Source organism: Diadema setosum, chromosome 5 (assembly GCF_964275005.1).
Source record: "Diadema setosum chromosome 5, eeDiaSeto1, whole genome shotgun sequence".
In the NCBI taxonomy this organism is placed as follows: domain Eukaryota; kingdom Metazoa; phylum Echinodermata; class Echinoidea; order Diadematoida; family Diadematidae; genus Diadema; species Diadema setosum.
In genome coordinates, this window is record NC_092689.1 from 13,663,648 (window position 1) to 13,735,736 (window position 72,089).

Here is a 72,089-nt window from a genome sequence, read left to right on the forward strand (position 1 = left end):
GTACCCCAGAATGATATCATTTAATACACGGTTATCTCATAATTCAACATGGAGCCATTTGTCAACAACACACGAAGGGTTTCAGCTTCAATTTCATTAAAGGGATCGTATAGTTTTGGCTAAGACCTAACGTCAGGTCTCTAACATTTTTTGGAGAGATAATGAGAAGCCTCTTATATGAATATGAAAGAGCGTGTATAATTCCAAGAGGAATTGAACGTTTGTTTGATGAGGATTGGTTTTGAAATGGCCTAGATATCCAAAATAGAGCAATCCTAATAAAAGGGGGACCCACCTTTAATAAGGATTGCTTTGTTTTACTTTGTTTTTGGGTGTCTGAGCCGTTACAAAACCGATTTTCATCTAATAAACTTTGAATTCCTCTTAGAATGGTATGTTCTCTATTATTTCATTATATATTCTGTAGGCCCAATCCTCATCTCCACCAATACATGTACGATACCAGCCCCTTAAGTTTTATTTCTCCACTTGTATGAAAGAAATCTACATGCCAAAATCAAACATTTTCACATGGAAATATAAACAAGAGTATTGATAATACAGAATTGTATGAATAATTCGTACATAACACTTCATGGTATATTTTAATCAGCTCTTAATGTATACAGGTGAAGAAGACCGTTGTCGATAAGCTAATCGCTTAACTTGGGTTACTCCTCTATGAAAATAATGACCCTTCATTATGATAATATGGGTCACAGTGATATTGAATGTGCATTAATTACAGGTAAAATCAACAAAAATTTTGAAAGAAAAGAAATGTTGTCATGCCTTTTCTGGTGATGAAAGTACACAAAAAATATTGTGGATTGCCAAAGTTACATTGCCTGTAACAGAAATGAAGCTGGCTGTCCGTATTTTGTGTGATATGCATTGCTCATTTAAAGGGACGCTTTCATTCAAAGTGGGCTAGCTTCTTTATTAAAGTAGTCCAACTTTGACGACATCGTCCTCAGTAGGGTCTATACGATCTGAGTTCGAGATTGCGAAGATTTTATGTGTGACGTAATGCGCCGTTCAAATATATGTGGGTTCGTTTAATTCTTTTCGTAATTCCGTGTGGACTTCTTCAATACAATCATCTCTATGTGAAAAGCCCAAGAATGGGCACAAAGTGGTGAAATTAGCCTACATGTTCATTCATGCTTCGAAATATGGCGCCACATATTCGTACGCAGCTCCTTATGAATGATTATTTACTGAGATATGAGGTTCTTCCGCAAGATCACGAAAAATTTGTAGCTAAAAAATAAAAGATTACCTTTCCACAATTCAATAACTATCATAACTGTTGAAGATAGTTTTTCGCCAATTATTCCATCAGTGCTGCACTTGCTTTGAAATCACAATTATTGATTATGTTTTTAATCTGATCTCACTTACAGATATTTAATTTCTACAGGTACAAATCAATTCGCGTGATGTAAGCCTACAATTCATATGGTCGGGTATCAGGAGTCAACAAAGATTAGATCCAGTGGACCATTATCGTTCGAGAAGCACGCCGATTATCATGGAACGTTTCAACCTGAGGCACATGACAAGCTCTGTTTAGCAGGTATTCCTTTCATGTACAATATGTACTTCATATGGTTTAGATGGGTGCAAGCAAAGCAGAATTATGATTAATCTCGGTCACAAATTTTCTTTCATGGTGACAAAATTAATTTTGACAGCCTTCATCAGGGAAATTCTTTTCTTGTCGTCAAACAAAATTGTGGTGACCTTTTAATGCTTTTTGTGGTGATTGGGTCACGATAGCAGTAGAGTAGATCACATCTTACTTTAAATATCACCTTCCTAATGAGTGGATAAAAGTCAATGTACAGATTGTATTATGCTTTTCTTTCAGTTGTGCTTCTTTTCATAATCAGAGAAACTAAATCATCATATGCAAATTCTTTGCAGTTAAATGAACTTTCACAAGTGTACTACATTTTGCCTTGAGACATTCTGATTTTTTTTTTATTACTCGTGACCTTTTTTTTTGGGGGGGGGTGACTGATTACATTTATATTTTTCTTACAAAAATACAAGCATCGAAGCATCTAATGATTGTCAATATTATTGTGCTGAGCAATGCTGAGTAGAAAGTATGTTAAGCTTCACTGCAAAAAGTCAGGTGTTAAATATGAAACACCGAGCTGGTGTTAAATTTTCGGGGCTCATTTGTGGTGTTAGATCAACACCTCCGGGTGTCACTTCAAAATATAAAATTGTTTTTTGAATACAGCTGTAGTTTCTTAGTTACTGTTTTTCTTGTTGATTTTGAACTTCAACAAAACGATCAAGAATTTCCCGATAAAGTATAGGTCCTACTTGATTTTTGAAAAAAAAAAAACATACACCACAGTAACATCAGTTGGTGTGGTCTCCTATTGAAGCTGGGCGGGTGTTATACCATTGACATTAACACCAGCAATATCAAATCAACACCATGCGATGCCATTGTTAAATTAACACCAGCGCAGTGTCAAATTAACAACATGAAGTGCCAGGTGAACACTTTTCAACACCATCACAACATACTTTCTACACCTGTGGGTGTGGTCCTCTATTGACACTTGATCGGTGTTAGATTTAACACCCGTGGTGTTAAATATAACGCCGACGTTTTTGCAGTGTTGTTTGTCATTGTCCTTGTTGTTGTTATTGTGGTTGTGTTCTACACTGGTTTGAAGAACAAGACAAATTTTCTCGTCAAATGCCATTATTTTCTATCTGAAGTTTTGGTGAGTTTGCTTGCCTCTTGACCCTAGTCCAAGTTGCCAGATCCTGCCCATCACCCTTCGGATTCGTGATGGCAGGAAAGCCCTCAGCTAGCCGTCAGCTGTAGTACCGTTGTTACTGTCATTGATGGTTCCATTGTTTTCTTTGTTATACATGTATTCTGCGATTTCTAAATCTTTATTGCTGAATCCTCGATCTCAATAGGAAGCTCGATTATCCCAACATATATATATATATATTTTGTCTTCGTTTTAGGTACGCATCTGTAGTCGCGATGTCAAGCCATGCAACACTCCACAATGAAACGTACGTGTATAGCATGCACTAGAGGTTTTAATGTACACTGGTAAACAGTGCTCTGTCCAGCGCTTAATGTCCCGAATAAAACAAGGAGTCGTCAAGACGGCCAGTTTGATACCGCGAAATACACTTCTAAAACTACAATTTCTTATTTGCTTGATAACGTATGACAAATGTATCTTGTACATGATATTATTGTGTAATTGCATTTGTGAGAGTCTTTTCTCCAAATGTTCTCTGTATAAATATCAGCTTTAGTATATGCTGGAACATTTTAAAACATTCTAGTTCATATATGGCACAATCATAGGAGTTCAATAAAGAGAATTACATAGCTGGAAAGAATTATAGCACAGGTTGTTTAATTACAGAAGTTCAGTGATATTATATGAACAGTATTATTAATACAAGCATATATACAATAAATACGAATAATGTATGAAAACATGAAGCACGATTACCACAGAATATGTCAATAAGATTGCACACTTTTAAAATGATGGCAAGATATTTGGATCTAAAAGTCTAAAAACAGCAACCTAATTACAAGGCATGAGCTATATGGCGGATTTTTTTTTTTCGCCACGGTACCAGGTGCTCTATGTTAAGCTTAGTAATATCTGTAATACATGTACATGTACTGTATTTTGTGATGTCAACAAATACTGTATTTTGTGATATCAAAGTTACTTTGATATGTAAAGCTATTTTCATTACACTCCCCATAACATTACAATACAAACCATTAAAATAAAACAACAAACCAGGAAACTAAGGTGAAAATTAGGAAGTCTAACATACTTCACATTGAATTGAGGCATAAGCATTAATTTCTTTTTAAACCACATAATATTAATCACGGAATGATTATATTTAACATAATATATAAGGGTAAACCTACTTCTTTAGTTAGAGGAAAGATAGATAAAAATAACTTGGTCGAATTTGAAAGACTGCCAAAATTTGCATTTTTTTGTAACACTGGTCGCGAGTTATCATCCCCTTTTCTGGGTGAGAAAAACACATAAACACAATATAAACATGTACATGCTTAATTTTTGGTGGCCACCGAAACATATCTTGTCTTTAAAAGTGGTGGCAATGTTGTCGAGCATTCTGTGCTGTTATATAAACTATATTCTATATAAAATAGCAATAATCAAATACTGACATCCAATCCAAGAACGGCACAGGTGGGCACAGGGAGATAAGGACAGAAATTCTCGGTACCAGTTCAACCCTCATCGTGTGTAGCCTACTTCTGATATATCCATGCACAAAACAGCCGAGTTTTGATAATGAGGTACAAAACAAAAATCATATAATACATAGCAGAGGCGGGTAAAAATGTAATGTTACCTTGAAGTACGGACTACAAAGTATATGTCGTGGATTGTCTCATTCGGTGGAATGATTCATCACATGCGCAATTCAACACGTTCTCATATAATGGTGCAGTGCAAGTACACATCGAACATGCGATCTTACTGACAGATACAGCAAGAAAATAAAATCAATACATGTAATGGTCAAAAAAAAATAATAATAGTGATGCAATCAATAAGAGCAACTAATGTGTGCGATATTTAAACGAGTGGACCTCCGTATACGAGATCCTACCAAAAACGTGATCTCAGAGACCACTTCAGATTTGGTAAAATGGCAACATGAATGAAACGTGTGTCCAATGTGCTGTGGGTTAGGCATCGTGAAGGCATGATCAGGCTGAGATGCAACCTATCGAGTAACTCGTTGCCTGCCCAAATTACGAAAAAGCATGCCGTAAAATCTTTGTGGAGCTGCTTGGGCTGTATTTTGCAAGTCACACAAGTTTTGCTGTACCTCGTAAAATTAAAAATCTTTTATAATGTAGAAGACGTCAATTTTGAGATGAGATATTGGGTTAGATAATAGATCCCAAGCGTTTGAATGTAACAAATAAAAATCCGACCGAATAGTAAAGGGGAAAGAACATAAAGAGTGATAATAAATGTACAGTCCGCTAACAGCAGACTTAAATATTTCACGCAACTGAATAAACTGACTTGAATCATAATTTATTATGTACATTCAAGCCAAACTCCCATGTTCGGTTTTCTATGTCTACTGAATTCCACATAGGTCAATTCATAAATAAATACTTTTCATCGACATTTACATATGCATTGCATGTTTATCCATCACACACATTCTGTAAAACTGGTATCTCACTGAGCGGCGAACGTTTGCGAACATAGCGAATTTGAGATTCGCCAACTTTTCTGACGAATGTTTGCGAAAAATCAAGGTTCGCTTCTGACATTAGCGACAGTTAGCGACTTTTAGCGATGTTTAGCGACAATTAGCAACACTTGAGCGAATGTTTGCGAAGTGTTTGCGAAACACAGGTGGCGACTATTAGCGAGTGTTAGCAAATGTTAGCGAGAGTTTTGCAAATGTTAGCGACAGTTTTGCAAATATTAGCAACTGTTTGCAAATCCCTCGCGACAATTTGCGAATGTTTTGGGACCTGGAAAGTACCAGGCGATTTTGTATAGTCAGACCCATAAAACGAACGTACAATCTTCCACTGCATGCATTCAGATCTCTTGTGACCACCGTTCAAGATGGATTTCCAGAATATGGAAATGAATTTCTGCCAAGAAGAGGCTCAACGTGCTGCTATCCTTGAAGAGCAGCTTTGCCTGGCTGCTGCTACAGCTATCGCGCAGCGAAGAAAAACAAGAAAGGAAGAAGAAAAGAAAGACTGTTTGGATCAGAGTGTGGTTGTTGCAGAGGACAGACTTTGGTCAATATGAAATGCTTTTGCAGCAATAACATGATGGAGATGTCAAGAGCTTCAAGAACTTCTTAGAGTGGATTGTAACCTTGCCTCTTCCATGCAGGAGCTTTTATATAGGAACCATAATTATATGGTTACTTGTTCGCTAGCAGTGGCGAATCAAATAAAAATGTTACGACACGTCGACACCGTATTACGAACGTTTGCGAATTCTTACGAGTGTTTTGCGAATGTTTGCAACTGTTAGCGAAAATACAAATTCGCAAAGAAATTTTGAACATGTTCAAAATTTCTTTGCGACAAGAAAAACTGCTTGCGACAATAAAAACCGTTTGCGAACTTTCTTGCAACTGTTAACGAACCTTTTGCAACCCTTTACGAATCCTGGCAAAATCCCAAATTCGCTACGTTCGCAAACGTTCGCCGCTCAGTGAGATACCCCCTTTAAATACTTGTTGCGCGAGAATATGAGAGTAACAATATGCGATTGGAAGACGTGAGGAATCCTGAGAACCAATGTGAAAATATTAAGAAACCTAATGGAGGGAACTCAGAATAGAGTTATATCACAAAAGCGGTAGGAAAGCCTCAGGTTCAATGTGGAAGAGCGCTAGTTTTGGTTAAGATGGGGTTTCAGATTTTGCGTGTGTCCGTGCGTGCGTGTGCGTGCGTGTGTGTATGAGATAACGAGACACTACTTATGAAATATGAAAAAGCATTCAGTTCTAAAAGGAAATCAACGCTTATTTGATGAACATCGGCTTTGAAATGGATAAGCATCGATATTCAAAAACAAAGTAAAACAAAGTGGTTTTAATAAAAGTTGGGTTAAACCTTTTATTAGGACCACTTTGTGCTTGGATATCTCAGTCATTTCAAAATCGATTTCGATCAAATAAACTGAAGTCCTCTTTGAATTGCACGCTCTTTTCATATTTCACAGGTGCGGTTTCTCACTTCTTACAAAAGAAAAGTTAAGGACCTGAAGCACCATCTCAACCAAAAGTACACACGTACCATCCTTTTGAAGAGACAGACATTTGATATGAAAATGATGTATCAGGCGAACTGTTTGACAAAACTGCATAGATATTATGGAGATCGCTATGACAGCACTCTTATATACAAATGTATATCACTTCAAACACTCTTGGTTCCGATGTTATTTTCGTTCTGTCTCTGTGATCTGGTTTGGGTAATTCCGAAGTCGAATGTGTTCACGCTGTGATATCATTCATCCTCCATCGACGAAGACAGTTCTGGATCGTCCTGAAAATGTATATGACAACGGATTAGTGATGAGTAGTCACAGGCTTGTGGATGCACATGGAGGCATGATGCAAAACTAGAAATGTGCTTGATGCGATTTTAGAAACACACACACACACACACACACTATTTTGTGGAGTCTTTTTCACTGAAGTAATGTGACAGCAGCATGTGGTCGACAGGGATATCCAAAGTGGTCTTTTTTTCTGTCATGGGTACATGACCTCCAATCAAAGTTTTTACGAAGTTTATTGACTTCGACTACTGACCTCGTTTTTACTGGACTTTCCTTGTTGGATCACGCTCTGCAATATGATAACTTGATTTTATTGTTACTTAAAGCTATTACACATGTATTTTTACACTGACATTTATTGAAGTATAATGATTTTGATCAATTAATCAATCATTAATATCGATGTCAAAACGATTGTGAAAAAAAAGAAGAAAATGTCCCTCATGATGGCCAGGGCAGTCGAAAGATGGTATAAACTAATATGAACTTACAGGCCCGTGCTCGATCGTGAAACCTCGACTGAAGTGTTCAGCAGCTTGACAGTCAAATTCGTCGTTCGTGCAACACTCAATCATGCTGAAAGTAGGAATGTAAACGCAGTTTATCGTAAACATGACGTCATCTGTCGATAAATTGAGGTAGTACACACTCTCTCACATACACCTCTCTCCTTCCAATCCCTCTTTCTTTATGTATACAAAATGAATACCTACATGAAATTGTTCATATCATACATAAGATATTACATGAACATAACTTGATGCTGCTTAGAAGAACGTGACTTCCGTTTAATTCCATTCCTTCCTTTGTCATATCATGAGGTAAAATGCGCACCTTTACCTGCTCGTCATAATATCCTCACTATGCATGGTCTATGAAGGATTTTCTTTGCTTATTCTTTTAATAACTGGGATGAAAAGAGTGTCATAGAGTTTATGTTTACGGTATACATGCACACATGCGTTACCAGTTTGTCATTTTCCACTGCAATCTGCCCATTTTCGCCGACGTTCAAAATACTTTTCGACTCGCAACAAACCAAAGAGACAAAGCACCTGTAATAAATATGTCATTTGCGCTAAAACTCTTTGTGAGATATCTTTTGACTTGCAATCTGAAAATTGAAATTTTTTGAACCAGGAAAAACTTGAATGGGAATCAACCCGAAAACACCAAATTTTCTCCTCAAATTACTCGATCGTTTGTTGCCATTGTCATCGGTATTTTGTGCAAAATTAATGAATAAGAAAGGTGTCAGTTATTCTAATACTTCATTATTCGATATTCAAATCCTATTGTTAATCCAATTGATAATCCGTAATCGAAGTATACAGAGCAAGGGTACACCTGACAAAACTGTCTGTGTATAAAATGTTTTTAAACGGCGTTATACAAAGCCAAAATACATAAAAAAAAAACTAAAAGACAATGAGAGTAGAGTTAATACATGTCAGGTTCTGCGAGTAGATCACCGAGAAATTCATCATAAACAGCATATTTTCATACATCGAACATTATGGGGGCTCCAAGAATTAATAATTTTGATGATAAGGAATTCAATGCCTCTCAATGAGCAAGAGTAATTCCAAACCAGGGAGACATATGATTATGTGCTCTAATCATGATGTGAATGAGATACAAGTACTAGGATTTTTGGGAAGCTTCCTGCAGACATGAAGGAAAGTGGCGGCTCTACAAACTGGATACCTGACACGCTCGAGAGTTGGGTGATTCCTCAGGGTCTGAAGTGCTTCCTCTGCTTGGTTATTTCCAAACGTAACCCTCCTGATCGTCAAGTCACGAAGACCGGGGAACTGGTCAAGAAGAACTTGGCAGAGCATGGCCGCACCTGTCGAGGACCGCAGCAGCGAAACACGGTCGTGGGGCTCGATCACGAGCTCGGCGATATCGAGCAACAGCAACTGACGGAGAGTGTCTGGCCTGACGACCTCGAAGATTCGGAGGGTGACTCTACGCACACTCTGAAGCGCCCTCATTAGTTCGGTTTCGTGCCATCTCGCCAGTGTCCAATCGTCAACAACCAGATCCACCTCTGCACTGGTAGTGCTGTCCGCATCGAGTCCCTGTGGAAATCAGATAAACACATACAGATGATTCTCTTTTGCAAAATACATGTCTCGTTCATTATGTGCGAAAACAAGGAACATTTGAATTATCTACATCATCCCTATATAATATTGATGTTGGAAGGCGAGTAATCTAACGTAAAATTTAAATGAATTTCATGGTGATATTCACCCAGGGTATCCTCTTCAGTGTTTAATATCACTGCTTTTTCGAAAAGGCCTACGCCGGGGTCCATACACGCAATTTACACTTAACATATTTGTTGGCCATAATACAGGACATTTCAAAATTCTATAATATGCACTATACATATAATATATGAGCACTATAGACATTAAAACAAAATGTATAGATAGGCCTACACATCAGGGAGACGACACCTCCCTGGATACATTTTTCATTTCGATCATCACTGTATTATTGTGAAGGTTACACCGCATTATTAAGCCGAATCATTACATTGTATCATGGCAGGAGTGGACGAAGGACAAACAAACATTCTGACATCCCACATAGCTGAGTTGTACAAACCTGCTCTGTCGAATCCTGAGCCGGCTCAGCGTTGACATGGATCAGGGTGAGAGCCTTGAGACGCGGCAACGAGAGGAACATCAATAGATAACGCAGAGGCATAGCCATGTACCTCAGAGTGAGTGATTGCACCTAGGCCCAGCAAAAATACAATTCCGTTTTAGACATTGATACATTGATGCAAGAGGACAAGGATGTCTCCTAACCTAACCTTCATTCATCCGCATAAAATTGTTTCTCTCATCACGCTCCATTTACGTAGTAATCTGAGCGCGAAGTGGAGATCCCTCTTTCAAACGTTGAACAAAATAGAATTTATTTTTAGACGAATGCGATTTTTTACCTTTATAACTCAAACCTTAGATTTTTTTCGAGACTTTAAGAGAAATATTAACATCTTTTCGCTTCAAAGTTAATAAAGATGGCTACAGCCCCATTGCTCCAAAAGATGCCTTCAATCACTGCAAAAAAAAAAAAAAAAAAAAAAAACGAACTAGAATAATGTATGTAAATCCTGCTATTCAGTTCTCCGCCATTATTACCATTTCTTGACATGACGTAAATGGGTGAAACAGTAGTATACAAAGTTCGATGACCTTTTTCTTTTATCTGTCAAAATGTGTCGAAGTGGAATGTTTTGAGAGCGAAGATCCCGTAAACTTTGATAGATAAGGACGCTGGTATACTATGCCACACATATAATTCGAGATGACTGGACAAGATCGAGGAAAAAGTCTTTATGAACATAGTACTATTGTATCGCGCTGAACTTGAGCTTATCTTTCATTTGACATTCGGATAATATAAATCTTATCTCCAATGTGTCGAATTACTGCATTACTCCAGTTTCGATATACCCGATCAACAGGAATTGTAAAGGGATTTAACTGAAGAGTCACACTGCGCCAATTGCGCAATTAACACTTAACAAGTAACACGTAAACACGTAGAGTTCATCAAAACACGTGCTTTATCTCGATCAAATATTTACACGTATCCAAGGCAAGTAAGGTATATTTCCGTCCCCAAACAGATAACTCCGGATATCTGTTTGTTTTTTGTTTTTTTGGACGGAAGCATATGGATACAGACTACAAAGGATACACAAGTTGAAAGAAACATATTTAATCTTCGTTTCGAATGAAATACCTTTTCAAAATACATACCAAAATAAAATTTCTAACGTGTATATATACTTAATATATATATAAGAATGAGTCTCAAATAGGACATTTGTAGATCCAACAAGAAGGTTTTTATCTGTTTGTTGGATCTACAGATGGCGTATTTGAGACTCATTCTTCTTATAATTATAAAATTCGAAGTCCAACACGTGGAAAATTCCAACGTTGATATATATATATATATATATATATATATGTGTGTATATATATATATATATATATGTATATATATATATATATATATTAATCAACGTTGATTAATGGAAAAACAGCATTCTACTGAAATTGACTGTATCTGCCAAGAGGCATTTTGATACCGAGAGGCATGTAGTTAGATGCATTTGAGATTTGATTACCAACAAGGATTTTTGCACAAAGAGATGGAGTATACACCCTATCAAACTCAACGCAAGCTCAAAAAAAAAAAAAAAAATCAACAAAAACACGTACAAAATGTATTCTATTTTGCTCACATTTTGTCCATTTTCTGTTTCATTCGATATGTACATTGAATTAACGCCTTAAAAGTGAAAAAATACGCATTTTCAGTCCAAAAAAGGTCTACACTATGTCGACTATATAGCTTCACAACTTAATGTTTGAGAATTGGACTGACAATAATAAACTCCCCCCCCCCAAAAAAAAAAAAAAAAACACACACACACACACACACACACACGATATCGACGATATCAATACTTCAAGATCGAGTAGTTATGATATCGATATGATCGATATGAGCATTTACTGCCCAGCTAACCTGCGATGTTGCGACGTTCGAAGCCGTGATCGAGTAGAAGGTGTCGTGGGGCTGCAGGTGACAGAACGTCACGTCTTCCAGACAGGGCAACCGAGCGATGCACCACGCCAGGTCCTCCGACGCCGACTCGCGATCACGTAACCTAATCCACGACGCCGTCATCGACTTGATCTGACGGTGAATGGATAAAAGGGAACACCTTTATGAGTAACTTTATTCACACGTGAAACACGTCATCCGTGAGCACGCGTGTGTTTGCGTGAAACGTGATAGTAATGGCCGATTTTATTCTGAGGAATTGAAACAGCAACAACACTTTCTAATCATGGCGGCGGTAAACAACAACTTTGCATTTGTTCTCGTCATCATATACGACTTTGAAAACAAATTTGGCGTAGTTTTAACTGGACTAAGTCATATCTTCGGCCGATGTTACCGACTTTTTTTATAAAGTGATCTATTCAACATTTCTCGAAGCACGATACAATGCAAGAATTGGTGAGTTGATATAAAATTGCGTCCTCAAAAATAAAGTCATATCCAGTTTGTTCATCAAGAAATATCCGTAACCCGTAATGTAATCCAATTCATGTATACTGGATGGATAATGCATGTCGCTAGTAACGACTCATCACACGCTAATCAAGTAGACTAGGCCTTTCAAATTTTGAGCAACACATGAAATCACGTATCCCTGGCTATCAATCAAGGACACGAATTCCTATCGTTTCATCAAAATATACGGCCCACCGTTCCATTTCTATATCCCGTTTTCATCTATCAAAGGAGCCTCACTTTGGACAGATCGCAGGCAGCGACCTCACTATCACTGGCGTGAATTACCTTGCAGGAGGGAGCATTAGACCGCATCATTGAGTAGAAGGAATCATGCAACTCCGTGTCGCGAAGGAACACGTGGGAGAGAGCTCGCAGCGAGAGAAGGAAGAGGGCTATGTTCCGTGAGGCGGACTCCCGATCACTGAGGTCGAGCCATCGTATCACTATATTTTCGATCTGCAAAGTCACATGACAAAACGAGACTTTGATTTCATAATATGGTCCTTTTCATGGCGACATACTATTTTTGACATTTGACATTTGCAAATCCTGAATATGAATGATTATAATGATTAACTCTACTAACTGAAAAATCTGACCAGTCGTAAAAATAATGATAATAATATCTATAATAATAACAATAATAATAATGATGATAAATATGATAATAATAATAAAAAATAATAATAATCACTTGATTTTTGTATCAGGAAAATAGAAGCAAAGTTTACATCGCAGATGTATTTACATCGCAGATGTTGTTTATTTATGACGTCAGGGGGTGACGGGGGGGGGTGTAATTTGATGCTATTATACTTACACATAAGGGAGCAAATGAGGAAAATGCACATACCTTACAGTTCCACACGCGCGACACACACGCGGCAAAGAAAGCGTCGTGAAGTTGTGTCTTGCAAAGGGTCACATTTCTCAGAGAAGGCGCTGTACATAAAAACGTAGCCAGATGCTGGGAGGCCAGTTCTTGATCGTGGAGAAACATCCCACGTAGTTCAAACGTATGCACCTGTAATCAGAAGATGGAAATGCCACCTTTGTTCCAAATTAAGACCGTTATTTTGACAATGTTGCGCAATGTTGACTTCAGTCACTGATTAAAAAAGAGCGTCGCGAACAAATTCGTATTGAAGACACAAGTTTTGATAACTGAAATAATCTTAATCTCTCTACGTGACAGTAAAATTCGGAGAGTAATTCATTATGGATGGTGACCATGCTATAAATGTTGACCAATACAGTTCATAGTTTTCGTCAAAAGTAAATAAAAACAAATAAACAAAAACAAAAACAAAATCTTCACTGCTTATAAATTCGCACTGGTTGACGTGTAACCTTATTTTTCATTTCACACGCACATTTTAAACGAAGAGAGGATGAAAACGTTTTGGAAGCACTCTTCTGACCATTTTTCAAAGGACATATATACAAACAGTTTTTGTATTCTTTATATCAACTAGAATTTTGGTGTTTTTTCAAATGGTACATTTAATTCAAGTCATGAATTTTCCAAGACAGGTACAAAACAATATACTGTAGTAACTTGCAAATTACAAATTTTACAGGTTACAGTTGTGGGATCATAACATACAACCTGATTGCTTGATGGAAAAGACTCATTTCGAAAGGCCGGCAAATAAAGTAAAGGAACCATTTATAAAATTAACTACAAACCAAACATCTCTCTTACCTTGGACGAAGGAGAGTCCTGCGCTAGGATACTGTAGAAGTCTGGGTGGAATGACAGAGGGACATATTCCCCTATCTTGACATACTTGAGCGACGAGGTGGAACATATCTCTTCGGCAAGCTCCCGGGAGACTGTGCGTCCACAGGACTTCTTCAGCTCGAGTTTCTCCTTGATCGAGACATTGGATGGAAATGACCTCGCTTAGATTTTCATGCATCAAGCACGTCACAGATGGAAAAATGGTATATACACATATGCAGATCTACGTGTGATTTCAAATGACTACTTTGCAAACATGAGGATTGCATCACGTTCCAGAGGGAACTATTGGCTCTCATTAATTATTAGTCTTAAAGTAATGTGTCCATTCTCAGAAGACTCGCTCTTAAACAATGATTTTCAGCATTAATCAACAAAATCGAGCAGCCACTTTTAGAAGACATTGGCTATATGTCATCACGTTACATAATTTATCTGGTTAGTTGTATGAGCCAACGGATCATAATTAATGTTTTTCTTAATTTCAAACGTCTTTAGGGTTTACAGTCCCTTGCTGACATACCAAGTACTGGTTCTCCATGATGAACAGGTATGCCAGAGCTGTATGCGCAGACATACCCTGGCATATTTGCAGCTCCTTACAACCCATTAGGATTTTCTCGTGCACAACGCCAGCTGCCGACTGGTCGTTGCATTCGAAGGCGGTGTCGACGATGAAATGCTTGATCTGATCGCCGGCTTTCCTGATTCCGAGATGTTGTCCATCATTGCTGCACATGCGCGTGAGAATATCCAAGCCCACTCTCTGATCTTGGGACGTGGTAAAGTACAGCATGAAATGGAACTCCCTGGCTTTGGGGAGAATGACCACGTCAAGAAGCCTGGCATATTTTGTCGGGTCTGTGTCATACAGTGATGCCAGATGCATTCCCGCCAGGTACTCCTGGAAGAGTTTGTGAGGGAACATGACCTTTGACACCATGGGTAACTTCCTCCTGTCGTATCTCTCTCTCCGGGTTGCGATTCCTCTTTCCTGAGTCAGAACACCAACCTTGCAACCTAATTCTATCGCCTCTTCACATTCGCTGAAAGCAGCAGGCGAGAAAGCGAGTTTATTTTCGAGAAGCCCAGCGAAGGCCACTTTGCTGATCTCCATCATACATTCGTCTACGACTTGGAACTGTTCATTTAGCAAAGGATCGGTGAGGTTTCTACAGTGTTTTGAGATGTAATGATCCTGCAGGAACAAAAACATTTCCTTGAACAGCTGCGAGAACGTTTGTAGTTTGCGAATCATTTCACGTTTTTCACCAGTCCCGTCTTGCCACATCAGACATAGCATCGCTGAATATATGGGAAACGGGGCCATATTTTCTGTAATAGCGTCGCTCTCGCTGATAAACTGGATCAAACTATCAGCAGTAGCAAGATCTTCCGCAAAGAACTTCTTGATGTACGTTGACACGTTTTCTCTGCTGAAACCCTCGACTCCGATAAATGCATACGCGTCTCTAAGATCTAGATTCCATCGGATTTGATCCGCTTTCCAGGGTCGTGTTGTCACAAGTACTGTGCCCCTCTTGAATCGGTCAGAGCGCAGTATCTGGACGATGGTTCTCTTGCTCGAGTTTGACAGGTCCCCGTCGAATTCGTCCAAGCCGTCAAATACGACAAATACCTTTCCAGGATTGGTGAGGATGTACTCGTCTATCTGCCTTGGATGTACCGTGCTGCTTTCAGAGAGGTACCTCCTCGTGATGTCTCCGATGCTCTCATCCTGCTCCACGTCTCGAAGAGGCACAACAACAACCATGTCGAATTCTTGAAAGAGCGCTCCTTTGGACCAGTCCCAGGCTATCTTCGCGCATAGTGTCGTCTTTCCCGAGCCTCCCTCGCCTTCCACCAGCAAACGTTTCGGTAACTGACCCTTGACCTTCGTTGTCAGAAGTTTTTCGTAGTCAAGGGGCTTCTTCCGATTGGACCCTTTCTGCTTTTCGAGTAGGCACAGATTGGTGAACATATGCTCGAACTCAACGTATGAATCGATACCAAGAGGATCGATTTTCATCTTGCATAGTTGGGACAGGTAAAATTCCCCGAGATCTCTTTTGCACTCGGCCACCTGTTCATCCGTTAGTGGTGGAAACTTCTGATCCACAAGGCCTGTTAGAACGAATTTACAGCAAAATGTCAGGACAAACATACACTTTTTTGTACGCAGTGATGTTCATCACATTCACTCGATACTAGTACAGAACAACATTTACACGTGATACTTATATCATTGGTACAAATAAAAATGTGAAAGACACTTCATGTTGTCTTTAGCCAACAATTTTGCTGAATGACGTATTGAAGAAATAGATGTCAGGGAAGCCAGTTAATTTTCGAACCATTTGATCCCCCCCTCCCCCCCACACACACACACATACAAACACACCTCGTTGTGAAATACACGACTGGCACAAAACATACTCTGTACATGGTGTACTCACAGAGTATACTAAAGCAAACTGTAAATCAAAAGCAAGGATGTCGAAAAGTTGCCTTCTCATATCCCTGCGAGAACCACTGCAACGTCGTGACGGAACTCCCAGTAATAATCACAATAGTAGGCCTAAGTACCTCAAAACACCTTGTTCAATTATAATTATTCACGTGGTGAGTTCTGTGTTTGCAATGTCTAATAGCCTTGTATATACTTCATACGCGGGGAACGAAATTAGATTAAAAAAAATTGTGCTGTGCCAGCTACTTGGAATTACTATAACTGTACAGTTTATAAAACTTCTTGTTACTGCAAAAAAAAAAGGACAAACAAACACACAAATAAATAAACAAGTGTATATCAAAAATCTATTGTCATTCTTAAATGGCAATTCCGCCCCTCATTGTAGCTAGCTTTGATTAATAGAGTAACAGGCATGAAAAAAAAAGGGAATTTACGGGATTTTCAATTTTGACAAATCTCCACGAAATAGAGATGTAGAAGTACTTTACATATGCAAATTAGATGAGGTGATGATGTCATGAATGGACTACCTTCCTCCTATTTTTTTTTTTACGACACCATTTTATTATCTTTCGCATTAGATATCATATGCGATACGAATATTGAGCAATGCTGGCTTACATAGGAGAAGATGTTACAGTTACTAAACTACAAACAAATCGTCCGAAAAACAAGATTTTGTGTAAAAACAACTGGAAGAGTTGTGACGTGATAAGATCATGACGTGATCCAATCTATATTAGGTTGTTGTGACTGACATCCCACTGCATACTGTGACAAATTTCAAAATTCCTTATCTTTAGTACCTCATTCCTTCGACCATACTGTTTTCTTGTTGTTGTTGTTGTTGTTGTTGTTGTTGTTTTTTTCTCTCTATTCATTCAAGTCAACTCAAATATCTTCTGGCATGTAAAATACGCTATATTAGGTCTCACCTTTCCGAACTTTGTCAGCCAGTTGAACCAACCGACACTTCTGAAGAGTGTTGACCAGGACATCTCTGGACTGCGCTTCGGGTACGGTCTTCAGCCAGTCGGTCAACATGAAGTAAGACGCCTCGAGATAATTTCCCCGGTCGCTCACATACCGTCGCAAGGCTGCGTCTTCGATTCCGAGGTCCAGCCCAACTTTCTTGAAATCATCAGGGCCCATCAATTCAGCGAGTTTGTGAAGCTCGAGAGCTGACAACCCGGATGGACTTTAAAGAACGAAGAAAGCAGGAACGGATCTTTTTTTCATATACACATGGATATCTTATTCGTTATTATTGTTAGCTATTTCTAGAATGAGCAGGTAATGTGGTTTGAATTAGGCCTACAAAATATCAAGAAACTTTCGATTTATACATTGTTCTCTGCTTTTATTCTACTTCCTTTTCAACGGTTCGACACGTATCATTGAAACAAACCTTTTTCGAACTTGCAACATCAGGGGCGGTTCCAGGAATTCCGTAAAGAGGGGGCGCCTTTACAAAATTAAAGGGGGGCGCACGCATCCCTCCCCCACTTTTTTCTTTTTATTTCTTTTGTTTTTACAAAAGGGTCCGCCACTGAACATGCATCTCTGGAACAAGTCGTTTGAAGGCGGAATGATTTTTTTACCATCGTACATCAGAGAAACAAATCGATGGTTACAACAAATAGGCCGGTGAAGTACAATAGCTTGTACACTTGTTCTAGAGAAATTAGTAAAATAATTGCAAACATGCCTAGGTGATTATTCTACCGTTGTTAAAGAATGATGAGAGAAAAGTACATTTTTCGGCATACACGATTCAAACCACAGCTGTTATATTGCCACCTCATTCCTATAAGATATTTCAATCAAGGAGACCAATCATGCAATGATGTAATGACTGACTGGCTTATGTGGTTCTCTATTTTGACACTGAAGTTATTTCTATATGCTCTGTGTGATCCCGACGGCATGGCTTTCGTACGCAATCAGTGTGCCAACAATATAGGAATGTTTGGTCATTTTCAGGGCTTACGACACTATGATGACTCATCGTGGTAAATAAGACTTTGTTGCAAAACTTTGAATAGCACTGCCTACAGACGCTGAAGGCCGGCATCAGTGAAGAAGAGGCTTGCCTCCTTTCAGCATTGACGTGTAAACACGTGGGCACGCGATGATAGCTAATCACTCATCCCATGACTTCTTCGTTTGCTATCTGAATTTGCGCAATGACATGTCCGTTACGTAACGCCTTTTATCTTGAACAAATGGCGTTTGTACAACTGGAGATTCGAAATTGTGGCGGACAAAAGAATGTGTAAGTCATATCTATTACACATCAAATATGTTTCTTTTTTATCAACCTGGGAAAACTTAATTGGGTTCATTTCGATATCTCCGAGCCGCAGTCCATTTAAACTTTCTATATGCAGCGTAGAAAGAACAGATGCCTGTATTGCCTAATGCATGCTAAGACATCATACAAAACGAAAAGGTTCAGTACATGAAACATAGAGCATCACATCGTGATTATGATGGCCACGAAGAGATGATCATACGAATTTTTGTCAAAAAGGTTCAAACTCACCATCTACGGACCATTACCCATTCAACTTGCGCCCTTTATTTCATGATTTACATAACAGAACATTACTTCCTCGTGAAAATAACAGCTTTTTCTATGACGTCGTTGCGTTAGATATCGTGCATGTGAGTAAGAGTATTCATGATTTGTGGCCATCTGAATTTTGAGGACCCTAATTTACTCTACTTACTCGACAGGACAGGAGCGAAGTTCCACGTCCCCAGCCATCGTGGGTATATCCTCCGCAGTTTTTGATGTGAGATGACACGAAGATGGTAGGTCTGAAAAGTCGAAAAAAATTTCGAGAAATTTTCATTTCCATTTCAAAGAGAAGCTTATCTAAGAAACGATATGTATTCCTGCAGCTGTTACCATTGCCATTCCTATTCAATATCGTAGTCAATATTATATCATAATCTATGTCATTATTTCCACTGTAACAGTTCCCAGTGACGGGGTATGGGATCCCTTGTGAGGCAATCATATACCCTCAGTCTTTATTGACGCATAACGGAAATATTGCGTCACACATGCGTACAAGTGTATAGGAGTTATGTGTGAAACCACCCTCGACGAGTTGGTTCAAGAAACGATAATGATAACAGCTTTATCATACAATTCTTATAGGATACTAGTAATCGAACAAACAGAACAGTGAAAGTGTCCATGGAATCGAATCAAATAACACATTTTGACTCTTTACTGAAAGGAAAGATATAATTCTGCTGGAAATTAAATAGACATGGGAAATCTCATTCCACGCATCAACCTATTTTGGAGTTGTAATGATATATAGTGTATTGAATTATTCAACTTTAAGATTGCAGTCTATTCGTTTTACAGGTATCAAGGAATGGAATTCTATTGATGGTGACCTTAAATCTAGTACAACATTTTCCAGATTTAAAGTTCTATATAAAAAGAGTATATTTAGACAGATGGTATCCCTGACTGACTAGACGTCCTTTCTTCCTCTGCCTTTCTTTCTGTCATCTCTTATTCTCTGTGCACTTAGGATGAATGTGTGTGTGAGTGTGTGTCTGCCAAAAAATTAAGCCAATGTATATATATATATATATATATATAATTATATAATATATATATATAATATATATATATATATATATATATATATATATATATATATATATAATTATGTAATATATATATATATATATATATATATATATATATTGTTAACAGATGAATTATGTACACATATGTGTTATCTCAATTTGGACTGATCCTGTGTATGCATTGGTCCATGTCACAACAAGTGTTGGGTGATTGTATTTTACCTTTTCGTGGGCTCCAGCTACAAGCACATAATTGCTTCTTAGGAGTCCTGGCATGTATTTGTTTCTTTGTAATGACTTGTAAGTTGTATATTGTGTTGTATTTTGCCAAAATAAATAAATTGACATGGTTTTTTTTCACATATGTATTGAAACGCTATTGTTAACAATGATATTACTTCGAAAAGCAGAGAGAGAATTATAAAGTGATGACATCATTGACTCGTCTATTTTGTCTTTAATTATGACAGATATCAGTGTTTCATGAAAACGCGTAATTTTCTTTTTTTTTTATCATTTGCATGATTTCAATGGAACTTTCACTGTCGTGTTTCGGTATACCAGAACATGAAGAGGAGTTTTTCGTTTTGGCATGGCAAATATTTACAGTATCACGTCTATACTGGCTCAACTGAACGTTCGATATGAAGCGTGGTCATTATCTCTGAGGCAGTTTAAAGAATACATTATTTTTTTTTTTCATTTCGCTACAGCAGGACATTCGAAACTAGAACATTCGCTGTTATTTGCTCGAAAGCCTTGTTCAACTTCCGGTCTTAATTTTCACTTTCGTTTTTTTTTTTTTTTTTTTTTGGGGGGGGGGGGTATCCAGGAGTCCTGGTGTCACGTGTAAATTGAATGTAGGTCGTTTCCGTTGCAAAGTATAATAAGAGGAAGTTCAGTATGCATAAAATTTAACCAACTTCTTTTTTTAGAGCAAAGCATTCATTCCACGATTCCGTTTCTGTTGTTGCTGTTGTTCTTCGCGTCATTATAACAATTGTCTAAGTTGCTTTTAGCTGTCAACGATGTCTGTATTGTAAGTTCGCTTAGTCGCAGCGTGTGTGTATGTTCACGCAGACTGGACGCTTTGTTCCATGTTAATGTACATTATCTCGCGCTAGCAGAGAGCTGTGAGTTGGTGTCCTATAGTATGTAGAATATACCAAGGAGGTTCTAGAGAATGGAGTCACAACCGTCTTATTTCCTTTGCTAGATGTTCGAAGCCGCCACTCAAAAATAAATTTTGAAGCGTGTGCCAAACAGGATCTGCCGCGCAGATACGAAGACAATTGACTCGTGTCTCATTGCATAATCACCAGCCACTTTCAAAGGAAGATATGTCTTTGTGATGGTAATTACTTTTCGCTATCCCTTCTTATAAAAAGTAGGTGGTACAGACACGAGGATGCGCGAATAGAAATTGGGCAAAAAATGCTGAAATAGAGATGAAAATTACTCGACTGGGCATACCCGGGCACTAATCTGATATATCTGTCAAAAATGAATTATACTTGAAGATTATTCCATATTAGTTTCATTTGTGGAAATTAAGCGGAAAAGTGATAAAACCAGCTTTCCAGGATGGTACAGTTTTAAACATTTTCACATGATACAGCTCTGATTTTCACTTTTGATCAAATTTCTGGACGGAATTGACTTTTGTTTTACATGCTTTATCATTAAGTGAAATTTCCTTTCATTTAATAAATAAATACGCAAAATATGGCAAACATTATGATAACGTTCAAAATGAATCTTCAGATTGCTCAGCAAGACGGCGGCGTCGAACAGCGATCATCAAGGGCACAAGTGCACCTGTGGAATTCTTTTGTACATCAACAGAAATCTGACAACTGTCTGAATAATACAACCAGTTGGAACTCCATGTATAATACCTCCTTGAATATACTAGGAGACTGGCATACAGTATATAGGAAGTACACGTTGTACACGTTCATTGTTGTTTGTGTAAGAGTAAAAGCGAATATAAAGTACAATTTGTTTAAATGATAACTACGATGATGATAAAGACAATGCTGACGATAACAACGATAGTAGGATAACATTGAAATGAACATAACTGTGATAATATAATATCATGTTCTTATTTATCAAAATTACGTAATACTCGTGAATATTGAACGTCATTACAGTATAGGCCTACACTGTACATGTGGATATGTACACTGTAGATACTCACTAATGTGGAAACGCTAATGTGAGCTGTTTTAATAATACCGTCAGTTATACATACGTACAGGCTATATGCTCAGACCCGATTTATTTGTGACTTTTCGTTCACCGGGTTCAGGCGATTGAAATTCCTACTGCATGTAGTGTACTATACATAATATTTTCAAGGTGTCCATCGGTCAGCAGTGACGGAAAAATATGTCCACACTCCTTGACAGATTTGCCAGCACGATCTCTAATATCTGTGAAAGGTTTTGAAATTGATGCGTTTGAAGATCCTCGTACAAAATAAGACCTGCCTGCCTGCAGTCGTAGGATCGTTGGGCTGACCAGGGAGGTGAGCACCTCCCTGGGCTGACCATGGACCTACACTAGGTCCATGGGCTGACCTATGAAATGTTACGCAATAAAAATCTCTAAAATGAAGGTTGGGGATTCCCAGAATGACTGTGGACTATGTACATGCAGGGAGGTGGGACATGGGTGCATTGCTTCACGAGTGTGAATATACAGCATCACAGCTCAAGATAGACATTATTGCATCAGACTATAATAGTGACTCACGCTGAGCGCTACAGCAGCGCACACAATACTCTAGTAATTGTGTGCGCTGTTGTAGCGCTCAGCGTGAATCACACACTATCAGGGGTTTAAAGGGATCGTATAGTTTTGGTTGAAACCTAATTTCAGGTTTCTAGCAATTCTTGGTGAGATAATGAGAAACCTCTTATGAAATATTGAGATAATGAGAAACCTCTTATGAAATATGAAAGAGCATGTAATTCTATGAGAAATTCGACGTTTATTTAATGAAAATTGGTTTTGAAATGGCTGAGATATCAAAAAAGAGCAATTCTAATAAAGTGTGGGACCCACACTTTATTACGATCGCTTTGTTTTACCTTGTTTTTGGATGTTTCAGTCATTCCTAACCCGATTTTCATCAAATAAACTTTGAATTCCTCTGAAAATGGTATGCTCTGTACTAAATCATAAGGGCAATTCCACGGTAACTCGCGTTACAAATAATGGGTACATTTATGGGATAATGTGCCAATATCTTTGTAATTGGAAGGATCCACAAGTTACTTTTTTCATCATTGGTTAAGTAGACATACACCAACTAAATGAATCCAAAAAGAAAAATAAAGGACAAACATGTTGGGATTCTTGAATCATTTAATTTTGGTAACTCGCGTTACACAAAAAGGACATGGTCAATTCTATAAAGGCCTCTTTTTGGAAAGTCTCCTCATACTAGACAATCCTGATAAAAGTTTTCCTACCTTGAATTGATAGTGGGTTAGGACTCATGAATTAACACTATCAAAGTTGAGTAACAATGACCTGGTAAAATGTAGGGAGCCTTTTTATCGGTAACTCGCGTTACGGTAACTCGCGTTACATTATGTCCACTAACAGCAGGGTGACACAAATTGATGACATACAACTGTTCTGATGGCACTGAATCTTGTGTTGAATATTTTGAGAGATGCTTAGTACATAGTAAAATGAATAAATGTTAAACAAATATTTTACTAATCAACCCAATTGATAGAGAAGAATGTTTTTAAGACTAAAAAGAGCTCCACTCCTCAAAGAGACCCTGAATATGTTTCAATATATACCCAGATGATTTAGGTGTATAAGTACATAATTTTCAGAGTGTAAAAATGAAAGATGTTGAAATTCTTTTAAAAACAAAACATAAAAGTATCAAACCCTATTGACAAGTTTACAAAAAAGCCTACAATCTTTCAAAAATTAAAATCCTGTCTTTTTGAAAACTCTAATTTCTTTGCAACTAACTGACAAATAGACCAGTTCGTAATTCCACTTTGCGCATGAGCAGAAAAAGTTCATTTGTCCCAACAGGCATTTTGGTTTGTAAATTCACTGATATAAGCATCTGTGATGTGATGATTATTCATGTGATCCTTATCTAAATGATGCTTGCCAGCACATCCACCTGACAGCAAGAATGGTATTTTGCAATATAAAAGGAAATAAGCTGTTACTGCATTCAATACAAAACAATGAAATGGATGCTTGCTAAATTATAAACTGATGGGAGTATTCTGATCCCCTGATCGAAATGAAAGTTCATTCTTTTTTTGAACATGAATTCCATAAATTGTTATGTCAGGCAAGTTTTATGCATTATGCCACTTTGAAAAAGAGTTAAGTGCCGAACCAACTGAGAGAAAAGATAGGTCATTTGTACCAATGTGTACATGAACTACAGTGTAATTACGAACTGGCTTATTACCCTACATCAACTTAAATAAGCACTCAATTGATCAGTGTTTTTGTAGTAGCCATGATTAAAAAAGTCATGGGCGTGCATACTCGAGCAGTATTCGAACTAAGACCTCCTGATCTCCGGACGGGCATCATCTCGCAACTAGACCACCGAACTTCCGCCTGACTAGAAGTGTTGGTTCTAATCCTTATATCATGCAGCGGGTACTGCATAATTATTCAAATTCATGAAATTCTTTCGTTGAGATGTTATTATTGCAACTAATTGACAAATTGCCCTACATCAACATAATAAAAACTGAATTGATCAGTGTTTTATTAGTAGCCATGATAAAAAATCATGGGCACACATGGGTACTTGAGCAGGCCGGATTCGAACCCACAACCTCCTGATCTCCGGACAGGCGTCATTTTCACTAGACCACCGAATAAGTATTAGAATCAACACTTGCTGCTTTATAGGTCTACTGTAATAAAAATTCTGTAATACTAATGCAGGAATTTCAGAAGATAAATTTTAGGTTAATCTCGTTCACTGCTGGATGTACATGTACAGACTATGTACACATGCAGTAAGCCTGGCTAGACTCCTCAATGTAGCATGTGATCAGTGGCCTTGATGCTAGTATTATACAATCACAGTTTATTAGGCTACTCTCCTTTGTTTCAGTCCAGCATAGACAGTATGTATAACACTAGATTTGATTGTTTTCACCATGATATAGCTCAATTAAGTGTTAAAATTTGCTTACGTTGGTGGAAACTTGTGTTTATAGTCGGTAACTCGCGTTACATACCGGTAACTCGCGTTACATGGTAACTCGCGTTACACTTTTCATTGACATTTTCTAATGTGATGACAGTGTTTATTCAAGTCAACATCCTGTGTACAGTATCAGGGTGTGATGAATTTAGAAAATTATGATTCCCAACAAATTACCTCCACTGCTTCCTTCAGAATGAAAAATATTTTTTGTTTCGGTAACTCGCGTTACATGGCTCAAGGGCTGAACTTTCAGGTGGTGATAAAAATTTTTTGAAGGTGGCATAGAAATTTTCTCATGGGAGACTGAAGTAGAACCAATTTGCTTCTTTAAAATGATTTAACTGAAGTGCTAGCAGGATTTTTCTTTAAAAAAAATGTATATCAAGTTAAGCATGCATTTTAGCAATTTGGATGACTGAAAAATTGTCTTGAACATTTGTAGCTGTTTCTCAGGAAATATTTGACCGATTGATATAATTCTTTGAGTTTCTTCAACTTCAATATATGGGTAATACATAATGAGTAATTCTTTTGCAATATAATAAACTTGAAATTTTAGTGCCATGTCCACATTCCCATGGAATTGCCCATAAGTGTTTTCTTGGTATCTTGCAAAAAGTTAAAAGCCCAATTCTCATCTCCACCAATACTGTACCATACAAAATAATAATGCAATTGCACAGGGCGCTGGTGATTATGAATTAGTATCCATCCGATACTACTAAGGTTGAGGAGGTTGATAATTTTACGCCCCAACCAAGTAACGTGCATTATTTGTTTCATAAAATGGTGACATAATCTAAATTCCGCGGCAGATTTTCTTTCAAGATACCAGCTCCAAAGCTACACTGTAACTGAACCGCACACACAAACAAATGTACATTGTACTTATTTATTTGCAATACAATAATGGGCAATGCATCTGAGCAAGGAGCTTGAAGCTCCTTGATCTGAGCGCAGACGAGTCTCGTTAGTACTGGTCATTAGTATACAGTGTACTAAAAGATTCAAGTATGCAATGATTTGAACATAATAACTACAAAATGTACCAATCCAACATACAATGTACAGACTGACAAATGGGAAAAAACTAGCGACTAGGCACACCACAACGTGTTAATTACTGCAAGATTGCAGTGGCCTTATCAACTATTATTTTTGTTTAAAAAACACATGCTTGTGTACTACACATTACAAACAAGAATTAACATTCGTATATATAGTAATAATAGAGAGACTCTTATAAAGCGCTCATTCTACCTAAAAAGATACCGCTTTATGCATTCTATTTACACACAACACAAAACAAACAAGTTACTAGTGTACTGGCTAATACTGTACATGCAATCTTACATGTAGAAATATATCTACATTGTACATGTGTACCCATCCTTTCTAGATGTACACTATATATTCCAGGATTATTATTTATGTTTTCTTTTTTTTCTTTGTTTATGTTAATTTGTTCGACATTGGTGTTTAGATCTGACCTCTGTTTACTATCATTGGGTAGGAAATTCAAAATTTTTTCCAACTGTACGTCAATGACACTTTCTCCGCTTCTGAACATGGCTCTGTCGCGTTAATTTCTGAGGCACATGTATGCTTATATTTAGGTGAAGAGGTTTCAACGGATGATAGGGTAGAGGAATCAACACCCTCATTTCTGATATTGTTCAAAGAAGAAAACAAATTAGATCAAACAACAAACCACAGGGTCAATACTGATGCTGTGGTTATATAAGAATGTGGTCTTTAAACATTTTAGTTTTTTGGAGATATATAAAGTCTAAACGGATAGATAATGTAGGTGTTCAGATGTTGAAGATAAACAATGATTTTGTGACGGGGATATGGAGAAAGCAGAAGTATTTGCAAAGCATTTCCAGAATGTCTTTGCCATGGAAGATACTGATTCCCAACTCCCGGATCTACCAGATAGTCCATATCCTGACATGCCCCCCATCAGAGTTGATTTAGAAGGTGTTAAGAAATTATTACTCAATATCAACACAACAAAAGCCACAGGACCCGACCTGATCCAGAACCAAGTTCTCAAGATCGCAGCTGAAGAGTTATCCCCAATCCTCCAGTTCATCTTTCAACAATCGCTGGACTCAGGCGACCTTCCTCTCGACTGGAGGAGAGCCAGCATCACTCCCCTGTTTAAGAAAGGTTCAACCACTGATCCAGCATTTCTTTGACGAGCACCTGTTGCAAAATCCTGGAGCATATAATTGATAGTAATTTGATGAAGCATCTTAGTAAGAATAACATCCTCGCGGAAAATCAACATGCTTTCCGGAAACATCGGTCGTGTGAATCTCAACTCATTCTGACAGTTAATGATCTGGCTAAGAGTCTCGACACTAATACAATAACAGATTTGGTCGCCTTGGATTTCTCCAAAGCTTTTGATAGTATTCCTCACCACAGACTATGTACTTCACAAGCTAGAATTTTACGGCATTCGTCACGGCGTAAAGCAATGGATATCGGCCTTCTTGACCAAGCGTCTTCAGCGTGTGTGCATCAACGGGAAGTGTTCCGATTGGCACCCTGTTCTAAGTGGTACTCCGCAAGGGACGGTCCTCGGACCACATCTCTTCCTTCTTTTCGTCAATGATATCCATGACAATGTCAAAAGCACCACAAGGTTATTTGCTGATGACTGTTTGTTGTATCGCCAAATAAAATCAAGTGACGACGAAAGTGCCCTCCAAGACGACATTAATACATTGGTACAATGGTCACACTGGTGGGGTATGAAATTTTATCCTTCTAAATGTGAATCAATGCGTGTCACCAGGAAAAGAGCTCCAGGCAGTACATCATACAACATTCTCGGCATCACCCTTGAAGAGTCTAAACAAGTTAAGTATCTCGGCATTAATATTCAAAACGATTTGCGCTGGAACAGCCAGACCCACCAAGCAACAACGAAAGCATCGGTTTTCTTGAACTTCTTCAGACGAAATTTTTCCAACTGTTCAACACCTGTGAAGGAAAAGTTATATTTAACCCTTGTCCGTCCTCACCTTGATTATGCTACCGCTGCTTGGGACCCATACACAAAGAAGAATATTTCCTCCATCGAACAAGTCCAAAGACGGGCTGCTCGTTTTGTTACAAACACATACGACCAAGAAGCAAGTGTCACCCAGCTGCTTAGTTCACTAAATTGGAACCCACTTCGACACAGACGGGAAATACACCGCTTATCCTGTTTTCATAAGATGCTCCATAAGGAAATAGACATACATCACACAGACCATGTTTGCCCTAAACCAGATCGAAGTAGGCGGGGGCATTCAAATCAGTTTGAGGTACCAACTAGCAACACAGATATGTACAGGAATTCCTTCTTCCCTCGAACCACAAAGACATTGTAATCTCCCAAGTTAATTCAGCTACTTTTAAGACCATGGTTTCAAACCATATTCTCCCAAACTGAGTCCACCGTCTGCCGCCACCTCCAGTTTAAACTCCGCTTGGGGTCTTTTGGAGGATACACTACCAAGACAGTACGAAGTACCAAGTTCCTTTCATTAGCACAGTGACCGTGTACTTCAACAACGTGTATGTGGCAAATATGGAAATACATAATTACATTACATTACAGTATGCAATTTGCTTTGCGTATCTTTTTTAGCTGTGTATGAAACGTTTTCAAGTAATTTACTTGGATAGTAGTGTTTTTACATTTTTCTTTAGTTATTTACTCTGTGGCCTCCAAACAATATGAAAACCATGATATAGCGCTCTGAGTAAATCCGAGAGTACTATGAAGACCTATTAAATTCTTCCCTAAATGAAGTCTTCTTGAATTCTGAATTGATATGCATTGTACGCTTCTGCTTAGTTCTGGGATTGCGTGTCGATTGCGTGTCGATAAATTGTAAATTGACCCTTGGGATTGGAAAGATTTTATGCAGATTACATTCATTATCTTTACATCATGTACCACTTCATTCAACTATCAGTAAGTCGATAGAAAATAAGATACCATCTTAATATCGCTAAGCTTTTGTGTGCGTGTGTGCAATTGGATCTATCTCAGATGCTGATTATGTCTCGTTTTATGCTCTGTCATTGCGGTTTTGGACGCTAGCTGGCAAACCTACCATTTTCGGTTTCAGAAAGTCACGAAAGTCGTTCCATACGGCTTACCTATGCTACGTCTAGACAATGCTTTGAATGAATTGTCATTTATTAGAACACAATGGAAATGAATGATATGCACACCAACACACTTCGTGGATATTAATATCAACAGGGAAGGGGCACTTCAATTTCTTAACGTCAACTTTCATGGTATATACAATTATACAAATAAAGTTCATTTCTGCGTTGTACGTTGTGAAATAGATGGCCAGGACACTCGTGGCTTCGGTAACTAAAATATACCACACCCAAAGGCCAACAAAGCAGTGTTCACCTACATGTATTGAACGCTATGCGTATGGGGCTGCTGGTCGCAGTTATGTTTACCTCTGCTATCAAATATAGTAATGGTGTGCCCCAAGGCAATGTTTGATAAGGTGACACGACATTTGAAAGGTTAGAGTTGTGATTGGGTTTTACTTTTATATGTATTGTTTTAGCGTGCGGAGCAATTGTCGCAGGAGCTTAAAGGGTGTGTACAGTTCTGGTTGAGGTGAGGATTTAGCTTCTAACGTTTAACACTCTATGAGATGTCAAAGAGCATGCCGTTCTAAGGGGTATCAAAAGTTTATTCGATGAAAATCGGTTTTGAAATGGCTGAGATATCCAAAAACAAGGTGAAACAAAGAGATCCTAATAAAGTTGTGGCATGTCGCCTTTTATTATTAGCACTTTTTTGGATATCTCAGCCATTTGAAAACCAATTTTCATCAAAAAAACGTTGAATCCTTCTTAAAATTACATGCTCTTTCATATTTCATAAGAGGCTTTTCATTATCTCACTTAGGAATGTTCAAAACATGGATCCCCACCTCAACCAGTACTGTACAGTCCCTATAATGTCATGAAACCGGCCGTTTGAAACACCCTATAATCGATTATGCAAATCGCGAACCTGCTTGACATGGAAACACGCAAAGCAAAGTGCCGACAGAGATATAAGCCGCAAAAAATAACCGCGTACATTATGGTGTAGGTCTGTGTCTCACCTCCCTGGTTATACACGAATGGTATACTCACATGCACCCGAACAGGAAGAATGTGGCACGTGTATCGGTTGGGAGGTGGAAATAATATGGTATCGGCTTGACCGCAAGATCGGTCTGTATCTTGTCGTCTGCGGGGACTACGTCTGGCTTCACGGAATCCTACGGAGGAGTGCCGTGAATGTCAAAATATGATGAAAACTCCTCTAGATACGAGGATCTTTCTGTCTAGGTCGGCAAATTCGATGTACACTGCGGGCAACAGTACCTCTTTACCCTTCAGATGAATAAGATACTCGTGACTATTAAAACAGCCCACAGTACACGTAGTTTATTCCTCACGTTGGGTTTGCCCGACCAGACGCTGTGCGCTACGTACATACAGCGACTGGGCTGTGTATACTTGGGTGTGCATCGTATGTACAAGTGTCGGAGACACGTATACTCCGAAAAAGTTTATTGTTTGCGCCCAGTGGAGCTTTGCGGCTTGAATTCGAGTAGAAACTTCAGGCTTTTCCCACCTCCCTACACTGGGTCACTGCTGCACCGCACACATCGGGCAACATACATAGAACATATAATAGGCCTATTGTATGTACTAGATGCGTCTACGGGCAAATACATGTATACTGTAAACAACAATTACGTAATTGCTAGTAGAATTCGCGCGCAAGTTTGGTGCCACAATTCAATTGTACGTCGTGTTATCACTGTCAGTGGCGTAGACAAATCTTCAAACATGGGGGAGAGGGAGGGTGATTTGCCTCGTGTCAGAGAGGCGATCCTATGTATGTTTCATACACACTTTTTAATGGTTTAATGGAATTCTTTATTTGAATTTCATTCAATATCGGCACCAGTTTCACAACGAAACGAGTATCAACAAAGATAAGCAGCTGTATTCTTCCAATTTGTGTTGCTGAATCACATTTTTCAGCATACAACAAAATATTTTATGCACATCACCCATGTATACAAAGTGATACAAAAATCTGCATAAATCTCATAATAATAATAATAATATAAAAAGTTCTCCTGCAATGATCAACTTGATCACACTGATCAATATCTGCTATATTAGACAATTGCACACTTGATAATACAGCATTTTACCATAACCTGCAGTAAACTAAAATCTCATATTTTTAGCCTATTATAGCCCTTACCCTATATATGATTCCGTTATACAAAACAAAATACTACTAATCACTAGTGCGTATTATGCTTCATCATAAAATACCAAAACAAACAAAAACTAATGTCTTATACCCTGTTAGCACTTCGCCATCACGTACCCTAAAAGCCCTAACTACGGACTACCCAACCCAACCCCCCCCCCCCCATTCTAAACATCTCTTTAATCTACTCCTGCTCACCTCCAAACACTCACCAGACAAAAACAAAAAACCAAAATACACACACACACACACACACACACACAATCATTATCATCAACAACAAACAAACAAACAAATACCTTGTATACATACGGTTATACAGCTTGTTATTCCGAAGGTTCGTTATTCCGAATTTCATTTTCGGATTAACAAATCTTCGGAATAACGAAACTTCGGAATAACGCCACAAATGTCCGGATTAACGAACCCTTTTTCATTTTCGGATTAACGAACCTCTAGGTATAGGGAATTTGTCTGATTCGGATTAACGAACCTTCGGAATAGCGAACCTTCGGAATAACGAACAGCACCCATACATACACACCCACATCAGATCACACTGCGTCATAGGGTCTACAGTTATCCGTTCCTTGATTTACACCAGACACCGAAACTGACCAAACGTTCGAAGTGGGGAAAAGAGAGAATGTGATAAGCAAAATATATTTCTCTGACAAATTTGTATACATATTTCCCTACCAACTACAAATATAAATCATTAAATTTACAAATCTCTACTAAACATTCAAGTGCTCTTATTTTTGCAAATGGAACCCAAGCTTCCCTGCTTTTATCGCAGTTGAGAGGTGAAACCGCTGTATTGTGTATTTACGTGGTAAATTTATGATCGTCATGATACAACACTAATAATCTCATAATCTAATTTCATAATACAATCCTTAGCCGGCGTGCTAAGGATAATATTTGAGGTATAGAGCTTATGTGCCACATGTTTTTGTCCTCCGTGCATCCTGAATTGAATTGAACTGAATTGAATTGAATTGAATTGAATTGAATTGAATTGAATTGAACTGAATTGAATTGAATTGAATTTAATTGAATTGAATTGAATTGAATTGAATTGAATTGAATCCTTTGCCACTAAGCTGTGAAGCTATGCCACGGACGCTTCATATTTTCGAAAGAGATAGACACGTCAAAAACCGACAAATTATGTATGGTTTCGTCACACCAATGGGTAAAAACAAGTGTCATGTCATGTCCTAGCGAGACCGCTACCACCATTTTCTGCTTGGTCGCAAATAAGAGGACAAACGTGTCGACTGCAGTGCGCTTAACGCGGTAACTCTGTAATAAATGGTAAATACCATATCTTGATAACAACACTGTTCCAAAGTCAATCAAAGCCTAGCATCATTGTACATATCATGCGTATGTTGAATTCAAGATTGCCGTTTAAACTAGCTTCTTTGCTGTTGTTGTTGTTTTTCCTTTTCCTTTAGATTTGTGAAAGGAATAAGCTCGAGTGAGGGAACCCTGGTTCAAAACTCAATCATCATGACTATTTTGGTCAACTGAAAGGTTTTTCTACGCTCAAATTTGATTTTAATGAGATGATGATTGAAATGCAATGATTGCAATGATGATGGAAAGATGAAATATCATATCAGCGCGAAGTCGTGGGCACGTTTGGATCTACGCCAGTACACAGGTAGGGTATGTTATATTTTCTGTGATATTTTGATTTCCCAGTACTTCAGGGATAAGATGTGGGATATTAAGGTCTGTTACTACTCTTTTATTTCATACGTTGGGTTAGACGTTTCTTCTGGGGACAATATTGCACGAAACAAACTTTGGGTTTTCTTTCTGAATGATTTGAAGGCTTATTCAGCCAGGGAGCAATACCAGTTTTACCGAGAGGTCCCTTCTATCAGTATTTAGGAAGCGCTGCCTGGTACCCATTTATAGGGTCGAGATATCGGGCAAGAAATATAAATAGATAAAACTATATATATATATATATATATATATATATATATATATATATATATATATATATATATATATATATTGTTATGAATTTGCTTATAATCACATCAATCAGTATTTGTGATCGGCAGTGGTGGCGTTGTATGATTATGTGTGTGATCAGCCAAGTGATACACGTGTGTTTGTAAACACGTTATAGTAGTAGCTCCATGGTATAGTTTTGTATCGCTGATTACGCAATCTTAATGTTGAGCTGTTCGTGGTTTAAGCCAGTTCGGAGTTAGCTCATGGGCACATTGGTCCGAATGACCTTTCTTTTTTCTCAGTCGGTTAGGGGCACTTCATTCGTTTTGAGAGCGACATAACGCATAAGCTTTACGTAAGGAACTCATTGATCCTCTTCAAACAAAGAATGAACTTGTAAACACCAGATGGCCAGAATGATCCGTCAAGTAGCACATGCCAAGCATCCACTTCATTATTTTGCGTTGAATGTATTAACAACCTCTTTCTATTGATATTGCCAAATACCACTTTTCTGCTGTCAGGTGGATGTGCTGGCAAGCGGCATTTATAAGGATTACATGAATAATCATTACATCACAGATGCTTATCCGAGTGAATTTAAAAACCAACATGCATGTTGGTCCGAATGACCTTGTTTCTGCTCATGCGCAAAGTGGAACTCCGAACTGGCCTATTGGCTTTGAACCGCAGGCTGTATGATTTGACACAGGTTGAATTTAATGTTATGCATAATGGATTATGTTAAACTTGGCGTAGCTAATGGAACTTTCCACGTACCTGAGTATGGGACTGGAAGTTAGTCCATGTTAAAGGGACTGTACAGTACTGGTTGAGGTGGGGATTCATGTTTTGAACATTCCTGAGTGAGATAATGAAAAGCCTCTTATGAAATATGAAAGAGCATGTAATTTTAAGAAGGATTCAACGTTTATTTGATAAAAATTGGTTTTCAAATGGCTGAGATATCCAAAAAAGTGCTAATAAAAAAATGCGACATGCCACAATTTTATTAGGATCTCTTTGTTTCACCTTGTTTTTGGATATCTCAGCCATTTCAAAACCGATTTTCATCGAATAAACTTTTGATACCCCTTAGAATGGCATGCTCTTTGACATCTCATAGAGTGGTTTCTGAATATCTCGCAAAACGTTAAAAGCTAAATCCTCACCTCGACCAGAACTGTACACATCCTTTAAACTACATTGGTCGTGTCAGTCGACAATATCTTGGAACCGTTATTATTCATTTTATATATAAATGATATTGTTTATTCGGCCCCATTACTACATTTCACACTTTTTGCGGATGATAGGCCTACAAATATTGTATTTTCTCACAGAAGTTTTGATACCCTTGTAAGTATGTTAAACACGGAATTATTGAAAATTCCTCCATAGTATAAAAGTGAAAGATTTTCATTGAATATTTCAAAAAACTAATTATATGTATTTTAACAGTTCACATTCTCAACCTGATGAATGTAATATTTGTATTGATAGAAAATTGTTAATTGGACGAACGTCTACTAAATTTTTGGGAGTAATTTTGAATAATAAATTGTCTTGGATGATCATAAAGGACTATTAACAACTGTTATATCCAGACAGATTGGTATATTATATAGATTGCGATATTTTTTATTGTCATCTTAATCATTACATATGCTTTATAATGCACTTATTTTCCCTCATATTATGGCTTATTGTATAAGACGCAGGTAAATTTATTGTTCTTATTGCAAAAGAAGGCGATCAGAATATGTTCACACTCCACGTATTCAGCGCATACGACCCCGTTATTTAAGCAGCTAATTGTGTTGAAATTGATGATATACATAAGTTTCAAACTTCTGTACTTATGTATAAGTATACGCAAACTTTGTTACCACAGTCCTTTCAAAACTTTTTCGATTATTCACAATGCAAACATTCATTCGTACCCTGTGTGTACAAGACACTCGACAGATTTTCATTAATATTAATCCGAAATCCCTTATAGCTCACAGGTCAGTGAGGCATCACGGACCTGATACATGGATTGTTTTACCCGACTCCCTAAAGACACGAACATCTGTTTTCTTTCAAAGCTAGTTTAAAGAAACATATTTCAACTCAAAATATTTAGTAAAATAAAGTATAGTAAATTATATGATTTTGTTTGTGTTCTGGTTTGAAATTATTAGTATCATTGTACTGATGTACTAAAGAATAATTATGTATTATAAAATGGTCCCAACACAAACATTCAACTCACCTGTTGCACTCGTACAGTACCCACTCACAACTTCTTTTCCCTCTAAGGCATGCATACTGTTGTAATGTAGAACAAAAATAAAAATCTGTACTTTCTGTGAGAGGCAAACCTGAGTTATATTTCCCAATGAGGCCATCAGCCCAGTCAAGCTATGCTTATGTTGACGGTCTCCTGCTTCCTACTGCCATATTTGTATTATATTCAACTATAAATGTTTTACAAAGATCTTTGTTATGCATTTAGTATAAACTGCACTTTTGTTTTGTATTGTTCCTTTGTCATTTGGTTATGTTTGATTTAAATTTGTCACATTGATGTTATTCATTTTTTGTTTGATTTGATTTGATTTGATTTGAGAAGCAAAAATAGATACGAACGAACGAACAATCAGACTCCGGTTAGAGAGGACCGTTATAGCCTTCTCAACGTACCTGTCCACGGTCTTGAGAGAAGTTGTATTCCTTAAGGTAATTATTCTCCTAACTGAATTAAAGTGTTTAACAGCAGAGTAATCCGAGAGATGCCATCCTGCTAGCCTGTTTTCCCTCGACAACGACAACGACGACGATAATTCCGTCGACTTGGCCAGGTGAACCACCAGGCGGTCTGGAGCCAACGCCCATCTGTGAGTGCTACACGGCAACCAGTGGGAGCCACGCCGACGTCGACCAGGGGCGTCGAGACAGTGTGAATGGCAACCAGCATCCGGCGGCCAACGCCCTTCTGTTTGGCATAGTCGCGGAGCTGCAAGCCGACCTGGGATATCGTCGCCCGCTGATTCGTCGACGACCCATCGACTCATCGACTCATCGAAGCGTTCTCCACGTGATAGCGTCTGGCGTCGCCTCCCCGTCACGTCGCAGGCGAGTTGGGCCCTGACGTTGGGTTCTCAAAGGGTAAAACCTTAGCCAGGTATTACATTATCTACAGCACATCTAGTCACCTTTCATTGAAACGATCCCATAACCTTGAATTGTTATGGTTAATTTCACTGTGATGCTCTAAGCAAGAATGATTATTTCAGATGGAAACGGATTGTAGAGCGAACTCGTAATAAAGCAATGGAAGATTTATCTGTTTCTATTCAATTAGACCGCCTTGAATTCATTTATGTGAACTTATAACAATATATATACTTATAACAATATATATACACACATATATATATATACACATATTATACAGTAAGAATATGTTTAAATTTTATTGAAAGCCTGTTGTTCATTCATGTATTGTTTGTTGTTGTTTTGGTACCTCTTTTATTTTTAGTTTGTTTGTATCTTTTATGATTGTAGGAAAATGTAACAAGACCAGTAAAATAGGAATTAGCAGTAGGTCAATGGTTTTTGCCATAACCCCCACATCTGCTGCGCTTTCTTGTGTCAGATGACAATGATGTCATCACTTCGTGAAATGATATTTCGAATATTGTATTTTACTTATGATTCTAAGGTAAAATAAAATATGTAATGTAAACGCTGGAGGTTTTTTATCATGTTTATGCGGTGTTTTTTTTTTTCAAATATATGAAATAAGCTTGAATATTTAACTATTCATTATGTAGTTGTAGACCTAATTGTTAATCTATAACACAAATGCTGTATTGCGTTAAATTCATGTGCTTTTTCCTTCCACTCCTCCCCTGAAAGATGACATACACTGTACACTTGTGATTATAATGGCTGTTTCGTCTTTATATACAATGTATATGTAACATAATTATATTCCTAATCCGAAGCAAACATTCCTCATTTTTCGGGCTACCTGGAATCTTTCATCTGTCCTGGAAGACGACATATACTTCTGAGGTATTTTATTTCGGGGTATATTATAGTTCGAAAGAAGTATATTACGTCGTTGTTTACATATTGATTTATTTCAAAAATCGAACCTATATCCGACCACGAGCAGGACACAATGCTGTACACATAGTTGTTAAGTCCTAAGGATGTCCCAATTTAGCTTCACAAAAACGGGCCAACATCTGTTGCAAGAGTGTTTCCATTGTTTTAACTTTCAGTTTTGACATTAATTGAAAAATTTGATTATCCGCTCCCCTTGGATTGAAGGCAACAGTTGTATTGATCAATATGGCTGCTTGGAAATACGGACAATGGTTTCTGTATTATCGGGAAAAATTCAATTGTTTATTGGTGTAGTATAAACCATGGAAAAAGATGTGAATGAAAACATTATAACCTCATGAATAATTTCGTAGGATACGTGACTAATCCTCTATTTTTCAAAGGCATGTGCAACTTTGAAACTCCTAAAACTCCATCTTTATCTGATATGAAGGAAACATCTTGTGCTATATTAGACTTAATTCTTCTTATCCTGAATCGTATTGCCTTCCAACTTGGCGACTAAACAGCCGCTCCCCTTGTTCCTCTCGTCGCGTATATGCAAACTCTGTTCGGTATATTACCAACACAAAGAGACAGACATTGACTACACGCCACATCGAAGCGCACAACTATTGATATGTCAGGTAGGTACAACAATACAAATTAAATTTCCAGAATTTGAAGGTAATATCTTTGCCATGTCAGATTGGAAAGAGACATGCTGGTAGTGAAAGAAAAAGAGATGTAATATACAGGAAGTAATGGAGAACAGAATGATTTGCATACGTTAACCACAGGGAATCTAGATTTCACGGGGTGTTTCTGCTTGTACACACGATACATAACACGGGTCAAATAGAATATTTTCACATTAGAACTGAAACGTCATAGATGAGTAACATTCAGCAAATTTATTGGAAGATGTCAAATGCGTACATTTTATTCAAATACCATGCATGTATAACGTGTCCGACTGTCATGCAGTATATCAGATTGTTTCTATGTTTGTTTGGTTGTGTTTTTTTTTTCTTCTTTCTTTTTGTTCTGAAAAGAATACAGGCCCTATAGACAAATTGAAGAAAACTCACAACCCAACCTTCATCCCTCTCATTGATATTCTCTTGCTTTCAAGAATATATACTTTCACTGAGTAGTGGTTTGACTTCAACACACTTTGAATACATGTCGATCTAACTGCTCTTCCATCAGATTGTCAAATAATGGGTGATAAATATCGACGCATATCAGGTCTCCAGGGATTTCAATCGTAATAATTACATATTTTTGAAACATTTTGAATATGGAATGGACATACATTTCCCATTTGATTACGTATAAGCGTGTATGTAGGTATATATAACTACTATATGAAAGTATCTTTACCAATTATACTTATTATGATGCAAAAACAAAAGAGAGATACATTATGAACTGTACACTATTATACTGTTGTCATGTCAAAATATTACTTATATGCAGGACAGTTATGCTTTGTTCATCTGAACTGTAACGTATCCGAGATTATGTATAGCCCGTTTAGTCCTTAACTGTCCTCGTCTGTTATCATTCATGAAGTATACGTGTAAAAGTAATTGTGGCATCTAAGATGCGGATTCTAGGATCTCAATGAAAACTTTGATAAACAACCTAGGAATTTCACATCTTGAATACGATAACTATACCTAACTGTATAGTGTAAATATATGTGCCTCTGGTATCTTTGCACGACAATACGCAATGGGCTTATGGATTCTGTGTCAGCAGTGTGATTCGCCGTGTACGAAATGTTGCAAAAGGCATTTCCGTTTACGTTATTGCATTCTTCTTTCAGGGACAAGCTAGAGAACTGAGTACAGCTGAGTACAGCTACTGGAATAATCACAGTGCTGTAGGCGGGAAAAGTTATGCGACATATGATGGGTTTTGCACTCCAGATCTAAATGCAGGGGTACCTCCGGACATTCGCCGACACCTGTAAGCGATAGCTGTGGTCAGTATCATTACCAACACGAGACCTGCAACAACTCCAGCGATGATATACACCGAGAAGTCTTCTACGGGTGATGGGATAAGAAGCGATCCGGAGGATACAACGAGATTTGATCGCTCGTTCCGATTCCCAGCGTCGTCGAACGCGACCACTGCAAACGTGTACGTGATCGACCCTGATGATTATTAAAAAAAAAAAAAAAAATTAAGAGAAAGTTTGACTTAGTTATCAAAACAACAATGTAGTTGTAGATTAAGTGAGAACGTAATCATTGATGGCTTATCATATTATCATAAATTATGTTGGGGCTTGGAAGAATCATTCAGGTTTATCGGTTGACATTCGGGCAGTGTCTCAAAGAGATCTGACTCATTTCTCCATACCTGTCAACGAACATACAGAATAGTAGGAATGATTTAATTCGTCTCTGGATGTAAGCATCGGTTTTGAACTCCCATCACTATGAAAGTTTCTGCTTGGTATAATTAATAAGATTCGTGCTTTCACGTGATTAACTGTGTCGCGCGGCCGCAGAGTAGATTCGCTAACATACAGTTCTCCAGCCTTTACGCAACACACGAATCTAAGCATTTTTTTTCTCTTTCACGTAAGCCAGTAGATTTTTTTTTTTAGTATTCCCAAAATTTTTTCGAAGTGTTTTGCCTCCATATTTTTGATTTCATATGACTACTTATCAACTTTTTATTGCACGATTTTAAGGATTATAACGTCAAGGTTATCTGTTTTGCTATGTACCTCACATTTCCATTTTGTACGATATATTCTGTGGACTGGAAATACAATTTGTTGAATAGAAGAAAAATGGATTGAAAAATGAAAACAACCTCGAAGGAGGCATAAATGTATATCTATGTCGGGCAGATGATTGATATAAGCCTGTACAACCAAGTACATCTGTATGTGCATACGATGATATTTCCATATGCAAGTTGAAACACACTTTCATATACATGTGTATACTCACCTGAGGACAGACAAACAATAATGAATAAAAGTTCTTCCACGATACACAAGTAAACACTTAACCAATGAAAGGTCAGTTTCATTACCCGTTTGATTGACGCGGATGACAAAGAGTTCGACATGACCACCCGGAGAGGGCGCAGTTACGTCACCCGAGACAAACCAATCATCGGGCACAGTTGGACTCTCTTCGAAGTTCTGACGCAGGTCCGTGAAATTTGTGGAATATCTTATTTCATAATGCGAAGCTGCAAAGAGATAATCAATAAACAAGCTGATTGGTATGCTAACCATAGCAACGTAAGGAGATATTTCCCCCAATTGCCCAATGTACGTACATGTGAATTGAGTGAATGCAGAAATCATTAGTAATATAATACATCAGTGTGAAGTTTGAGAAAAATCGGACGATCCGTTCAGAGGTTATGAATCTTGAAAGTGTTGGTGCCACCATTCCTGAATGAGATAACTACCGTAGCTCTGACGTCACAGAAAAACAACGATGTAAAATTGAAGAGAATTCCACAAAATGTCATGTCCCTGAAAAGGACACATTCCGTTAGCTTGTTACTGGCATAATTATGATAAGGGTATTGTTTTTCCACCATTTTCTTTGTTCTGTAGTGACGTCACTCATTACAACAGACATTCTTCTCATCCTGTGATGGCGGCACCAAAAGAAAAACACTCTAAGCTATACGTGATTATGTTTAACCAACTTACTTTTATTTCGCTAAACCATGCAATTGATAAATACTTTATGAAATGGTAAATCTTGTATATTATGTGGCTCCAAAGGACAAGAAACTTGAAGTAAAACCAAAGCAGATTTGTCGATGTCCATACCATTTCCGACTGAGAGGTCATCTCCAGGAGCAGTGAAAGTCAAATTGACCGTTTGCGTCACTGGGTCAACATGGGTTCCCGAGAGGTCGACAATTCGTGCTGGCGGGTAGAGATCGACCGCATCTATAAAAGTCGTAAAAGTACAGATGTATATATTTTTTCCAGTTTATGTGAAGTCTGTGTTTAATTCTACTTTGTTATAATTTGTATAATTTAGTATGAGTTATAACCGTACTATTATTTTTTTTCTTCGGATAAATCTCTTTATATAAATTCTAGGAAACAGTTTTCCGAGTGAATAGTGCCGATAATGAAGAGAACATGATCTAGCCTTGATTGCGAAAGACGAGGTGTCCCCTTCACTGAATAATCAGGGTCAGTTTTCAAACCTCTGACTTCAGTTGAGACTGTTGGCATGAATATGTATTTATGTAAATTAGAGTAGCATGTTAAGTCCACGTGGAGCAGAAAATCAGAATAGATTTCGGACAGACATGGCGCTCGAGGGCAAGAATAAAGTTCAGTTGCTGTTTCTCAACTGAGAAAGTCTCGTGGGGATCTGTTTCGTGTCATTGATGATACGTGTGACGTGTTGATTTGCCACCTTCTTTTCCTCGGGCCCATAAACACTGTCGACACCCGAGTTTCTCTCCATAAGAATATTGGAGAATAGAATCATACCTGCGTCACACGTGGTTGCATTCCGGCACTCGAAGCTACCGCCAATCGTTTCTCTGTTGAAACTTCCCGTCTGCTCGTACAAGATTTCCAGTGGTTGATAAACGCCGCCTACGGCGGGATTTGCAGGGGCCGGTGCTCCGGTTGTCAGCCCTACCACGACTCGTGTGCCGTCTTTAGCCTCGACTTCAATCTGTGAAGAGAACAGGTGACAGTTACGATAAGCACACACGCGGCCTCCATTTTATATCCTATCCGAGGGGAAGAGTGTTTTGCCTCTTGCTAGAGAGGACGGTATGATTACACACAACATTCAGCTGACATATTGCTCAGTGAGACTTGGGTATCAACTCGGGCCGCTTGGGTCAAAGGCGGAATCTTGAATGTATCTTTGTTATTTTTGCAGTCCGAAGAGACCATCAATGTGATTTTTTTTTAAATCCTTCTTCAAAATTTTACTAGTTATAGTCAAAATGTTATGAACTCGAAGGGTTGACGTTTTTAAGGCTTTTCAATGGCTAATGAATGAAATTATGTCTCTTTTTAATCTCCAAGACACTTGTCTTCGATTAATATTATAATCTAAGCGCACACAAACCTCGACGCCGTAACGCCCCGATCCGCTAAATTCAGTGAAGTAAGCGGAGTAGGTCCCGTCATTCATTCTAGAATCGGGCTCGGCGCCGTTATCTAAGGGTCGCAGGACTGTTTTCCCGACGCCACCGGCCAAAGAGTTAAGGGTGACAGTTGCTGTGACGTCAGCTTCAATGACAGGTTGGGAACCTTCATCGGATAAACCATAAAGCCGTGTGTGATAATACGTTGTATTAAATGGAAATATTTGGGATTGTTTTACGATGAGGACGTTGTGAGAGAAAAAAAAACTGTTCTGCGCATGTGCGAAACCGCTCATCAAAATCGATCTCTGGTCGTCTGACTCTTCACGTCTCTGTTCTGGGCCATTTTAGCGTCTGCTCAAATTCACGACGCAGAGAGCTACTTGATGCCAAACATTATATGGGAGCGCCAGTTTACTTTCCATTAGATGCGTCTTCGCGAATCTAAAGCACAAACATACATTTTTGTAATCTAAAGCTACATTGCAGCAGGACACAGGGAAAGAGGAAACAGGCCAACTTCGCAAATCGAAAGCTCCCTATTCACGTCAAGTTGTCCAGTTTACTCAATTACTTTTTGAGTTGGTAATTTGCCAGTTCTTGTTTTCGTTTCCATGTGACAAGATGGCTGAATGGTTGATGTTCGTTAAGCGACAAAAAAAAAAAAAAAATGAAAAGTAATGTCTCTGTATATCGCCGCGTCACGAAGTCCGATTGGCAAAGGTAGCATATAATGGTTGTTACTTGATTTCAAGAACCGATTAAGAAAATCATTAACTTACCATGCTTACAGAGACAGCGTTTATCGCGTCAGTGCAGAGATGATCATGATATATTGCATTGGAGCTGCTTATCTTTAAACGCAGGGTTTATATATGAATATTGCTATATATATATATATATATATATATATATATATTTACTTACTTATTATTACTTATTTTCTTACTTATTTGCTCCCGAAGTTTATCACAAAATCATTTCTCACGATCGCATGTCCACTCTCCTCCTGTAAATACTTCCTCTAGCATTCATTTCATCTCGTACCAAATAGTTTGGAACGATAAACGCACCGTACATCCAATCTGTAGCTCTTAAGCCGACTGACAGATCTTTAACATTTGCATTGATATTTATTTCAGTTTGTTATCATGTCATGCTCCAAGTAAGAATAAACTATGATCATTAACATCACTAAACACTGCATGCTTCAGTCGTACCTCTGAACACCATCACGTAGAGAATCTGCTTCTCAGGCGGTGAGACGTACGGTAGTGCCCACGAGCTGGTGACTTCAATGGGCGTGGCACCCTCTAGAACTTTCGGCTGGAAGATCACGCTGAAATCCCTGGTGTTCTCGTCGTCGTTAGTAACTTCCAGTTCCCATTGTCCGGACTACAGTTATGAACGTAGGTTCAATATTTTGAAATTGAGTGGAACATATTCAAAAGATTTTGTAACAATACTCGATTAACTATATAATATTGGATGGCCTTGAGGTTGATACAAGGAAATATTGGACGAGCTATGCACTAATATTGGACGAGTCGAAGACGAGTCCAATATTTTGCTTAGCGAGTCCACTATTTCCTTGTATTAACCGAAAATAGGACATCCAATATTATCATTATTATCCTACAGAGGATTTTAGCAAAGAATATTTTCACTAACCCTTTCTGTCTCTGAGTGCTGTATGGTCTCCTCCTGTACTTGATCCTGACATGGGGTATGGTAGGCCTACACTCTTCAGTGCAAGTTAATCCACTTCATTCCCAGATAAATCAGTGATTTATGTATTTTAATGTACAATTTTAACTAATTAATATATGAAATTTGTTTGTATAAACACAGAATTTTACAAAAAAAAAAAAACGATAATTTAGTTAATTCGTGATTGACCAATCACAGAGTACGTTTTTATTTCATATTTCGGGTCATCTCGTATATCTCAACCAATCACGGTGCAGTTTCTAAAAACTTTGGGGAATCCCCCTCTTGCCGTGCAATATTTTAAATATTGGTCGCCTCGGCAAAAAATATTGGTCGAGTTCAACAAACTTTCTAAGTGGGTCGGAGGTTATGAGGTGCGTCGACAACATAACACTTGTATTTGGGCTCTAAAAATCCTCTGTACGGATAATAATGAAGCATACTGGACAATTATGATATCAGAAACAACGATCCGTGATCTGTTTTGATCTCGCTAGGCTTCAAAGAAAGCGAGGTCATCCCAACAGCTGATACTATTCTGATTTGCAAATAAAATCGTGATATTAGAGGAGGTGTCAAGATGTTTACTGCGATGAGAATGTTAAGGTTTTTATTCTTTATGTAGGTAACACATTCCCTCAATCCCCCGATTTGGTACTGATATATATTCAAGGTAGTATTAGTCCCCCTGCATGCTATCTGAAAGATTTAAATCAAGTGCTCTTTCGTTGTGCTATCGTGGTTTTCTGGATATCACTGTCCTGTGATGACGTCGCGAATTCCTGTTGTCATCTCCTCCAGCGATGGCAGCATCGAAACTTTGATTCGTAACTTTTGAATGGAATGCCCGATTTTCCTCAAACTTAACTTATGAGTTCTACTGACAACACTGCATTAACTTAATCCACATAATATTGCTTGTTATTACTTCCCTCTACGTGATGACGATACAAATCTTGAAAATGTAACACTGACACTATATACAATAAACAAACTTTCACGATTCTCGAAGACTCCACGAAGAAGGTTCGACAAACCAAAAATTGCAGGAAAAGTTTTTTTTTTTAAGCTATAATATGTCATAAAGTCATATGACAAAAAGTCAATAAGAGACAAGAGGTTGATGTGCTGTATTTGCATATCACATAAATATTCTTAGCCATAGGAATACAACTTATGCAAATGTGTTCATGTTTATGTACGACTTATGTGTACAAGAGAATGCAGGCGTCACTGTCCGGAAATTGAGCAAAGATGGGCACACAATAAATGAAACTTTCAAGTACCAATCTGATCATAATTATAAGCTTCCTGATATCCGTGACGGCATCTTAAGTCATCGTTTGACTTAGAATTTCTCGGCTTCGGCAGCAGCTTCGTATTGGGAGGCAAAATCTTTGGTTGGCCAAAAATAGCTAGAAAACCTTGCAAAACTTCATCTTAAAGATTCACAACTTCGTGTAACCTTCTAGTGGGTGTCTTAAGTGGCTATTGACCAAGTTGGTAGCCAACTTTGTACGAAATTGACAATTCTATTCTTACGTTCCTCTTCTGTCAATTGGCCCACATTCCTACAAGCTTGTCTCTTACGTGGGTCCCTCTTTTCCATCAACACAATTATTTTGAACAATTAGTTCCACATATGCATATTCTTTTGTTTGTAATACATTGCACGTTTTGGTTTGTTGAATCTGCATCGACAACAAACATGCGTTATTGGAAATAAAATTCAACTTGAATTTGAACTTTAATTTGAATTTGAATTTCGGGACGGTGTGACGGCACCCGAAAGAGTGACTTTGTGTACATCGCAGTTGGAAAATTATTAAATGACAATGCCAAAAGAATAGGTTTTCTTGTGTCATTTATATCGTGTGGATAATTCCTTACTGCTGTGTCCTCTTCTTGGATGTCAAACTGAATTTGTGTGAAGGATGGATTCGCTGTGATGACATCCGAAGAGCTATTATACATAACTCCAGACGGACTGGTGAGGATCACGTCGTCGGGATCCAGTTCTCCGGTAGTAGAGCTGACAACAGCCGTTAGTCCGCCAGTCAGAGCAGGCTCCACGTACGACACTGTTTTGTGGCTCTCTCCGCCAGGAATTCCCACGAACTCGGAGCTCGTCGTGACTGAAGTAGGAGTAGCTTGATGGACATAAAGTGAAGACGTAGGTAATATTGTGTCATGCACGGAATCGTTGATATAGTGTTGCTTCCTCAAGTAACACTTTGTTGTTATGGTACTGGATAAGAAGAAGACATATGGTACATTGACTATAGCTGAAAGTATATAGTCATCACCGTCACCTCAGCACCTTGCCCAGCCCTTTGTAAAGGCCCTCGCGCTGCAGGATGGCTATAATGGGCGCGCGAAGTGAACCCAACCGAGAGCGACCCCACTCGGCTGGAGCATGTTAGTGCAGTATAGGGACACACAACATGCAGGGCATAAGGCTTAGAAATTCGAGGTCAACCTGAAAATGGAATGGGAATTTGGAAATCAATATCTAGGTATAGTGAAATTGTGACTTGTGCTTGAGTACCAACGTTGCTAATTATTGGAACTTACCTCCGGTATCTGACGCGCACTCAATGAAAGACAGAAGGATGCCACTGGAGCTATCCAAGTGAGAGAAATGTTTCCCATTTGTCGCTATTGCCAACTCTTCCAAATCTGCGTCCGCATTTGGACCAACAGCAACAGTGCACACTCGCACGTTGGCAGCCAGAACCTGGACACAGATCAAGAAATCGACTTTACCGTTACCTTAAGTTACAAGTCTGCGTTTCTCCTTTGATTTCGCATGCACTTCCAATCCGTGCAAGAACTCGAGCTAGTCTGATGTCTCTGACATGAATCACTCAAGTTCAATGTGTCGGGTGTTTATTTTCAGATTCATGTTTAAACTTCCTTTAACATTTTTTGTGTGACAAAAAAGAGAGCAAGGCTATCAAACTTGCGAATTCATCACTTAAAAGCCTTGTCACAAAATTTGCAACGATTGGTTTCCAGCAACCACAAATTTCTAGCCACCATCGACAAGAAATGGACGACCAAACCGCCAAAGTTTTGATCGGCGACTGGTTCCTCACCAATTACCGACCGGTTGCCAAGCGTGTTGCTGACCATTTGCAAACCATTTGGAGACCGGAATTTGCAAATGGTCGGCAAACGGTAGGCTCCTTATGAACACCACTAAACATTGACTGCCGAATGGTTGCTGATTTTCGTTTTGGGATCGGCGAAAATAACTACAGGATTACAAATTTGTGAGCACGTGGACGCACTTTATAAAGAAATAAGGTTTTTCAGTATCATAATATTGTTATACATATAATTCGGTCGGCAACTGTCTGGCAAAGGGTCGTTGATCAGTCTTTATTTGTTTTGCGATTTGTTTGCAACTGATTGCAGACCACATTCAAGCCAATTTCGGCGACCGCGATTAGTGACCTTTTTATGACCAATGCAAGACTCCCCTCCCTCCCCCGCCCAAAAAAAAAAAAAATAGAAAGAAACGAAATAAAAAAACACCCTGTTGCTGACCACTTTTGTCGGCCAAAGGTTTTCTATGATACAGACCCTAACCGATTGCCGACCACGTAGATATTTCCTATGTCTTTTATACTTGGTACTTGTACTCGACTTCTGTTCTCAGACATTAACTTTCAGTGACTAGACAACTAACTTAAAGGAAGTAAGCGCACATATTAGTAGCACATGTACATGCATATACATACAAAAGCTATAGGTATATAATGTCGTGAATAATCATTATTCACCAGAGGGATTCAAGATAAATCGCCATTCACAATGGTGAGTACATGACCATTATCATTATTTTGTTTTTGTCTTTGTACTCATGGATTTTTAGGTTATGTGATTCAAAATATGGAATTGTATTTATTTTGACTGAAAAGATCCGATTTTGAATTGCATTGTGAGAGTAATGCGTACCCACGACACTCATGACGGTGCTTAAATAACTTTAATGTAGAGGGTTGCCAAGTGAATGATTAATCTATCATTTCATTTGTTGTGAGGAGAGAGTAATAAATTCTGCTAAGTAACTACAGGTAATGGTTAAATAATATGTCATGATTCATTTTTCAGACAGCAGTCATAAGAGGGCCGACCCGCTATACTACAGGCAGGGCATCGTCAACGCTGCAACCTAGCAGGGGAAGTTAAGGAATAGAAAAGCACCCAGGCTCAAGTTTGAGTCCGAGAATTCGAAATCCAGTAATGTTGCACTTAAGCTTATCAGTTCTTGGATTAAATTGTGACGAATTATAACAGAGAATCATTGCTTCGGACGTAAATTTTCATTACCTCATCCATGGCGTTTGCAATAGTAATAGCACCGGTCTGTTCGCCGTCCGTAATCAAAAAGAACCTTCTTCTAGAGGGCACGTCATCTTCCAGGAGATCAGTTGCTTCAAGTATTCCTTTACAAAAATGTAAAGTTACAATGTTATCAGCTTGCAGTCACATTTTCTTTTGAGATTGTCAATTTGCAGAAGTGATATACATATCCATATTTAACATAAATACAAAAAAAAAAATGCAGCATATCACCTGCTATTTCTCTTGTTGATGTTATCTCAGTTGCATTACGGTACAAAACATCCTTGTATCTTATTGCCGAAGATCAGAAGATTCGAGTTTCCATTTTCTGTATTCATATGGTGCAATTTCAACACGAAGTGGAATTGTAAAAATCCACGTTTTTATCGGAAAATGAATCTAATTCACATTCACAATCGATGGGACATTTCTGGCACTGGCTGGTTTATTTGCTACTTACATCTAATATTAGGGGAATATGGTCGAACTGTGCACATTTTCTAGGGTTTACATACATATATATGTCTGTATAGTGCGAGAGATAATTCCCTTCCCAAACGTAGGCGGTGCCTCATTGTGGTGAAATACGGAAGACGTCGATGCGGAAACAGAAATTTCAACTACACCTAGTCTTCCTGTGCCACTACAAGGAGAAAGACATCATCCCAAAAGGTTTACATCTCCAAAAGCCATGCTGCCTCGCCCCAGAAAATGAGGAATGGCAATCCATCCTTTGGGACGCATCTTGCTCTCTACGCGACACAACAATCGACTTGGTAGAATTGAAGCTTGACTCGATTGAGGCCTCATTGAAAGAAAAGAAACAAGAGCTCTGGAACGGAACCACGCCCGAAACATGTCACAAATATTTGAATTCAACACAGAAATCTATCAATAGCGAGCTTACACAAATGAGAGCCAGCAAAGAATCAAAGCTCCGTCGCGACATCGAACTCTGTAAAACTCGAATTCACAACTCTGAAAGTTGTCCGGGGAAACAAAAGGTGAACAAAACGCAAAAAAAAAAAAAAAAAACACGCCAATTTAGAAAACGAAACTACACAAAACGGCGTAAAATCCACCACCAAACTCAGGAGAAAGAAATTACAAAACAACGAAATCCCCCGAATTCCAATAACTCAGTAGTGAATTTATCAAACTACCGACTTTCCGAGGCAGAACATAGCCTCCTATCGAAAGGACTAAAATTCTGCCCTACCCCACCCCATATGGACGAATTACAACTGAAAGCTGCAGACATAGATGCATTCAAACGCAGAGTGACTCTAAATACACACTTCGCTCTGAAGCAGAAGAAAGAATCTGACCTTAACAATAATCGGCCGGCTAAAGAAAATGATCAGACCCAGCTGCCCGAACAGCTAAGAACAAAGAGCGCGTGGACTCCTTTCATTAAGGAGCCCAGCTTACACAAGTATTTAGAGCAAGTAGAAACCGCGACACTCAACATGGTCAGTACTCACGAACGTAAAAGATACAAAAGATGTGACAATCTAACCCAAGCAGAGAGAAAGGCCCTCTACAGTCTTAAACACAACAAAGACATAATCATAAAACCAGCCGACAAGGGATCGTGCTCAGTTGTCATGTCAACCGACTCATACATCAACTCTTTATGTGCCACGTTCGACTCAGTCGTCGCGTGCCAACTTCGCATATTCTGCTCAAACGCACAAACCCGCCCAAGCTGATCAATAAATCGCCAAATGCCACAGTACAATGAGAGCATTTCTTGCGGGTCAGTTCCTGTCACACGTAGCTTGCATCTTTTTAGTGATTAAATATCAACCGGCGTTCCTTAATGGATTTGATAGTAAATTCCTAGTTTCTGTCAATGCTTTGTGTGCAAAATTCATGCCTCTACAACAATGCAGCTACTGTACTTTTGAAAGAAAATAATCATAGATTTGTCAGTGAAATTAACATTAAAGTAAAGGTAGACATTTTCTGTGCAACTTTGCTCACTACATGTCGAGGGTAGCAACAAATCTACTATAGTTACCTTGATTTGAAAAACAATATTTTCTCAAAGCAGGACTATGTTGGCATCTCAGAATACTGTGGCACACAGGGCGTTTACACCATGGCATATGAAGAGTTAAAGAAGGTATACGACAACTAACAGATACAAAGACGTACAAAGCTCTGGGTCATGACCACACCCCTCAACACCTACAAAAGGTAAAAACAGCTGTGGGAAACCTTGACGTAAACTCAGACTTAAATTCCAAAGGACCCACGACGCCTCAATATGTACTTCCCCCCCCCCCCCCCGAAATCCACAAGCCCAACAACCCGGGACGCCCCATCGTTTCAGGGTGTGCCCCACCGTACAAAATTTCAAGATTCCTTGACTTCCACCTCCGCCCACTGGTCGAAAAATTACCCTCATACCTTAAGGACACAACCGATTTACTCAACCACATAAATGACCTGAATTTGGCTCAGAACCCCTCCCCCAGGAAGCATAATAGTGACAGCCGATGTAACTTCTTTGTACACGATCATTCCCCATTGTAACAATGAGGGCATCAAAGCATGTCGAAACGCCCTCAACGCCCGAATGAACCCCTCCCCTCCAACCGACCAGCTCATCCGTTTGCTTGAACTTGTACTGTCATTGAACAATTTCCTGTTCAACGGCAAAAACTATTTGGAAATAGAAGCTACCGCCATGGGCATCCCCGTTGCCCCATCATACGCCAACATCTTCATGAGGGAGATAGAGGCAAAGCTATTACATCTCACAAACGCTATCTTCCCGAAATCGTGGAAGCGATACATCGATGACATCATATTCATCTGGACAAAATGATCCCAATCACTAGCACAATTTCAGAACACAGTGAATGCCCTCCATCCCCGAATCAAATTCACTTTTGAGTCATCCCCCGACTGCGTCAACTTTCTTGACCTAAAAGTCCTCTCAGACGACGGAACTCTCCAGACAGTTATATTCCAAACTTACAGACTCCCACACATTCCTCCCTCCCTCCTCATGCCACCACCAACATGTGTTCAAAAGCATACCCTACATTCAGGCCCTAAGAATCAAATGTAACTGTTCTCAGCAAGAAAGCACAGACCTCCAACACTATCTCGACAAGTGTGATTACCCTCCCTAACAAACCAATTACAACAAATCGACAGAGCTCGCTTCATCCCTCGCGCGGAATCATTTGACAAAAAAGAACGCCCCCCCCCCCCCCCCCGAAAGAACCCCATTCGTGTTAACATACAGTCCCGCCACCGCCAAACTGCACAAAATTCTCAAAAAGGAACGAAAAACCCTGGACGAATCAGATTCACTCTCCCAGATACTTTCAGATCCCCCGTTAGTTGCATACCGACGCCTACGCACCCTCCGCGACCTGCTAACATTCTCTGGCGACCCAAAAAATGACCAGCCGAATGAGCCAAACAAGCGAAACCAAACGCTGCATGTTTCATGACTTTGTCAAAGAAGGCAAAAAGTTCAAAAGCAGTGTCACGGGGGAAGAATTCCCAATCACATGCAAGATACAATGCAAATCAGACTGGCTCATTTATTTGATATCATGTACGAAAATGTAACAAACAATACGTGGGAAAGACAGAAACATCCTTGTACACCAGATTCAGCAACACTAAATCGGAAATACTGAACTACAATACACCCAACAAGCGGAAAACTCTCCCCTACACAACACACTTCAACCAGCCTGACCACTCAACTGACAATGTAAAGATCACCGGCATCGAGACAATCAGAACCAGATCCCGCCAAATAATCCTCCACAGAGAATCCTTCTGGATAAAGAAACTGAAAACACTGACCCCCAATGGCATTAACGTCGACCAATGAACTCCACATAGCCCCTTCCCGAACCCCCTCATTTTTAACTTCAGACTCATAGTAGAACACCAGTAGCAGAACACTCAGCCAAGACCAGACAGGACACATAGCCCAACACAGGTAAAACGCCATAATAATTTTCAGTTTAGACATATCGCAACACTGTTGAGATCTCATTTGTATGTACCGATATTTATTGTATGATTACAAGATACATGAATAATGTTGAGCGTAATGAGTTTATCTGACTCGATATGAATGAAATGTATAATGGTGTATGGATTTGGAAATATGTATAATTTTGTTTGATTGTGTACTTTCATGTAAAATATATAGGTATTATGATTGAGTATTAGTTATTGTGATTTTTTTTTAATATCTATTGCATGATGACACGATACATGATTAATGTTGAGCGTCATAAGTTGATTTAATTGGATATGAATGATATGTACCATAGTGTATAATGGATTTGGGAATATGATTTTGCGATGTTTTGATATGACTATGTTTGATTGTATATGTTAAATAATAGGTATTATGATAGAGTGTGAATTATTGTATTTTTTGACAGAAGAAGAGCACACGGTGCTGTGATGCAGGACATCACGTCATAGTATACACGTCCCACGTAATTTATAGAATGTTATTGCTGTTTACATATTTGATTTAAAAGTTGATATATTTTGGCAGTTGTTAAGGTTATTATATTTCGGTAATATAAAAATATATGATATGTTGATTTAGATAGTGTTGTATTAACTGTAGTTATATGTGTGTGTGTGTGTGTGTGTGTGTGTGTGAATGTGTGTATGTGTGTATGTGGGTGTGTGAATGTATGTGTGTATGTATACATACATATACAATGCAAATGAACATATATTATATATACATGTATATGTCTATATCTATAATGCTATTTTGTTTGTAATCATTATGCTTTAAATGATGAGAAAATATGGTCATTGTATTTCAGCAGTTTGATACAATAATTTATTCATATGTTTTTCGATAAATGATGTATTTTAGTCGATGAGATGATTGTTAGGTTAGATTTTTGTATTGAATTGAATGATCGATTTGTGTATAATAAAGGTAATATTTCAGAAGATTGGCATTATATGTTATTGCATTATATCATGACACATCAGATTACTTAGATAATAACTATTCTGTTTGTAGATCCTGATGAAGGCCTGATGACAGGCCGAAAGCTCGACTGATTAAAAGGGAGACTCCAGATCGAGAGCAACGTCCGCCTCAGTCCAATTTCTGTCTGTATATATATATATATATTATACTGATACATTTTTATCAGTTATCATAAACAAACTGCTTAAGATTGCTCAAATAACTCCATGAATTCTATATTGACTTAAATTAGCTCTTAGAATATCACGATTAGGCGTGTGAAATACTCAAAATACTAAAGATAAGCCCACTAAAATTTCCCCGCGGTTTACTGCACTTATCACCTTATGAATAGAATCAAACAAAGCAGAAGATGTGGATTGCCCCGCTTTAAATCTATACTGATTTTGCACTTGGTAAGAAATTCAACAAGCCTATTGGAAATGCATTTTCAAAAACTTTGGAGAAAAACTGATAAAACTACTCCTAAAAACAGGTCTGACTATCTTAAATTTATCTGGGGAAATACCAGATTCTATGCACTGATTAAATATTGCATATACAGAGGTCAAAATACCAAACGAATGACTTTATTAACAGTTTGCACATTGATATTATCATATCCAGCACTTACATCATTCTTAGAACTGTACTACCAATTATTTCTTTACAAACACTTGGTTTTAAAATGCCGTTGCCTCAGCTTTTTTATCATATTGAAGATAATTATACTCGTGTGAATCATCAAAAGAAGAATGAATGTCTTAACCAGTATTGACAAAAACATATTCAACAAATTACAAATCTCAAATTATCTCAAATCTCTTTCTTATTTATGACTGTTTTATTATTACACTCAACAGATTTAACACTTAATCATTGTACTTTTCTTGTTATGCTTCTTACTTCCTAATTTCAATACATTTGTCACTTCATTTCGATATTTCTTATAAAGAGTTTTACGATGGTCATTGGGATTCTAATACACTTTATACATTTCTTTTTTGTTTCTTCCTTTTCAATATACGAATATCTTTTGTACACGATTTAATATCATTTTGTCTGACTTACAACACGTTGAAATCAACGGAAATATGCCATTGCACTTGTCAGTCACTAAATTCAAAAATATATGATATATTATAAAACGTATATTATTTTCAGTTATGTCTCTCTTTATTTGTCTTTGCTTAATTTTTAACGATTAGATTACACTTTTGCAAACACGATAAACATGCAGGAAAAAAATACCTGAAATATCAATTAAGATAACTCCAGACTGGACTCGACAAGAATCTTTGATAAAAAATAGTGTCAAGTAACGAGGCGGACGGGTAAGGTACACGTGTAGGATTATGAATCAAAGATATAGCACAGAATTAAATAACAACAAATCCACGAAGCCATTTACATTTTGCACATGCCCTACTTTTTGAATAGGTAGATGAATAAGAAGACATCCCATTGAATAGAAAACGTTGACCCCCTTTTTTTTTTACAATATCTGAAATATTGAAGACTCACAAATTCATTGACTTACTGGGTGGTCTTTTCCCAAAACATATAGGTGTTGCAATTTGTTATTTCTATAGATATACTCTCAGAAAAAAAAAAAAATTATCAAGATCACAACGGCTATCAAATATATTCATATATTTGTGTACATACAACCCAACACCTCCCACATTTACCAACAAACTAATAACTATCAACCATTGTACAGTGAGCCATGTTTCAGTGATACCAACAATTTCTGTTTGAATTTACAATGAAGATAGAAAGTGACAAATCATCAAAACTGCAACAAAAGCTTCCCATATTGATATGAATACAAGACAGATCTCTACTCAAATCATCATCAGAATAGTCATTTTCAATGACATCATTGAATTCCTGCAGTGTAAGATTCGTTGAATTGAATCATTATTGTCCCCGCCGAATGAGTTCGAGCAGGGGACCATGAAACGGATTCCGTACGTGTGTGTGTCCGTGTGTCCGTCCGTGCGTCCGTCTGTGTGTGCGTCCGTGTGTGATCAAAATGTTCAATTTGCTACTTCTCTGTCATTTACGAGCCAATTTTGATTCTGTTTCCTTTATATGATAGCACTACATTGGAGCTTGGAAACTTCTACACAGAATTTCAGTTGTGACCTTTGACCTTGACCTTTGACCTTGACCTTTGACCTATATTGTACATTTTGCTTCAAAATGCTACTTCTTCGCCATTTCTAACCCGATTTCGATTCCGTTTGCTTTATGTGATGGAACTAGTTGAGGGCTTCAAAACTTCTACACAGAATTTTGACCTTTGACTTCTTTGACCTTTGACCTTGATTTTTTTGACCTGTATTGTACATTTTGCTACAAAATGCTACTCCTTCGCCATTTCTAACCCGATTTCGATTCCGTTTGCTTTATGTGATGGCACTAGGTGAGGGCTTCAAAACTTCTACACAGATTTTTAAGTTTGACTTCTTTGACCTTTGACCTTGATTTTTCTTTACCTGTATTGTACATTTTGCTACAAAATGCTACTCCTTCGCCATTTCTAACCCGATTTCGATTCCGTTTGCATTATGTGATGGCACTAGGTGAGGGCTTCAAAACTTCTACACAGAATATTGACCTTTGACCCCTTTGACCTTTTATCTTCATTTTTTACCTATATTATAGATTTGCTGCAGAATACTTCTTCATCGCCATTCTTTGGCCGGTTTCGATTCTGTTTGCTTAACCAATTTCCTTTTTTTTTTCTAATAAACCAGGGTTGATTCTACAATCATTGGCACTCTTCGTATTATTCACAGCCATTTATTTTCATTTTCAAATCAGACATTTTTGTCCCCGCCGAACGAGTTCGAGCAGGGGACTATGAAACGGGCTCGGTACGTGTGTGTGTCTGTGTGTGTGTCCGTGTGTCCGTGTGTGCGTGCGTCAGTGTGTGATCAAAATGCTACAAATGCTACTCCTTCGCCATTTCTAACCCGATTTCGAATCCGTTTGCTTTATGTGATGGCACTAGGTGAGGGCTTCAAAACTTCTACGCAGAATTGTGACCTTTGACTTCTTTGACCTTTGACCTTGATTTTTGACCTGTATTGTACATTTTGCTACAAAATGCTACTCCTTCGCCATTTCTAACCCGATTTCGATTCTGTTTGCTTTATGTGATGGCACTAGGTGAGGGCTTCAAAACTTCTACAGAATTTTGACCTTTGACTTCTTTGACCTTTGACCTTGATTTTTGACCTATATATTGTACATTTTGCTACAAAATGCTACTTCCGGCGGGGACATATATTACGCACCGCGTAATTTCTACTTTTCCTTGTTGATTTCAGATTTAGGTGGCAATAGGAATTCAGTAGGAATACTAAATTCAGTGTCATCAAGATATTCTATGCTTACACGATGTTACACAATGTTACCCAGAAAATATACGTAATGAAGTGAATAGATACAAACCAAAGTACACGAGAAAGAGGAATAGCATACCAATTGGGGACAAAATGATGTTTGGAGAGTTGTCATATTTCAAAAATTTCCAGGTATTAAAAAGTGAGGATTAGAACTGTTATTATTTTCATTTCACAAAACCGAGATAAAAATGAAAATATAATATTTATGAATACACAGAAATACATGTAGATTACAACCTGGTCGGATCGGCTCTACCGTGGATTTGTCTGTACATTGTCTTTCCGTCTGATGTCCTGACTGCGACAATTACTCTACCATCCTGTGACCAGGCGGTTTATTGCAATTAATGATTATGCACCATTAAATTTCAAAGAGAGCATGTTATTGGACTGAAATATGGTAAAGCCAGTAGTCCTGGAATAGCGGCACCTCGGCTTTAATCTCAGGATTTAGGGTTCAAGTCCTGATATAGCATTCGTCTTCGTGAGTAAAGCAGTATCTCAACGAAGGTGCTTTCTAGACCAACGTGTAACGAGGGATACAACAAAGGAAGTTATTGTGGGATTTGGCAAGCGTGTGCGCTCTAACGTAGCATTTAACTGGAAGACTACCCACGCAGTGCAGCAGGAGAGTCTCATTATTATCACGCTAGAATCATTTCATTTATCATCATTTCCATTCGCTGCTACACCGCCAAGGTGAGAAAAGAGATGTGAGTAATTTAAGGGCCCTGTTCCCGTTTGTCCAGTTTATATCGTAGGAGTTCTCGTTGCCTTTGCTCAATTTGACGTTCAATAAATGCGAAGTAAAGTACATCCATCTCTATTTTCAGGTAAAGTGCGTTTACCACCTTCCTTTGAATGGGAACACCATCTGCAAAGTCTGTAGGCCTATTATGACTTATCTGTGAAAATCTTCGCGAAAGCAAATTTTGACTTATGATCATGTAATAAGTATGATTAGAATAATCTATAAACTGTTGCCAGCGCTGTGCTCAATACCCAGACTTAGCTGTTTTACACTAAATTCTTATTTTCAAATACACTTTATTTGAAAAACTCTATGTACAATTTCAAAACACAATGGAAGAACAGCGAATGATCTGCAAGTTGCAGGTACAGTGTTGTCTTCTAAAAGGTGTAGTCCTTAATTGCGTAGTTACAACTCGAGATTTCGCCTCGAAAACAGATCGATTCATGATTATTTTGAATTAAAGAATGATAAATTTCACTAGTGCTAGACACATAATAGCTCACCTGCTCCAATATTGGTACCGCCTGTCGCTGTTGAAGGGAGAGCATTCTCCAGAGATGTTCTGGTTTCGGGAGAGTCAATCACAGTAATGGGCTTCACCACCGTGGCGGTCACAGCAAACCTGACTATACCTACCCTAGATCCATCGGGTAGTACATTTCTGATGAGGTATGATGACGACTGGCAATAGAAAAAAATACTGATAATGATAACACTTAAAGGACAAGTTCACCTTCATAAACATAACGATTGAGAGAATGCAGCAATATTCGTAGAACACATCAGTGAAAGTTTGAGGAAAATTGGACAATCAATGCAAAAGTTATGAATTTTTAAAATTTTTGTGTTGGAACCGCTGGATGGGGAGACTACTACAGCTTGTGGTTTAATATGCGTACAACAGTATAAAGAAAATGTAAAGAAAATTCAACATATTTTCACTTTTTTCGCATAATAAAAGAACACTTGACTTGTCTCTTTCTAAAGGCAGGGGGAATAATATTACCCATAACATATGTCGGTAACGAGTCAAGGGAATGTGTACTTTTTTTCAAAAGATGAAATTTTGTGAAATTCTCTTTATATTTTCCATATATTGTTGTACGCATATGACATGTAAGTTATTCATACACTGCAGTAGTCTTCTCATCCAGCGGTTACTGCACAAAAACTTCAAAAATTCATTACTTTTGAACGGATTGTCCGATTTTCCGACTTTAAGTAAGAAAGACAGCATGGTGCATTACATCAACCTGCAGGCTAACGCCTCCCTTCCACATGTTTACCATGAATAACCGCAGCCCTACAATCGATGAATTCTTTTATGCAGCGCACCTCACCTCCGGTTCGCATTTAAGGAACATAAAACTATATAAGCTATAAGCATTCGTCAAATGTGAAAATGAACCATTGATAGGGCAGTTTGTTATTCACATGCCGGGCATTCATGCTGATTTACGTACTGTGACTTCCCATCTTCCGTACGATTGCTGAGTCAATAACCCCTGTTATTCGTGGTTTATACCTAAGTACGGATTACAACCGTCAGTCACCACTTTCCAGTATGTGTGGGTCCTTTACACGGAGGTTTGCACATAAACTTCGCGAGATATGGAATGGAGCGTTGAAGGGCGAAAGGTTCGACTGATGGATTGTTCTGACTCGTATAAGCCTATGTATCGTTCTTAGTTAAGACGTCAGCCATACCTGTCTCAGAAGTTCTAGTCTCTCCGGAAATTGAATCATTGAGCCTGATGTATCCAAGATTAAGATCGTCGTGGTTTGTGGGCTGTCTTTCAAAACAATGAATTCAGGTGTGATGTCATCTTGTAACACAGGGTCAATATCTTCGGCTCCTTCGAAATCCTTGTGTTCCATGATAACCTTTTGAAGTAGTTTGATATAAGGTGAGGTGAGGAAAGTAGATATTTCATTAACGTGTGAAGGTCAGGAGATTGTGCTTGCAAGTAACAGTTAAGTAAGCCCTATTAGTACTTGTAACACATGGTAGGGCCTACTAGTAACACTCGTCTAAATGGGATTGCTTTTGTCATTGTCATGATCATTATCAACGTTACCATTAATTCTACTGTTATTATAATAATAATTATTGATGACACTGGTATAAGACAAATTTTAAATATAGTATGTCAAGGTATTACAAAACATTTTATAGTAGCGCACTCCTTTGTTATAACTGAAGCCCTCTGGCGAAATACTTCATTTGTTTATTTTCTGCTAGGCAGATTGCAAACCAATTTTATGATTTCAGTGATAAAATTGTGACGCGTGTGTTCTACTGAATTGTACAGTACCACCAAGCTCAGGCAAGGTGTCAGTTTAAAGAGTGTCCTGATAACTGAGAAAAATCATCTCTGTCAGCTAAAGAATGGGCCCAGTAATGAAAGGAAAACTATCACCAGTTCAAGAAAAACGCCTTAAGTCTATAAAAAGAAGAAGAATAGGATTAAGATTAACTGACAAGGTGTAGCGCAAAGACATTAATCGCAAAACCTTCAATATGAGACACTATACTTAAAACCAAGGAACAAAAAGAGAAACCAAAGTTTACGAATATTGCATTACTGGACGTTGGCCCTATTTTCTGAGGTATCAAGCGAGGACGTGCAAAATCGGTTGCACGTTACGAGTTCGACACCCACGAATCATACAGTCCGCGACACATACAATCAATGAGTCATACAGCTCAGGAGTTATACAGCCCACGAGTCATACAGCCCATGAGTTCGACACTTAGCAAACAAGACCCGCGAGACTGACACATTAAGCCCCGTGATGTAAAGTCGAACTCTTGGGCTGTTTATACCTAGTGTCGGACTCATGGACCTTATTTGCCTAGTGTCGAACTCAAGGGCTGTGTGACTCGTGGGCTGTATTACTCATGGACATTTTTTTAGTGTCCTGGTGGGCTGAATGACTAGTGGGTGTCGGTCTCGTGGTCCCGTAAAATCAGAAGTCCGTTGGAATGTACAGATATGACATATACACGTACACATCCTTACTTAAGTCTATAGATAAAGAAAACATTATCATTATCTCGAAAATCGAATTTGAAACAGCTGAGATATTTTAGTACAAAACAGAACAAAGTGACCCCAATAAATGTTGGGACCCACATTTTATTAGGACCACGTTATTTTACTTTGTTTTTGGATATCTCAGCCATTTCTAAATAAATTGTCATCAAATAAAATTCTACTAATCTTAGAATTGTATGCTCTTTGATATTTCATAAAAGCGGTTTCTGATTATCTCGCAAAAAGTTAAAACCTGAATTCCTATCTTAACCAAAACTATACCATCCCTTTAACAAGTATTGGGCGGGGCCCTGGACGATGTGTTATTGCTTGATGCCGGGAATCCCTGTGAGAGCTTTCTCTCACGTCTTTTGTGCTACTCCAATCTCTTCCGTAGCAAAGTCGACAAATAATGTCATCAGTGCATTCCATCGCACTTTTCCTTGATTCTATGAATCCGCGGCACACCATTCCTTCCTGTATAATCATCATTGCAGCGTTGAGCTACATCAGATGTAGCCCTGTGGTAGTAGAATGTCCTCGTTCCCATTCAGCTTCTGCTACACTTCAATTTGATGCTTGCACAAGTTTGTTGAGCAAAATATTTCCTTAGCGAAGTGAAAACTTTGAGAATTGCAACGAAAAACTCCACATGTAATTAACTTTGAGCGAATGTGTTCTCTGCCACTGGTGTAAATATCAGGGTGTCACAATCCTGTTCATTCAAGGGCACAGTTAGATCAATTGGCATGATTGGGCAATGCCGACATAGGGAGACTTTTATTCCGTATTGGAAGCTTTGTTTGGAATCAAGGTAATTTTGTTTCTTTCTTTCTTCTTTTGCCTATAGAGGATACGTGTTTGAGAACAGAAGATAACAAAATCAAATTATTAGACATATCTAAAATTCTAGTAAGTATAATTCGTTTCACAGGGAAGAGAATGGCATTTTCGTCAATATGCGATGGATCACCGCTTACTTCCCAAACACTCTTTTCCATGCACAGCCTATTCTGCCGGTTGGGTGCAAAAGCGTTGTGCTGGAAATCGTCCACGCCACTGTTGTCACAGAAGTGAACATTCTGCTCAGAGGGTATTTCAACATAGAATAAAAGAGAAAAAAGCAGTGGTAAAGATACGAAATGGTGATATAATATCATCAGCTGATGAGATAGTGTGTAAAACATTTTAGCTGTATTGATTTACCCCGATTTAAACACACCTCCTCTATAGCTAAAATAGTGGCCATAGTTCCAAAGAGTGCACTAGTTTCTAACCAAGTTTACAACCTTTCGATTGATAGTGCTTCATTCATAAACATTGAAAACATAACAATTATGCAAATTAAATCTGTTAAAACATTTCGTAAACATTCTTCGAAGCTTCCAATTTGAATGATTAGATGCCGTAGTAGCAAGCCAAGTGAAGTAGCAAAAACTTCTCTTTAATGGTTGTTTCAACAGCAGCAACTATACCCCCCCCCCCACAAAAAAAAACAAACAAACAAACAAAATTTTCAACGCAAAGTATAATGTATGGTCGGGAAGAATATAAATGCGAAGTGTAAAATTATTGAGATATTCTGTACGTCGTCAGGCAACATTCTAACAGCAAAATGGTCGTAATAATCACATAGGCATTTCAATAGCTCTGCTGCCCTTTGAAAACTTTCTTTACGAAGTTATAGGGAATTTTGATAAAAATAACGGTTATAATACAACAGTAATAATAACGATAATGATAATAATAAAAGTAATATTGATGATGATAATGATAATCGAATAGGAGTTTAAACTAAGGTAAGGAAAGACAAAATAATCCCACATATAAATCAACTTCACCGAAACAAATGGATGATCAGATAAGAACACTTTAAAATACACCGGAAATGGAATTTATCAAAATTTAATTTCATCGATCCCCCCCCCAAAAAAAAAAGACCTGCAAATTTTGAAAACTTGCCATTGTGTGCTCACTTGTACATTACCTAATAAATTGTGCTCACTTTCACACCTGTGAGGTTAGTCAGTAAATGCAGGAAACACATTCAACCGTGAAATTATTTTACTAAAAACTTTTTCTTTCAAAACTTACCTATGTTCGATTTGGGGGATGTTTTTCTCATTTTATACAGATGATTTGAAAATATTGAAGATGAAAGTAAAAATGGTCAAAATTTACGTTACTCACCCTTTGTAGATATGCTTTGTACATGAGAGAACCATGATCTCGGGTAGCTGGGTCTTCGACAAACCTGCAAAGCGATGGATCTGGTAACCCGTCGGATCCCATCGAGTTGCAATCCCGGTCATTGAAAACATTTTGTATACGTCCTGGATAACAGATAAGTCACTTATCATTACTACCCGTAAGACGGGTTGATGAGACTGGTTGATAAGGCGGGTTGATATTTACGGCATAAGAAAGTTGTACTTGTCGAAACTATTTCCGATGGGACTGAATATGTTACAGTGACTCTTGATTTACATGCAAACGCACACATGAACTAATTTCAATCTTGCTGAATGATAATGCCTTGATTGGTCATTGATTGAGTTATCCTGAGTTTAAATTTACCAATCACATCACCAAGACCTAGAAACAACAAAATCCACAAAGGTCATCAAGTTCACATTCATGTTAACAGCAATGTAAAAATGGTTGTGTTGATGTTCCCCAACACAATGCAAGATGCGGCTGGATTAGTACTTTGTCTAACAGTAATAATATATTTCTCGGAACAAAATGCCTGAATCTAGACAAAATATGTACTCCCGAGGGAATTCTTTTCTCACAAGTTTGATATGTTCCATACATGTGATATGATTATCAATCATCCTCCCGACAAAACATGTCTTATCCATCCTAAGTAATCTATACATCCCGATATCTCAACGTTTCCTCAGCTTCGTTTTAGAAGTTTCCGTACGTCTTCGTCCATAAACGGATATTTCTACACTCTAAAAACGCAAATGTTGAATCAACATTTAAAAGGGCCGAGGAGTGACAGCATTTTTAGAAGTGTTGCATCCAACTTTTAAAATAACATTTTAAATGTTGAATCTAGCAGGAAAACCAACACTCTGAAAATGTTGAAACTCCTCGGCCCTTTTAAATGCTAATTCAACATTTGTGTTTTTAGAGTGTATAACATACATATAATATTATAGTTTGAACCTAGCGTTTACCGCAAAGCAATCGTTCCAACTAATATGTATGATTTAATTTCAGCAACCGTGTATTAATTCATTACAACATTTTGCCCGGTATATAAAAGAATGAAATACAGATACATCAAGTAGGAATAGAATTTGAAAATGAAACACATTTACCAACAGTTCCTAAGGTATGATCTTCCATCCAACTGCATGCGGCGAGAAAAAGAAAGAAGGTGAAATAATGACGGCATAATGCCGCTGGAAGAAGAAAGTGCAAGCAACTGGATGTATTCTCAAGCCTGTTCGCATGGCAACAACCGAGCAGTGCAGCAGAACATGCATAAGCATAACAGAAAAGAATATAAATGCACTTGTGTGGTGTTAATGTGCCGTAAATGTTGCCTGAGTTTACACTTTAATGATGGTGATGACAAACAACTTGTAACTTCTCTGGGGAGAATTTTCCTGTATGTTTCAGTCCTGTACACATATTGCGTTTAGCGAAAATTGTTCGAATGCGTGGAAAGTAATAGGCGTCATGTTGGCATGAATGGTGGGTTGGATACTGATGGACAGAATTGTTTTCTGTGAATGTTTGTAGAAAAATATCAGGAAGATAATTCAAGGAAAATTTATACATAAAAATACCAATCTTATAGTTAAAGAAGTCTGTCATTTTGACCATTTTTGAGGATTTTTTTCGGAAAAAGGTAATGTGGAAAGTGCCATATCTTGTACCCCACCTGATATGCCTATGGCACACCTCGTAGCTTCCACTTCATCAGTAATAGGATTAGTGTAGAATTCGTGGTCGTTGCTGTCGTCGGCATATGCGTGCTCGTCAAACACGCCATATCGCAGATGAGCCCATTCGTGTACTATGACCTCCAAAATAAAAATATGAATGTATATTTTCAACTCATTTAAGATAGTGCTGTGATCAAATTCCGTAACTTGGATAATCAATTTGGCACCCCTTATGTTGACAAGAGAAACGAAAGTGACCAAACGAAATAGATGAGATCAGTCATATTGCTCCGAAATGAAGAGAGCCACAACTATTAAGAAATTTAAACAACTAAAAGAGTATAAACAGATGAAATACATAATTATGGCAAATCTCTCAATTTGTACACTTTATAAAATAAAAAGTAAAATATATAAATTTTAATGAGTATTGTTGTATCACATAAATCAAAGATGAGGATTTTGCTGATGAGAGAAAAAGGTGCAAAGGATCATTTATTATAATTATAAAAAAAAATATGTGACTGAAATAATAGTCCTGTACGTGCATATAATTTGCAATAGGCATGATAGGTTAAAAATTTGTCGAATGAATACTTTGCACTATGTATAAAGCCCTATCCGTAAATTAAATGAAAGGAAATAAAGCATACGATTATATTAAATTAAATTGAATTATATATCATACTCGTATATTCATGTACCTGTCCAGGAGATCCATATCTGTTAGTGACCTCTGAATTTGTTAGATAAGATGGTGACAGGCGCATGTACATGCCTGGTTCCCCGCACTGGCCAGGTTGCTCCGTCTCTGGCTGATCGCTGCCATCGCTATTAATTCTGACGTCACTGGTGTCGTATGCCTCCCATGTGACCTGTTGGTAGTCGGCTGAATCCGCCCAATCGGCAGGAACGAGGATCCGGATTGTCTTGAAATAAGCAAGTCGCCTGTTTCATAAGAGGTCAGTGAGTTTTCATCATGACGAATTTTACAGACGTATGAAAATTCGACCAAATTGATTATGAATTTATTGGCAGATTGGTGAAAGAGATAGGCCACACCCTCAAGCCTGAACTTGATAATTGCGAAACAACGAATGCGAATCATTTTCGGCTGAATCAAAGACGTAATATGGTAACAGAAATTGTGATTAGAGTATAGTGTGAGTGGAAAATAAATGGTTCAGAATAACGTGCGTGTTCGTGAGTATGCATGTGTGTGTGTCTGTATTTACTCAAAGTGTGTGCGTGCGCATGAGTGCGTGCAGGGTCGGCACATTGATGCAATTACACTTGAGAGTGAAATATGCCTATGTGAGGTTGGAAATTATCTTATTGGTTATACTTATAATTCGAGACGGGAGAGAATTATATATAATATATCTACAGGTTTGCAATTTGTTAGCAACGGGTCACAAAGACTGGTGTATATAGCCCTCAGCATGCAACTATATGAGTGAGTCAATAATTGCCTTGTATAAGATCTCCATAACGATCCTCTTACTATACCATGACCTCCAAATTGGTACACACTTCCAAACCTGTATGACAAGTGGACGCGGAATAGTTCAATCGCGTCGGATTCGAAGTTCGAATTTTAAGTTTTGAAGGTTCTGAGCATTATAATGTTTAAACTGTACCAAAAACTTGATTATGAATATCCCCATACATACATGTATACCGTACATGAGCAGAACATGATAAGACATAGCCTTTTGTCAAGGCCCTCTCGCTGTATGGTGAAGAGAGCCCAGCCCTGCGCTGGCGCGCTCGGCTGGGCTCGCTTCGCTCGCCCATTACAGCGAGAGGGCCTTGACAAAAGGCTAGATAAGACACAGTTTAACAACCTCGGTCCCCATTCAGAAACAAAAACATGTAAAGGGTAATGGGCACTAACATACTACAGAGATTAGAGCGGAGGGAAGTACAGGCGAACTCTGCAACTTCATTGAATCTGTATAAGGGTGTGTTCGCTTTGATGAGTATTTCACAACGAGGCAGATAGAGATCTTTTGAATACAAAACAAGAGAAAAATTCCATCTGATTTGTAAAAAAAAAAAAAAAAAAAAAAAAAAATCACGTAAATTGCCTGAATGTATTGCAAGGCTTCGCATCTCACGCATGAATTCTCCGGTAAATAGCCTTTTTTTTCATCAGTCGCAAAAAGTCTTAGAAGTTCCCTTTAGTATTGGGGTGATACATACCGTACAAAGGTACATTATGCATCAAAATTCTAGAAGTGCAAGACTCCACAACAACTGTATGGTGTTTTCAAGGCGACACATCGAAAAAGAGTCCATGTCACAGGGTAAAAACCGATCGAAAGATACAAAGAGAACTTTGAAAGAGAGAATAACACGGAACATAATAGAATTGGAAGAGAAGATGATAAAATTACGTAAAGAAGATTGAAGGGGAGAGGGAAGGAAGAGGAAATGAAAGAAAACAAAGGAATAACATAATATGTCACCGTGCATCCCAAAACGAACAAAAAGTCGCACCCCTTGATTTTACGTGAGGACTCAATATTCAGTATTCAGTCAATATTGAGTTTTTAATATTTGAGTTTTTAAGTAAAGATTAAGCGCTTAGAATAGACATATAGACCCTGTACTTCAGAGCCTCTTTTCTCGGTTCACACTTTTCCAGAGTGTGTGCTTTCTTTCTGATATTTTGATAGGTTAGGAGAGTCCATTTCAATTGAGCTATACATCATTTTAAAGCTTAGAGTCTGCTCTTTCAGAATCTTTCCTTAACTAAAAATATATGTCTGGCGACTTTTTTGTTTTTTGTTTTTTGTTTTGTGGTGCAGGGTCACATATGGTAACTAGAGAGAAAAAGTAGGAAAATATGACAAGATAACATGAAAAATAATGAGAGACAGAGACATAAATAAAAGGATAAAGATAAAGAATAAAACACAACTCTCTGTAGACGTTCTGTTTATCCTACCTCTTCAAAATGAAAACAAAATAGAAGTTTCTCAGTTAAAGACAGAGGATATTTTCCGTATTTTGAATAATTCTGCTTAATAATGGCATCCTTGAGGTGTGAATTTTTTTTCTCACTTTGTCTCCCTCTACAAATGAAAATCTTACGATCGCAACTGCTGATCTGTAATTTCAAAAAATATGTCGGAGAGGGAGACAAATTGAAGAAAATTCACACCTCAACCTTTACCCCTCTGGTTAGTATTCTCTTCCTTTTGTTAATGGTATCCTTATTGATGAATGTCAACATTCTGTAAGAAATTCTACAATTCGCCAACTGGCCCAAACGAATCGACATGAATCGGAGTCAGAATCAAAATCAGATAATAATGGTGAAGAAATGATTGAAGAGCAAACATCAACAGTAAGGAAAGAAAAAGAAAGAGCTTATATATATATATATATATACATATATATATATATATACATATACATCCACATAAATTGGACGCTAGTAGCCCGAAAATGAGTTCAAAGAAGATTTTTTTTTCTTACAATAATGTATTGTTTAACATTTTTAAACTCTTGTTTGATATTGCCTTTCGAAGGATAACAAAGTATAATAGGCAGCTTAGAGCAAAAGGGGAAGAGGGAAATTACACTTATTCAATGTTGGTGCTTTTCCAAGAAATACATATCTTGTAAAGAATTGCATACTGGTGCTTCATGGACTGGAGAGCATGCATAAACTAACGTAAAACAAATGAAAGTTAAATATCCAAATAAATTCATGTATTCGAGGTGCCACTAAATCTTTGAGGGAATTCACGGAGACAATGTCATTATATTTTATACAAGCATACAAATCAGAAAAGTGGAATGCTAAAAGCACTGAAAAAAAATGTTACAAAATGTCGGGAAATCAAGTTACGAATATAAAGTACAAGGAAGCTCCTCTAGTTATCAACGTTTTTAGATGTGATGTTTATAATAAATAGCCCCTCCGTCTACTCTGAATCTTGATTTTGATATGTCTACCTGAGGGTAAACACATTTACATCTCCATCATAAATATCATGAGTCATTCATGAACTCTAAATTGGGAATTGGATCTCCATATAGTGTGACACGATATATCTTTGCCGCATTGCCAAAACAAAGATCCCATTATTAATATTTGCGATCTTAATGTAAAGAATGATAATGAATTCATTATGTGCGCTGCGTAAACGGATAGAGTATACCAACCATTTTTTTTTCACTCATCAATCCACAGTCAAAATATATCAGCAACACCGATTTTCTTCCGTATTTCAAGAAATTCATTCTCACGTGCCCTTGTTTCTTTTCATGTCGTAATTTAAGGCCTTGTTGTTATTTTTTCCTTTCCCTTTTTTCTTGTGTGTCTAAAACAAGCTTATCATGGTGTTTATAACTTTGTTTCTGTTCTTTGCATATTGTATATAATTATGTTGGTAATACTGTATATGTATAATACTTGTATTTCTAACCTGTATGTGTAAAGACCCCTCAGAAAACCAGCCTTTGGCTAATGAGGGTTTTCCACCCCATGAGTGGAAAATAAAAATTGAATTGAACTGAATATTCATGAATTCAGTGGGGGTTTTTTTTGTAGTAATTTCTTTCACTTTTTTCTGTTGTGTGATGCACAAACCACTTTTATTTGAAAGGGTTAAATCATCTTTCACCAAAAGCATTTGGCCAAGCAATGTTTTGATAAATGGCGTATGATTATAGAAGGTCGGTAATGGATAATGAGTGAATGAGTTTTCAATAGTAGTGAATCTATCAAGTTTTTCATTAAATGTACCAAAATTTTTGGTGATTTTTTTTTCTGGAACTTGTAGACGGACAAGAATGAATGAAATTTAATCTTTTACATTGGTATATAGTTGTCGTGACTCAAGGAAAGCAGAAGAGAGAATGACTACAAAGGAATAAGATGAGTGATGACAAATTAGAATACCAGTGTTATATTAACTTATCATTTGATGTTTGTAAACACAAACACAAGAACATTGTGTATCATGTATACCTGCAGTTGTGTTAATGGATAATTGACCTGGTTATGTAAGTTAAACATTTTCTTGAATAAAGAAATGATTCACTCACAAAAAACAACAACAAAATAACAAATGATAGCATGCAGATATGCCTTTTCAAAAAAGTAATATATCCCCAATGTCGTCCCCTCGATAGTTATATGTGTAACACTTAATAAAAAAAACATTGAATATCTAATTTAATAGTTAAAGTGGCACCCTATCATTCATACCTTTGCCTTACATGTCATGTCTTGGTACCCTTTGAGTTGGGGTATAGCCATGCAAACTTACAGTTATAATTATGAATATCACGCTTCATGTGCATAGCGGTCTATTGCTACATTTCCAAGAAATCCTCGGCTCTCGGTTTGTATCAAAAATCCTTGTCGTATAGTGCCCAGTTACATGTTTATAGTAAGTCTATAAACGATTGTACATCTTGGTATTTTCTGGTCCGACTCTAAAGTCACATACAAGTGGGTGGCAAAATAAGCGTACGGAAGGTCAGTCAAGCCCTACATTGATTTGGACTAGGGTTTGTTTGTTGTTGTTTTTTTAATCATTTAATTTCAAACGAATGTTCCAATGTTAATAGTCTACAGCTATTATGTGGCAGGATATGGAAGGTTTTCATCCAAAGCTAACCTGGTCAAATACGACTAATCTCTCATCAGCATGGTCTGATGTGACACACTCCCTTTTCTTCATAATCAGCGAATACATTGTTCTTATAAGTCTTCGAACGATGGTATATCCTGTATTTTCTGTTGCAACTCTATTATGCATCGGAGACAGAAAAGCGTACGGAAGGTCAGTCAAACGTTTCCTTCATTTGGACTAGCTTTTTTCCCATCTATTCAAATGTTCTGCTGTTATTACATGTCAGCGCAAGCTCTTACTCATGCTCTCAAATGGCAGTCAATTGAACAAAGAATTTAATATCATTACCGTGTCCTGGTGTACACAATTTAGCCCCACCTTACATAGTCAAACTTGTGACCAAACGCCCTACTACTTATACCACTCGATATGCCCTTTCTTGCCAATTACATAAAATACCCAAACCTAGAACTGAATATAAGAAATGCTCCTTCACTTGTGCTGCAAGCAAATCATTTGATGAGTTACCCATTTTCATTCAAACAGCCTCCTCATTGCGAACATTTAAGAATCGTGTACGCCAACATCAATCTCTCATGTGATATGAACCCGTTGCATTAGCTATGAATAATATTCAGATATCTATTTTCTCCGCTCGTTTAATGTTCTTTCTTATGTGTTTTATGTTCTCACGACCCGATTGTTCTTTAGCTGTGTATGTTCGTTTTGTTCTTGTTTTCATTGTGTGCACATGCAATGTAATGTATATCAACGGAGGGCTCCCTTGTAAAGCAGGCCTTTGTGGCACTGAATGGGACTACCCTGCTTTTAAAGAAGACTTTATAAATAAATCAACCTATAGCTTTTATGTGATAGGAAGGACGATTTTCATACCACGTTAGTCTGGTGAAATATGCCTAATCTGTTATTATACTGGTGTAGATTGACACACTCTCAATAACCAGATTAAATTAGCCAAATTCTTGTTTATTTCTTAACTTCAACACTCTCAACAAACACTTTACAATAAGATGCAATAATTATGCAATAGCGTATATGGAAGCACTTCGTTATACCAAAATCAATTGGTCAGTCTGGTGCCTTAATGCAATCAAACAATGAGAGTTCGATTCCATGCCTGTGTCATGTCCGTTTGCAATCTTTATCAACTATTAAATCAGGTAACAAGGTTTATTTATTCCTTACAAAATACTTGATAGTCAATTTTGAAAAAAAAAATCTTCCTGAGTATATTATATCTGTGTGTGTGGGGGGGGGGGGTAATCATATCATATTGTATCTACCTCAATGAATGGAGTTCTCAATGTCACATTAGCATGGTTATTTTGGCATTCCTTAAATCTTGTCGACTGTTATGCAGATCATCGCTGATGCTGGCCATAATCACGGATTGGGTTTGTTGCCATTCACTTTCAATGTAAAGACATTCTGCTCTATTTGCATTGCTCAATGTCGATTGTATCTTTCATTGAAATCACAAGTT

At 37.9% G+C, this 72,089-nt stretch overlaps 2 protein-coding genes across 2 annotated transcripts; both read right to left on the bottom strand.

The window, feature by feature from the left end:
* Window positions 1–6,501: 6,501 nt before the first annotated feature.
* On the bottom strand, window positions 6,502–9,865 carry LOC140228372 (uncharacterized). The gene is made up of 4 exons (XM_072308596.1): window positions 9,738–9,865; window positions 8,826–9,202; window positions 7,610–7,694; window positions 6,502–7,102 (listed from the first exon to the last, which is right to left on the bottom strand). Exons 1-4 carry the CDS (start codon window positions 9,843–9,845, stop codon window positions 7,064–7,066), a joined length of 609 nt encoding a protein of 202 aa, XP_072164697.1. The 5' UTR covers window positions 9,846–9,865; the 3' UTR covers window positions 6,502–7,063.
* Window positions 9,866–10,422: 557 nt separating this feature from the next.
* LOC140228531 (baculoviral IAP repeat-containing protein 1-like) lies at window positions 10,423–19,276 on the bottom strand. The gene is made up of 8 exons (XM_072308763.1): window positions 19,189–19,276; window positions 17,392–17,654; window positions 14,507–16,107; window positions 13,945–14,112; window positions 13,093–13,263; window positions 12,525–12,695; window positions 11,682–11,852; window positions 10,423–10,449 (listed from the first exon to the last, which is right to left on the bottom strand). Exons 1-8 carry the CDS (start codon window positions 19,224–19,226, stop codon window positions 10,423–10,425), a joined length of 2,610 nt encoding a protein of 869 aa, XP_072164864.1. The 5' UTR covers window positions 19,227–19,276.
* Window positions 19,277–72,089: the final 52,813 nt, after the last annotated feature.

Coding starts and splice junctions, on each gene's coding strand:
- LOC140228372 (XM_072308596.1), bottom strand. CDS start 9,845: ATGGCTATGCCTCTGCGTTATCTATTGATGTTCCTCTCGTTGCCGCGT. Junction 7,695..8,825: donor CCAACTCTCGAGCGTGTCAG/GTATCCAGTTTG, acceptor TCCTACTTTCAG/CATGATTGAGTGTTGCACGA. Junction 7,103..7,609: donor TCACGATCGAGCACGGGCCT/GTAAGTTCATAT, acceptor ATACATTTTCAG/GACGATCCAGAACTGTCTTC.
- LOC140228531 (XM_072308763.1), bottom strand. CDS start 19,226: ATGGCTGGGGACGTGGAACTTCGCTCCTGTCCTGTCGA. Junction 17,655..19,188: donor CTTCGCTCCTGTCCTGTCGA/GTAAGTAGAGTA, acceptor CGTTCTTTAAAG/TCCATCCGGGTTGTCAGCTC. Junction 13,264..13,944: donor AGGACTCTCCTTCGTCCAAG/GTAAGAGAGATG, acceptor TTCTGATTACAG/GTGCATACGTTTGAACTACG.